General features: G+C 37.1%; 2 protein-coding genes across 2 annotated transcripts; both read left to right on the top strand.

Annotated features, from left to right (window-relative positions):
• Positions 1–4733: 4733 nt before the first annotated feature.
• On the top strand, positions 4734–10235 carry LOC131910417 (prolactin-3B1-like). The gene is made up of 5 exons (XM_059262345.1): positions 4734–4764; positions 5834–5991; positions 7457–7564; positions 8784–8963; positions 10047–10235. Exons 1-5 carry the CDS (start codon positions 4734–4736, stop codon positions 10233–10235), a joined length of 666 nt encoding a protein of 221 aa, XP_059118328.1.
• A 22016-nt stretch (positions 10236–32251) lies between these two features.
• LOC131910415 (prolactin-like) lies at positions 32252–40407 on the top strand. Its single transcript, XM_059262343.1, has 5 exons — positions 32252–32282; positions 34092–34267; positions 37281–37388; positions 39293–39472; positions 40219–40407. Exons 1-5 carry the CDS (start codon positions 32252–32254, stop codon positions 40405–40407), a joined length of 684 nt encoding a protein of 227 aa, XP_059118326.1.
• The last annotated feature ends 12232 nt before the right edge of the window (positions 40408–52639 follow it).

Here is a 52639-nt window from a genome sequence, read left to right as displayed (position 1 = left end):
AACTGCTTGGCCATTTGCTCAGGCGTATTACTGACTAGCTCTTATACTTAAATTAACCCATAATTCTTATTTATGTTTACCCATGTGGCTTGGTACCTTTTCTCAGTTCTGCCTTCTCTCTGTATCACAGCTTTCCTGAGAAACACAACTAGGAAGCTGCTCTTGGCTCCATTAGAATAGTTTTTTAAGTTTTCTCAAATTTTGGTTAAAAATTCTTGCCGGGTGGTGGTGGCTCACACGTTTAATCCCAGTACTCGGGAGCAGAGCCAGGTAGATCTTTGTGAGTTCAAGACCAGCCTGGTCTACATAGAGAGATTCAGGAAAGGCCTAAAGTTACTCAGAGAAACCCTGTCTTGAAAAACCAAAAACCAAAAACAAAACCAAAAAAAAAAAACCAAAGAAATTAATAAGAACTAATAAATATTAATACTGTGAGTAATACCTGTCTTTTGGTGCTTAGACTCAACATGAAAGCAAAGAAAATTATTGCTCAACTTGATGGTGATTGGCAAATTTGCAATCATCCAACAAAGATGATTACCCTATTGACATTTACAACCTATTCCAGTGTCTACTCAGGTATACACATAAGGTTACCATTTATCTCGATGACCTAAAGTGCAAAATTGTCCATGACAAACCTGGTAATCACACAGCCATTGCATTTGGTACTGAGATGATCTTAGATGAATCAGACTTTCAAGGCTTCTAATTTTTACCTTTTGTGTTCATGCATGGCTATAATGTACGTCTTCTTATAAAAAATGACTCTTTATAAATGTCAAATTCTCGACCATTGCTAGTAGTCTATCATGGAGGTACCTTTGCAGATTTCTGGGGACCTCTCTAGCACTCTGCTCCTTCCTATTGCCATGGGGTCCTCACCTATCATGATATCTCCTTCCTTGTTCTCCCACTGTGTTCCTGATCCAACTGGGACCTCCCACTCCCCTAAGGTCTCTTTCCCCTAACACTTGCCCTCCAGTAACACCCCCTCACATCCAGTTTGCTCATGTAGATCTCATCCATTTCTGTGTCGTTGGGCGATCCCTGTGTCTTTCTTATGGTCCTCTTTACTAGGTAGCCTCCCTGGAGTTGTGGCAATGGTTGAGAGAAAGCCCGAGCTGACCTACTCTGGTGATCAGATGGCCAAACACCCTAATAGTCATGATAGAACTCTCATCCAGTGACTGATGGAAGCATATGCAGACATCCACAGCCAAGCCCTAGGTGGAACTCCAGGAGTCCACTCAGTGAGAGAGAGGAGGGATTATATGAGCAAGAGATACTGAGACCATGATTGGAAAAAGCACAGGGACAAATAGCCAAACTAGTGGAAACAAATGAACTATGAACCAATAGCTGAGGAGCCCCCTGGACTGGATCAGGCCCTCTGGATAAGTGAGAAAGTTGATGAGCTTGAAGTATTAAAGAGGCCCCCAGGCAGTGGGACCTGGACCTGTCTTTGATGCATGAGCTGGCTGTTTGGAACCTAGGTCCTATGCTGAGACACTTTCCTCAGCCTTGGTATAGAGAGGAGGTGACTGGATCTGCCTCAGCTGAATCTACAAGGCTGGGCTGATTCCCCAGGGAAGACCTTGTCTTGGAGGAGGTGGGAATGGGGGATGGATTGGAGAGGAGGGCTGGGTGGTGGAAGGAGGGAGGACAGAAGAATCCGTGGCTGATATGTAAAATTAAATTAATTATAAAATAAAAATAAATAAATAAATGTCAAATTCAAACTGACAGCTTGTCACAGTTTCTTTTGTGATTTTATAAAAAATTAAGCAATGTTATGACATGTTTATAAGTTTAATAGAGATTCAAGATTCTGATTCACTTGAGGAAGACTTCTAAGGGCTGGATAGAAAGCCCATAGACAAACTTGGAGGACAACATACGTAACAATTTATCTAGATTATTTTCTGATATGCTCTAGTTTACACATTGAACACAAACTCTAAGACATTCATGTATAAACATCACTTAAATCCCACCTGACCATGGCTCACAGCTCAAGAAACCTGGTCACCTGGTGGAGCCCACTATGAAACTTACAGAGAGCTCAACTGGATACAGAGTCATCCTTCTAGGCAGTCTCCTGGGCCTTTGCTTCTTCCAAAGACCTCACCTAACCTCTGTTTTTCTTTTTCCCAGCACTTCAGCTCATGTGTGCCTATTCCAGGTAAATCCCATGGTCTGTTTCTTCCTGACAGTGCAGCAATTCTGACAATAAATTATGTAGCTCATCATGTTGGAGTATTTGTCAACAATTCTTACAGTGTATATGTGTTTTCCAAAAAGAGGTTCCTAATTAATTTGGCCAGGATCATGTACTGAAGCCCTTGAATTGTTACTTCCTAAGTATAACAAGTTTTCCTGCTGCATGGGATGTTTCCCTCCCCATAGAACCCATGTCATTTCACCTGCTCCCATTTTAACATCTGACATCATAAGAAGGTTCCCTTCAAAGAGGGAGGTTTAATCTCAGAGGAAACTGTAACAACAAAGGATACACATCTTTTCTTCCATAATAGAAATCTCATCTCAGATGAGCTCATATGGTTTTCATATCATACATGAGAAGACAAAGATAAAACACATACATATTAAAAGTCTTTTACAATAACAGAGATTGTATCAAAATCAAAGGAGTTCTCACTTCTTTTGACCTCTTCATCCAGTCTCTGCCTTACATCATAGCACCTCAGAAAGCTTACCAGAGCCTGGAATGTCCTATATTCCAACTACAGGGGCCAGTTGAGGCCAGTTGACTTAATTTGTAGAGAAGTATATAATTTTCTACTTCCACCCTTACCTGCAGACATCCTATATACTATAAAATATACAGCACACATTATCATCATAACAAATGGAACTATGAATGAGATTAACTAACATTTTCTGGGGCCAAACACTGTGAGATTAAGGTTGTTTCTGTTTTCTACTGTTGACAAATTTTTGTGGGATCTAACAAATTGACCCACCCTGGATTTGACATTTCATTCCTTATTAAGAAGATAATAGAAATTTGTCTGTTTTTGGACGTCAGCAATACAGCCTAACTGCTTCCTAGCTGATAGACACATCAAAATTTTTCAGTAAAAAACTTGACAGTCAGTTAGGCAAAAGGTGGACCATGTCTGTGCTCAGAATATATTTGCCAACACTAGAACACACAGAAGATGATGGCTACTGTAGCAGAGTTTTTTGATTATTGAATATAAAAGCAAAGAAGATGCCATGGAAAAAAGGAAAGGGGTCATTAAGGGAGTCACTGGAAGGCAAATGGTAAAATATTTGTGTTGAGACTAAGCAGGCTATGAAAGGTTCAAGGTTAACTCTGCATCTCTGTGCACTTTACCCTTTGAGGTAAGTACACTCAAGGTGAATGAGATACACAGACATATGGTTCACATCATATGTTGAGAGATATCCTTAAGGGTGAACTGTAAGTGGGATTTGTGTTACTGGGAGAAATAGGAACATGGTACAGTGGAAATTGCTGATTCATCCTTGGGCAGTTTGAACTGAAATTTCAGACAATAACCAGCCTATTCCTACCGAACCACACATCTATCAGAACCTATATGGTAGTTAGTGGGGCAGTAAGCATAGCAGAACAGAAAGGGCCATGAATATATTAACTACCTTAATGATCTATGTGTGACACTTCAACTGATTTAATTTAGTCAGCACTGTGCCTGGTGACAGACAGTATAAAGTAAGGGTCTCAGGCAGACTGAGTCCAAAGTATAGACAACTAAAGAGTACAGTATCTCACCCAAGTTAATAGTCTATAGCTCTCAATCCTTGTTAAGAAATGAGGCCTCTTTTTACTCTGATACCTTGATACAATGTTTCCTGGTACTCATAGAGATTCTCCACATACAGAGCAAGGTAGAAAACATTATATATTCTTTTGAAGCAGGTCACTGTGTGCAAACTTTTCATGATATAATGCTATCATCTTCATGGCTTGTTATTTGCAAAACTATGAGGAAAATGAAGCAAAATAGAAATTAAAGGAAGATCAGAAGGTACTGATCATATTGGAAAAGCATCACATCAGATACTTTCAAGTTAACTGAATGTATTAAAAGTACCTTTTAAACATTTGTTTTTCTGCCTACTTAATACTGAGAAAGTATTTGCTCTGTGAGAAGAAAGCTTTTTTTGGGGGGGGGTTTGCAGGATACATCAATAAATTCATATTTTGATAAATCATTGAGAATAATTGATTGTTGTTAGGACATACTGGCCAAAAACTCAAAAGATAACTGATGGAGAGCATTTGTCAAGACCTGGAAAACTCATGGAACTTTACAGATGACATAGGATATAAAAATATAGAACTCTGGTCTAGAGAAAAATCATGAGGAAATACATACGTTTTTCTCCATGACATGATTCTGAGTCATTAAGGAACTTAGATGACATTTGTGATTTCCAAAATATTTGAACCCTGGACCTTGTTGCAAAAGGCAAAATTAATGCATACAGAGACAGAACTGTGGCAAGAGTGAGGATTATTTCAATACTTCCTGAATGGATAGAATCTTGCAACTTTTACCTAGACCAAAGGCATTGCTTCCTTCTGCTCCTAGACTTAAATGGTCATGGGTTAGTGTATTCTATTAGTATATATAGGAGGTGATGAGTTGAGAGAAGACAGACTCAGGTGCAGCAGCTTTCTTGTGTTGGAGTCCATCTCGCAGTACATCTTCTCAGAGATGCAGCTGTCATTGACTCAACTGTCCTTCTGTAAGTAGCACTTCATCCATTCTCCTCTACGTTATTAGTGTATTATTTCATGAAGATGAGTTTGGATAGAATACGTTCTTTGGAGCTATCGGTGCTGTAATATTTAGGGAACTGTTGCATTTTATAACCTGAAGTCAAGTCACCAGTGTGCTGAGAGTTACTTTCCTGAAACCAGTTGCTAAATTAACCTGGAGATCAGTGGCTCTCTAGGGGAATTCTCCTACCTTCTTCTGTGAAGACACATGCCAAATAACGTCCATGGACATTATATATTACTTTAACTTTGTTTATTTTTATTTTTGATTTTGACATAAGGGTATCAGGGAACGGTGTTACAGGTTTCTAATGAACACCTGCTTCTAACCGTCTTCCCTTGCACAGGCCACTTTCTAAAATAAAGAAATAGTACAACAAAAATAAGCAAATGACCTGAAATTGAGAAGTAGAACTTTTTTGAGAACTTAGGACTCAATGGCATAATGGTATCAGTCACAGAGGAGGAAGTAAATAATGGGTTGCCAGGATTAGGATGCTTTTCTCCTCAAATAAATCCACCTGAGAAAGAGTTAGATTTTGGAACCTTACTTAAACAAGGAGAGTAAGTTTGTGACTTTACCGATTTGTTGCATGCAAATAAATGATGAATGGAAAAGCAAGTTTATTTTAAAAAGTCGTCTTAATTTTCCAGTGATATTTGCATGAAAATAAATTAGTAAACTATTTAACCTTAATGAGATGGAAAACAAATACAAATTACCAAACATTAAAATCTGAAGAGAATGGCTTAAAGACTCTGTCTCAGAACGAATTTTATCTCAAAATGTTTGCAAATTTTTGAAACTCTACAGGGGCAAGCCAAAGCCGAGGTAATTCTCCTACCTTACAAGCTATGGTTTTGAGAAACATCACTATTCACCAATGTTTTCACATTGGACAATTTATTCCAGTTCCATGTTTTCATAACCAATTATTGTAGCACAGGGACCTCAGAACAAACAGTATACTCTATATAGCATCACTAATGTACCCTCATTTGAATGGGTCATCTCAGTTTCATTTCTCTTTATAGCTGGGACACTGCTTTTGCTGGCCATATCAAATCTGCTCCTTTGGGAGCATGTGATCTCCTCACCAAGTCCCCGTTTGTCCACTGGAAACCTATACCAACGTGTGGTTGAATTGTCACACTACACCCACGGTCTTGCCTCAAAAGTCTTCACTGACATTGTAAGTACTGAATAGTCTCTGAATGGACAATCAGAAAACCCAACTAATTAAACAATAACCTATTATGAATCAAATTTCAAACAATACTTTTAATGGTGAAATATAGACACTGAATCATGGGCAAGGAACAATGGGATGCTTCATGAAAACTTAAATCTGTAAAAGATATAGTAACTGTACAACTTTTAACAGAGTTTTTTTAAGCAACTTGTTAAGATATAAAGTCCAAAATACATGGATCAGGGCACTGTGAACTCTTGTCCTTTGAGAAGGAGTTCTTTCTATGTGGCATTTTCACTTAGCACTCTGTAGATATCTAGTGGAAGAGAAATGTCTAGTAATGAATTGTGGGAGTAGATTAAAACTAAACTACACAAAATCTTATTAAGCAGAAAGAAATCGCAACTCATAATTCTAACATCCTTAAAATTATTGTTTTCAAATTTTCAGGGGTGAGTGTCTCTTTGAAAAGTACAGTCTTGTTTTCAAAAGAAATATGGTCTCAATTCCTAATAACCATACTCGATTTTGTCAGGGGGAGTTGTAGCTACCCCGTACAGGGAATCAGTTGTAGAAAAAAAAGAATTCAGTGCAAAATTAGAATATGGAGCATACATTACAGAATTGTGGTGAATATGACTTTCCCTTGCTATTTTTACTCATTAGTCTTTCTTTCATTAAAAAAACCTATATCCGTAGTTTTTCAACTGTATAATATTCCTATAAATCCATTAAACTTTTACATATTTACTAATTGTCAGTATTAAAAATATATGCTTTTGATAATAAATTCCTTAAGTATGTATGTCAGTCAATTGAAGATTCTATTTATATTTATATTGTTTATTATATTTATATTATGTATTCTATTTATATTATATATGTATAGGTAATAGATATAAAATAATGTTTTAATTCTTTATTCACTCACTGGTGAATATTTTCTTGAATATGCCTAGAATTTATGATTTATTTTGACATCATGAATAGGATTTCATACTGCCTTTATCATGTGACTGGGTACTTAAAGTAAATACTTATTTTACAAAATATGCCTAAAGGAAATAGGCTACTGAGTATCAATGGGACCATAACAATGAACATGCATGTGTCATAAATGTATGACCTTTACCTCCATAAATAGAAAAAGTGATGCTTGAACCTTATGTGTTTTTACAGTGTGTGTATTTCTCAGTGATTTCTTTCTAAACAATACCATTTAGGAAAGACAAAATGACAAGAGAATAGTAAATAGGGGAAGAATATTGGAGGGTAAAAAGTTAGATTGTTTTTTCCGACAGACAGAAATTGTAGGCAGACCATTTTCACTTCATTTCTGTTTCAATTTCTCTATATTTATCATTTGCTAATAATAATACATCTATGAAATTAGTTACTGATGTGGTTATGAATATATTTGTTCAATGTTTAATGCTAAGAAATCAGACCTTTCTATTTCTTCTAGAATATGAAGTTTGGCAGGAACATTTGGAAACAGAGTCTGATGTTGGGCACCTGCCACACTGCTGCTATCCCTACTCCAGAAAACAGTGAGCAAGTCCACCAAACAAAAGTAGGTTTCCTCCCTGATTCTGACAAAAACAATTGATGTAATATACAGGGTAGCTCTGCTGTGTGTGGTTACTGGGGCCATAGTGCGTGTGGTAATCTCAGAGTCAAGAGAAGGGAAGAAGAAGGATCAAGCAGACAATGACACCATATGGTTGATAATTTCTAAGATAAAAGCCTCTTCACATGATAATAGGTTAATAAATTGATCATCCAGAGCACCATGTTTTAACAGCACATTGTCTGTGGGGTTATCTTTAATATTATCTGGGAAACTTTAATATGAGTTGAACATCCCCAGTTGACTCTACATTTACATGTGTGTTGAAGGGTTACAGATATAGTAGTGTTTATGGTATAATACTAAACTCTCCTCTGGAGGAATATTACTTAAGGACCAATGATTCATTTGTTTTTGTGTTTTTTTATTTTTAAAGTTTCTCTTGGTCCTACTTCCATTTGTTTTATAATTTATGTAAACTTCCTCCACAATTATTCAGCCTTCTCTTATGTTTCAAGTAAAAATTAGGTTAAAAGGAGGTTCCTCTGAACATGTTATCTTATTCTCAATGATAAACTATGTTATGATGAACACTGATTATCTCAGAACATATGATTTATAACTGTTTTAACATCTTCCATCTCAGTCGCTGTCATAAAAATTCTAAATATGATTTATAAAAAATTCCTTATGTGTACACATCTCACACATATTATCTATTTCCCCTTCATGTTTATTACTAGGATGAGTAACCTACACACAAACTCTTCTCATAAATAAAATGTGAGTTAATAGTGAGAAGGTATAGAAAGAGGTCAGCATTTCCTCAGATCTACTTACGTTGAGACCCCAAAGCAGTCCTTTGTCAGTGAATCTTTTAATCCTTTCAAAAGTTCTCTTGTACGTGGTATTATTAGGACCATAAGGAACTGGGGCTCACCAGGACTACAGATGGTAGAACGTACAGCAAAAACAAAACATGAGCTGTTTGACATGCACCTGAAATCATTGTGAAAGAAAATCAATTCTATTTGAGAAAAAATAGTAATTCTGTGATAGAATATTGTTATTCCTATATTGCAGATCATGTGCTAAGAATGTTTTCTATACTTCTACTAATATTAAATTAATACTGGAGTTCATGACCTTTTATCCACCCATCACTTGTATTAACCTGTTGTGTTTCAATTATTTTAATGAGATGTTCTTCATGATTGTTTAGTCAGAAGATCTTCTGAAAGTGACCATCAATGTTTTACAAGCCTGGGAAGAGCCTCTGAAGTACATGGTGGCAGCCATGGCTACTCTTCCAGATGTGTCTGATGTTATGGTGTCAAAGACAAAAGAGTTGGAAGAAAGAATTCTAGGCCTCCTGGAGGGACTGAAGACCATACTCAGTAGGGTAAGCCCATTCACTCTTCATATTCCTTTGCTTATCTCCCATATGGAAGAGGTGATTTGTTTAATGGGAAATGGATTTTTTCAATACTTCATTTCTGACAGTGAAATATATATATATATATATATTCCAACTCATTCACAGCCTTGCCAATAAGAAGAGGGCATCTGTAAAACCTATCTTCTTCAGGTTCTTTACTGAGAACCACCCACACCAGTACTCTCAATAAAAAGTAGCTGCTTCTCAGAGTAATTCAGAAAGTAGCTTTTATAGGTGGTATGGATATTCCTGACTAATTCAGAAAATGTGATAACAGTCTTGGAACTCAACCTTAACACATTTTGGAAATGTTTGATATGTTCTTGAATTTGGAAGAATACATTATATAAAGAATAGAATGACTTTAAAGACAGAAGATTAAAGGAACATTCTCCTCAAACCCACATGTATGAATGCTGCCTCAGATAATAAGCTGAGAAAACATCAGCCTTTACGTTGGCCAATTGCACGTATACCATGGAAAATTATCTTTCAGTTTATTACTCAGTCTACTTCTATATGGATAAACCTCTTCTGGGTCCAATGACAAATCAGAAAATATGCATTCCCAAATGATATTTACTTTAAAAGGCCTAATGCCTTCAAGATAATATATGACAAAACTAATACATTTCCTTCTAGTATAACTTAATCTTTATTAGTTTTATAGAATAAGGCTCAGGATAGAATCAGGCTATAAATGCCTTCTTTGGCAGCCAGGAATTTGATCCTAGAATTCACATGAAAGTAAAGAGATGTAGTGAATATTCTGTAGTATCCAAACATTAGGCAGACAGAAACACAGACATTCCTGGTGAGTGTCTGCTAAAATAAGAGAAGTTGCCTCAAAAAAATAAATAGAGAAATTCAGAAATCAACTGTGGAAGTTTAAATAACACCCTTTCTGATCTACAAATGCTGCTGAATAAATTCTGGTGCATGAACGTGTACCGTATATATACGTGCATATATATACTCATTTACAAGAAGATATTACTTCCAAGTAATACTAACAGTGTAAATAATTCCTTTCCTTTCCATGTTTAGGTTCAGCCTGGAGCTGTTGAAAATTATTATACTTTCTGGTCTGGATGGTCAGATTTGCAGTCATCTCATGAAGACACTCGTAATATTGCTTTGTATACCCTGGGCCGCTGTGTGCGCAGGGATACACACAAGGTTGACAATTATCTCAAGGTCTTGAAGTGCCGAGATGTTCATGACAACAACTGCTGAGCTCATATCCTGCCCTTTGCCACTGAGAAGGTCCTTGATAATCCAGACCTTCAAAGCACCACTGCGTCTACATGTGGTGTATTCCTAGGTTTAATTGGTGTGTTATTAAAAAATAAACATTGGTTCTTTGGAAATGTTGAATTCAAAATGAGGATTTGTTGATGTTCTATGGGAATTTGATGCAGAATTTAGTAATGATATTATGATATTCATATCCAATATTTTTCACAAGTTTAGTTTATAGAAGTCAAGAGAGTATTTACGTTAGTCAGAAAAAGTGAAGTTGATTTAACATATTAGAACCAGAGCAAGAGTTTCCCAGTAATAAGTAGATCCATTCTGCCAAGAAATTGGAAGTTTATGAAAACAACCTAGAGGGAACGGCCACTTTCTCAAAGTCTCATCACTGACAGTATAATTTTTATACTAACATTAAACACAAAACACATTACACACACACACACACACACACACACACACACACACATATATATATATAATATACACAAATATATTGAGATTATAATATATTATAACATTTCTCCCTTCTTTTTCCTCTCTCCAAGTCCTGTTTATTCCCTTCATTCTTTCTTTCAAATTTGTTGCCTCTTTCCTTCATTAATTGTTATTACAGTTACACACACACACACACACACACACACACACACACACACACACTTTCCTAAATATGACCTACTCAGTCTGTATAGTGTTACTTGAGTTCATGTTTCCAGTGTTAAACATTTTTCTGACCCTTAGCATTACTTAGTTGCCCATAGTCTTTTTGTAAGATTGAGGCCTTTTTTTTTTTTTATTTAACTGTTTGAGTACATAGATATTCCCAATTTTTCTTTTTTTTTTTTTTAACAAAGCAGGGCTTTCATTACTGTTGCCTGAATATGACTAAAAATCCTATGTTAGCTGTCAAAGATTGGAATCTGTTCTTTAATATTTGAATTCTTAGTCATTCGGGTCTGTATCAGTCAATGTAGGAGATACTCTGAAAATATTTTTTTTAATTTTTTTTATTTTTATTTTGCAATACAATTCAGTTCTACATATCAGCCACGGATTCCCCTGTTCTCCTGCCTCCTGCCACCCTCACCTTCTCCCCAGCCCACTCCCCATTCCCACCTCCTCCAGGGCAAAGCCTCCCCCATGGACTGAGATCAACCTGGTAGACTCAGTCCAGGTAGGTCCAGTCCCCTCCTCCTAGGCCGAGCCAAGCGATCCTACATAGGCCCCAGGTTTCAAACAGCCGACTCGTGCAATGAGCACAGGACCCGGTGCCACTGCCTGGATGCCTCCCAAACAGATCAAGCCAATCAACTGTCTCACCCATTCAGAGGGCCTGATCCAGTTGGTGAACCCTCAGCCATTGGTTCATAGTTCATGTGTTTCCATTCGTTTGGCTATTTGTCCTTGTGCTTTATCCAACCTTGGTCTCAACAATTCTCGCTCATATAAACCCTCCTCATTCTCGCTAATTGGACTCCCAGAGATCCACCCGGGGCCTAGACATGGATCTCTGCATCTAGATCCCTCAGTAGTTGGATGAGGTTTCTAGCATGCCAATTAGGGTGTTTGGCCATCCCATCAACAGAGTAGGTCAGTTCGGGCTGTATCTCGACCATTGCCAGCAGTCTGTTGTGGGGGTATCTTTGTGGATTTCTGTGGGCCTCTCTAGCACTTTGCTTCTTCCTATTCTCATGTGGTCTTCATTTACCATGATCTCCTATTCCTTGTTCTCCCTCTCTGTTGTTGATCCAGCTGGCATCTCCCACTCCTCCAAGCTCTTTTCCCCTCGACCCTCGCCCTTTACTACCCCCACTCATGTCCAGGCTGTTCATGTAGATCTCATTCAATTTCTCTGACATTGGGCGATCCCCGGGTCTTTCTTGGGGTCCTGTTTTCCAGGTAGCCTCCCTGGTGATGTGAGTAGCAGTCCAGTCATCCTTGTTCCACATCTAGTATCCTTCTATGAGTGAGTACATATCGTGTTTGTCTTTCTGAGTCTGGGTTACCTCACTCAGGATGATTTTTTCTAGATCCATCCATTTGCCTGCAAACCTCATGATGTCATTGTTTTTCCTGGACGTGAGTGGGGTGAAGCTTCTGGATTTGTGGTATTTTGGAATCCTGAGTGTGTGAAAAATTCCATCCATTTGCTTGCTGAACATCCTACCTGTCATGATAGAACTCTCTCATCCAGTGACTGATGGAAGCAGATGCAGAGATCCAGGGCCAAGCCCCAGGTGGAGCTCCAGGAGTCCAATTGGCAAGAGAGAGGAAGGATTATATGAGCAAGAGATATTGAGACCATGATTGGAAAAAAGCACAGGGACAAAAAGCCAAACTAGTGGAAACAAATGAACTATGAACCAATAGCTAAGGAGCCCCCATTGAACTGGATCAGGCCCTCTGGATAAGTGAAACAGTTGATTAGCTTGAATTATTTAGGAGGCCCCCAGGCAGTGGGACCAGGTCCTGTTCTTAGTGCATGAGCTGGCCTTTCTGGAACCTAGGTCCTATGATGAGACATTTTGCTCAGCCTTGGTGTAGGGAGGAAAGGACAGGACCTGCCTCAACTGAATCTACCAGGCCTAGCTGAATCCTCAGGGGAGACCATGCCTTGAAGGAGGTGGGAATGGGGGGAAGATTTGGAGGAAGGATGGGAGTTGGGAGGAGGGAGGACAGGGGAATCTGTGGCTGATATGTAAAATTAAATTAAATAAAATAAATTTTAAAAAAGAAGGCCTTTCTGTTTGTTTGTTATTTGCTTTTACAATCTCAAGCATTTTTGTGAACTCTGACCTCCTGCAGAGAAGTCAGAATGTACTTTTTTCTTAGTTGAGAAATTCAATAGAGAAGGTCAGAGGTACTTTTAATACAAATGACTTTCAGGAAAGAAACAGAAGGGGAACCAAGAATATTTATTAGATAAAATTTACTTTTAAGTTCTAAATATTTGGAATGGGGTAGATGGCTCAGTCATTAAGCGATTTGTGTTGCAGACATGAAGTCCCGATTTTGGAGGTTATCTAACACTCAACATAACAAGCTGGGCAAGGAAGTTGTGACCTGTAACCACAGAGCTAGTAAAGCAATGAGTCAGATTGTTTCATAATTGGTCTCAAGACTAAAGTAGATTGCAGGAGAGAGAGACACCTGGCAACAATGACCTCCACATGTACGTGCACACCAGTGTATGCTCATGTACAAAGACATGTGAATACAAGATTGTAAATGCACACAAATTCTCTCTCTCTCTCTCTCTCTCTCTCTCTCTCTCTCTCTCTTACACACACGCAGAATTAAATGTAAGTTTTCTTATTTTATCCTTCATAATCTCTCTTTTATTCATTCCTTATTCACTGTTCTTTATAGACAGAAGTTTTCCTGTGTCCTGCAGCCCTTCAGACCCAAATAAATGCAGAGAGGCTTATATTAATTACAAGCTGTTTGTTCTATGGCCCAGGCTTATACTAACTAGCTCCTTCATCTTAAATGAACCCATTTCCATTAATCTATGTATCAACATGTTTCTTGTGACTTTACCTGAGTTCCATTACATCTTGCTTCTCAGGAGGTGGCTTGCAGCATCTCCCCACCCTGACTTCCTTCTTCCTGTATCTTTCTTCGATTTCTTGCCTGGCTGTATTGTCTTGCCACAGATCAAAGCAGCTTCTTTATTAAGCAATGATAGCAACATATATTCACAGTACACAGAAAGACCATCCCACAGCAGTTCTTCCTTCTGTTCTACTCGCTATATTTCTCTTTATTATACTACATTTGTTTCATATTATTGAGGATGTTTATTTGGTCATCCTTCATTGTCTATTGGCTATAAATACCTGAAAAACACATTATGAATGATATGAAAAAAGCCTACAAATCCACTGTCTCAGAAGGAGCAGAAAGAAGAAGTAATATTAGTCCACATCTAGGATTGCTCAGTAGTAGTCAACAAACTGAGCCACCTTAAACCAATCATTTCCTTTCAGATTTATCAAGTAGAATATTAGTTAATTTGTTGGAGGATAGTACTCTCCTAGGTCCAGGTAAAGAATGTCTGTCACTTTCAGATTTTGACCAACATGCAAATTTACTTTAGGATTAAAAAGAAATGTTACACATTTCTCTGCTGAGTATCTACTGTTGTATGTGACTTTGTGATCCATTCTCCATCTATAATATAGAAGAAAAAGAGAATTGTTAGAGACCCCAGGAAAGGGTCAATGCTGTTGCCACTCGACTACTGAAGGGTCCTACTGCATGAGATGCTTGTGTGGGTTGATGGAAAGCATACTGTGACAACTTTGGGGGTGGATTTGTGGGTTCAAGGCAAGGACATCAGCAGAACAGAAGCTGACAGTGATGTCACAAATGACAGAAGATGGTAGAAGAAAGGAGATTCTAGCCAGCGCATATCTTATAAACAAATAACCCTTGATATATGGACACTGGGTGTTTTGGGTCAACACTCGAGTATATACAATGGAGGTATCTGGTTCTCAGAGGAAATTTAACTTGGCCACTAGTGATTTTATAACCAGGAAACATGTATAGCTGGTGGAGGAAAAAAATGCAGGCTAGGTGCTGATAGCAAAATCTGAATCATTTCTCCTAAGGGATTAGGAAAGAAGCTCTGAGGTGACTAAATCTCAGATTCATATTCTACTTAGGATTCATGTGATACAATCTCTATGTAAGCTCTATAAAGAACTGGAGCCTCAATTTTTATGGTCCTATAAAAACCATGTATTAGGGAACTTTTATGAGGATTAAATGAATTGGTGCCAATGGACTGCTTTTGAGGATTCTAGATAAGTAGATCTGAGCAAATGCTGACCTCTTCCTCTACTTCTTCTTCCTTCATTTGCCATTATTGTACTCACACCATTAATTATGAGAATAGTATATGTATAGGTTTCTGGTTCTAATAATAAATATGACAGGGAAATAGATGATATATGTGATATATACACACAAGAAGTTTTGAGTAAATCATATTCAGGTTGTTACAGAGGCAGGGAGATAAGAGATCATGAGAATTTTACATTGTAGATGCTGAGGGTTGCAATCCTCATCATAGCACAAGTCAACATCAAGAGTAATGTAAAGTGTAGAGAAGAGACCTCCTTTCACCTGTGTTTCACTTGAGGTAGAAGACAAGGAGAGTAGTCAAGGAGGACTGCACAAACAGTGACAAAATGCCGCCAGAGGAGCAATGCTTAGCATTATAACATAAACACTACCGTATCTTCAAGTCTTCACATGCATATTAAAGTATATTCAATCAGGAATGTCCAATCCAGATTAAAGCATTCTGGATAATATTAAGAATAATGCCAATGAAATTATCCTGGTAAAAGATGGTACTCTGCATTGGCAATTGATAAATCTGCTATCATGTGATGAAGCCTTTGTCTTAGAGTGTAAATCAGCAGCTATATGAAGAGATTGACTCCCCTGTTTCTTCTTCCCTTCTGTTGTATCTGAGATTACCATACCTGATATGGTCCCAGCACAACTAGCTTGTGCATTACTTCAGTTGTTTTGTGAAAACAAGTGAGAAAAACCTACTTTTGTCTGATGGACTTGTTCACAATTTCCTGGAGTAGGGATGGAGGCAGGGTGACAGGAGATTATTAACATGTTTTGACTCAAAGTTCTCCTACCACACTTTGAGAGCTAAAAGGATTGGAAAAGATTTGATTTCTTAGGGTGAAATTGAATGGATAGATATATGACCCCATTAGCAATACATTTTGTAGATGTAATTTTTAAGCAAGGATAACAATACAAAATTCAAAAGGAGAAATGAAACAAATACTGCCTACTTTTCCTTCCCATTGGAGAAGCAATCTATGTCTCTATACTCCAATACTCTTCCCTTCTATTCCTGTTCTCTTGATTTTCCCTTCCTAAATAGAATAAAGCACAAAAAAAACACATACTCTAAAAATACTGAGAGAACAAAAAATCACCACTTTTTTCTGTATTTAAGGTGAGTGCTGTACAATAATACATGCATTCATAGTTTTAAATATCCAGTCTCACTAGCATACAGAAGTTTATTTCCTTTGACTAGTCAAAATAAAATATTTACTCTGTGGTACAATGGTTTTCAAACTTCCTAGTGTGGTGATTCTTTAATACAGTTCCTCATGTTGTGGTGACCCCCAACCATAAAATTAGTTTTATTGCTAATTAATGAATGTAAATTTGTTATTGTTATGAATTGTAATGTAAATATATGATATGCAAGATATCTGATATGCAACCCCTGGGAAAGAGTTGTTTAACCCACACAGGGTTTATGACCCATAGGTTGAGAATCACTGCCCTAAAAATTCCTAAAACAATAAAGACTATTTTCATTACTGTTGATTATCTTCCAGAACTGTATGGTAAGACCCTATTGCTTAAGATGCTGTATATACTGTTTGCAGTACTTGGGGATATAAGTATAAGAGTGAGCTAGAAGTGTTCCCTCTGTGCTCTAGCTCTTGTATCCCTGGAAGGTGCTTCTAAGTCTGCTGGGGAGAACTATCACTGAGTGTCCTACTTAATTGTTGATTGTTCATGCTTCGTGATGGAAGTGCTAAACAAGAATGTGGTACAAGCAGTTAAGAATTAAATCAGATTAAAAAATAGTTATATTTTTATCGAAAATAGATTTTTCATATTATGTATTCTGATCACTGTTTCCCTTCCCCAAGTCTTTCAGATCCTCTTCATGTCCCCACTCACAAAAATGCACCGCATTTCTGTAATTCTAACATTAGAAAACAAATAAGGAACTAAAAAAAAAGCCCAAACAAAAACAAAGCATTATGAGATTAAAATCCCTCCAAAAATACCATTGAGTTCAGCTTGTGTTTTCTATCTACTGCTGGGCATGTGACCTACCTTGAATGTGGTTTGTAAACCCAGTGAGACTCCATTGGAGAAAACTAATTTTCCTTTGCAAACAGTTATTAATTAAAAATAGTTTCTGGGTTAGGAATGGGGGCTGTGTCCACTTCCCCTCTTAGTTGTGAGAGCCCATAGGGCTTAGAACTCTGCATACCGCCACATCTCTGTGAGTTAATATGTGCATCTGCCCTGTTGTGTCTTGAAGGCCTTCTTTCCCTGGTGGTTTTGATTGACACTGGTTCTTACAGGCTTTCTATTTCCTTTTTTACAAAGGTCCCAAAGCCCCAAAAGGAGGGATTTGATGAGAAATGGCTCAGTGGCAAGGTCCACATGTTCTTGCAGAGGGACTAGCTTCTTTTTTCAGGAAACAAATGGTGACTTAGAACCTCCCATAATTACAGTCCCAGGGATTCCAAAACCATCTTCTGACCTCCTCATGCTTTAAGTACACATGTGGCAAAAGCTCTTAAACGTAAAATCAAATAAATAAAACTCAAAATCATATTTCTTAATAGACTTATTGCCAGCTCCACAGGTAAAAATTCACTGCTATTTTGGGGAGCTTTGACAAAACCTGTGAGCAGTGTATTCATTTACAGACCCAAGTAAATCTCCAGTTGCTCTTGCCTTAGTAAATGAGTGAGATGTGGAAGCTAAGGTACTTATCAACATTTGTATTTATGAGACTAGGTTATTACTGCAGCCAAATAACCAACTCAAGAAGTAGCCAATATACCTTTGAATGATTTATTGTAGTATTGTTTGTGGTGCTTTAGTTTTTTTTTTTTTTTTAGAGAGGTCGAGAGTGATCCAATACTGCTGCTCTACTGCTGTGGTGCACTGGTGCATGATATTCCTGCATCTGTTAGAGGAAAGAGTATTGTGAGCTAATGTTTTCTGTGGTAGTGGGCATTCAGGGTGAGGGGATCAGAGCAGATGCTTAAAAAATATATAACCAGTGGGGTAATTGGGGAGAAAAGAACAACCAGGGCATATCTCATGATAAAGAACTGTCTCTTTATACATGGACCCTGGTAGTGCTGGGACAACACTGGTGTGTCGAGAGCAGAAGCCCCTGGTTCTCAGAGGAATATAACTTGAGCTTTAGTCACTTTATTTATCACTTGTAATCTCAAATGGCAGAAAGACATTTAAGGAATTGCTCAACATCCTTAGTTACCAAGGAAATGCAAATCAAATCTGAGATACCCTCTTACACTTCTCAGAATGGCTATGATCAAAAACACTGATGACAGTTCATGTCAGAGAGGATGCAGAGCAAAGGGAAGGAGCACTGCTCCACTGTTGGTGGGAGTGCAAGCTTGCATAGCCACTTTGGAAATCAGTATGATGTTTTTTCAGAAAATTGGAAATCAATCTACCTCAAGACCTAGATGTACCACTCTTGGGCATATACCCAAGGAATGCTCAATTGTACCACAAAGACACATGCTCAACTATGTTCATTGTAGCATTATTCATAATAGCCAGAATCTGGAAATAACCTAGATGCCCCTCAACTGAAGAATAGATAAAGAAAATGTGGCACACATATACAATGGAGTACTACTTAGTAGTGAAATGCAATGATATCATGAAATATGCAGGAAAATGGATGGAACTAGAAAATATCATCCTGAATGAGGTAACCAAGACTCAGAAGGACAAAAATGGTATGCACTCACTCATAAGTGGATGCTAGATGTAAAGCAAAGGATAACCAGATTGTAACCCACACCTCTAGGGAGACTAGCCAGCAAGGAGGACCCTAGGAGGGATACACAAATTGCTCAGCAAAAGAGAAATAGATGAGGTCTACATGAGCAAACTGTGGGTGGGGGGGTAATAGCATCTTTTGTCACATATCCTTAACTACTGAGTCCTGAAAACTTCACAAGCATTGACAAGTAGAAGAGAGAAAACATTAGAAGACAAGATGAAATTTGCCTTCCCTGATTTGTGACATTAATAATTGGAGCACGAGAGTAGGATGTTAAAAACCTTTAATATGAGATGAGGTGTTCTTAGATGCATACTAATACAGAACCATAAAATATACAGAATCTTACCTTGGGATAATGCTTTTGTACACTGGTTTAATAAAATGCTGATTGGCCAGTAGCCAGGCAGGTAGTATAGGAAGGATGAGTCAGAAGACACCAGCATGCCATATAGGGAACAGTATGTAATGTCACACATGTAAAGCCCAGAACACATGGCAACATATAGATTAACAGAAATGAGCTGAGTTTAAATGCAAGAGGTAGGCAGTAGTAAGCCTGAGCTAATGGCTGAGCAGTTTTAATTAAAATAAGCCCGTGTGTGTTTACTTGGGGGATGCTAGTGGGAAAGATTTGTCCCAACTGCAGACCAGGCAGGAAACAGAAAAACTTTTAGCTACAGAATCTGTCTAAGATGGCATTTTGGAGGAGCAAGATTAAAAAATTAATAGAGAAATGCATAGCTGCTTCATGCATGTATCTTAACAGTCTATAGAATGTTTAAAAGGCATCAATGCTACAGATAGAGCTGCAGGTGACTTAGGCATGCTGAATGTCAGATAAATAGTCTTCCCTAAGGAAAGGCACACTAACTGGCTATCCAATATCAAATGTTCAATATTGAAAACATGTGTCAGCAACAAGTGACTATATATATATATATATATATATATATATATATATATATATATGTGTGTGTGTGTGTGTGTGTGTGTGTGTGTGTGTGTGTGTGTGTATGTGTGTGTGTGTGTGTGTGTGTGTGTGTGTGTATAGGAGCATGTGATAAAAATTAATTAAAATAAGTGGCCATGAAGATAATACTACAATGCTTGCAAGAAGCAAAACAGAGAAATTTCGTAATTTTGTGTGTGTGTGTGTGTGTGTGTGTGTGTGTGTGTAATATATTTAATGATAGTCCAATTGTATAACAATTATATTGTCTATGATAAGACTTTGAAAAAGTGGTCATTCCCTCTAGGTTGTTTTCATAAATTTCCATCTTATTGGCAGAATGGATCTACTAATTATTGGGAAACTCTTGCTATAGTTGTAATATTTTAAGCTATCTCCACTCATTCTGACTAGTACAAGTATTCTTGTACTATAAACTAAACTTATTTGTGGAGAATATTTGATATGAACATCACAATAACCATTACTAAATTCTGCATTAGATGTCCATGAAACATTGACAAATCCTCATTTTGAATTTAATATTTTCAAACAACCAATGTTTATTTTTTATAGGATATCAATTAAAACTAGGAATGTACCAAAAAGGTAGAGATTCAATAGAAGTTTCAAAGTCTGGATTATCAAGGACCTTCTCAGTGACAGAAGATACATATGTGACCTCAGCAGCTATTGTCATAGACATCTTGGCACTTCAAGACCTTGAGATAATTGTCAACCTTGTGTGTATCCCTGCACATACACTGGTACACAGTCCTAACCGCAAAAACGTGAGTAGCTTCATCAAATGACTACAGATCTGACCATCCATTCGTCAGATTTGTAATGTGTTTGTCCAGGAAAAAATTCCATGATTATGTCCCCTTAAGAAGTAGATAAATATTCCTTACTCTTGACACAGTCTGTTTTTGCATGCATTGTTTTGCATTTTCCAACAATGTCCAAACTTCAAATTATTTTGGAAATCACAAAAGTCATCTCAGTTCCATCATGACTCAGAATCAGGTCATGTAGGAAAATACATTTATTTCCTTATATTTTTCTCCTGATCAGAGTTCTATATTCTTTCTGCTATGTCATCTCTTAAGTTCCTTAGTGTTTCAGGTGGTGACAAAAGCCCTCTACCAACTCATTTTTAGCTTTGGGCTGGCATGTCATAGCAACAATCAATTATTAACATTTATCAAAACATGGATTTCTGTCTGTAACCAGCAAACGTTATGAAAAGTTACTTTTCAAAAAGTAGATACTGTTCTTGTACCAAGTAGGCAGAAGAACAATTGTTTAAAAGTAATTTTGAAAGACATGTGATATGCACTTAAAAAAGCTATAATAATTACATAGATGATGCCTATGGCCTCCTCAAAAATATATATTTTACAATGTCTTAGAATGTACTGCATAGATGGCCTACTGTATTGTTAGACTGACATCATTTCAGGATATTATTTCTTGTGACCCTAACTCATTTCCACTATAGTAACAGTGTATGTACATTATGAGCCAGCTGATCCTTTTACAATGTAGCTGAGTAAAAGCACTTTGCTGGTAATAAACCTCTATAGACTGCAAAGTTCGTATTGACACCATGTAAAGCTGTCCTTGCCTTGGATATTTGATTTATTTAGAAACCTAGATTCTTCAACCATTGAACCAAAGTGCAGTCTTAACTGATACCAGATTCTACCCATTTCAATCTTGTGTGCAACCAAACGTTTGTCTGGAGTAGGATCCTTCCTTTGGCAGCTTTTCAAATACTAGTAGGAAATAAATTTAACCTCTACACTGGGCCACTATTCAATTAATTTCTAAGAGTCAGAAACTGTGACGTTCATTGGTGAGTACCTTCTTCTAATCCATTAACGTCTGTTTTGCTTCTTTTTCCTAAAGCTTTTCCAATTAAATAAGCCATGTATGAAAAAAGTTTTTATCACAGAACATTTGTGGACTACACAGCTTCAAAGAATAGAAATTGCCACTGAAGATGAGAACCTGTAGGAGAAACAACCAAAAATGTATGAAGGTATAGTAGAATTAAAAAGAGGTCTCAAGACTTAACAAGGATTGAGTGCTCACCTACAATAGATCAGACTGCGTGAGAGATTGGGTCCTATTTAGTTTTTTATACATTACCTTCATTATGCCCGAAATTGTTTCCTTATGTTGGCATCTTCCATGGTGCTCACTGGATGGATTCATCTGTGCTGCCCAGAACATTAATGGAGCAAGCAAACAATTCCCTATTCTGTTCAGCTACTCTCATTGCCTTTCTAGCTATCTTAAGGGTTCTAGGTGCTTATGGGTTCTATCTTAGGTTATTAGATGGTTTGGCAAATATAGACTCTTTATAGTCTAAATGTTTAGCTCAAAAGGATCGAGGATGAGTCAGCAAATTCAACTCTGATATATTCCTGTTTCTCATAGTAATACTAGCCCCACTTACAGTTCACCCTCAAGCAAATAGCCCCAAATATGGTATGAATCATAGGTCTACATGCCTCATTTCCTTTCAGTGTACTTTTTTCAAAGAGGAAAAGTGCAGAGGGCAGTATAATGCAGAGATAAGTTTGAATCATCATGACCTGCTGAATTTCAATGCAAGTATTTTACCATTTGCTTCCAGTGACTCCCCTGATTAACCTTTCCCCCCTTTTCCTGTCCATCTTGACTGTGTGAATAGTCAGAGAAGCCAAGACCTTCTCCTTTAAACATTGTTCTGTGGTTTAGTTATAGTTGGGGAAATAAATTATGAAAACAGATAGTAATTCCCACTCTGACCACCAGATTGTTACCTTTTCATTGAATTTTTTTTAATGTTTCTCAGCTCTGTAACATTTGGTATCCATAGCTGACCTCCAAAATGAGATAAGAAATTTCTATTCCTTTCCTTAAGTAAGGAAAGAACTTTGCAAACACAGGAATATGAACTTCCTACAACCAATAACTTCTCTATAGTAGCAAATAGAACAACCTGGGCCCCACATCTCTTAATCCACAAGAAAGTGCAGGTTAGCCAATTCACAGTCCTGCCTGGATATGATCAATACCTTGTAATATCGACATTTATAAATGTAGGATGCCTGCAGGAAACTGTAGGAAAAAATTTACTTCTCTCTCCTATTCTCAAGTCTTTCTGTAAAGAAAACAATGCAATTCATTTTTCTTCTACCAGAAAATATTTTCCATGATTTTATGGAAATTATAAAGTTTGCCCATGGACTTTTTTCATTAAAAGTACCCATCAAGAAATCTTATGGTGAATTGGTCCATGTACTTGGAATACAGGAAATTGTAGCTGTTGGCGGTTTTTCCCTGGTGCTATAATTTGAGTGAGAGGTTTTCACATTTATATAAATGCATAATGGATGGACAAATTTAAAAGCATTGGGGATCCTTTGATTTTGATGTTATCCCAGTGTTTCTATCTCTTTTTGTGTATTTTTTAAAAGTTGTGTGTATGCATAAAGACAGAGTTCAGAGTACAAACTTTGTGTCATTTTTAAGAATTTTTTTTACTTCATTTTTAAAAGGTTGTTTGTATTGGCCTGACTCTCATAAGTTAGGGTAAAGTAGCTGGAGTGTTACCCAAGATCTTCTTGTGACTATCGTAGTAGGGCTAGGATGCAGATACGTGCCAGCATGCCAAGCATCTGTTTGTAATTTAGTTCTACATATCAAATGTATGCCTTCATGATGACAGGGAAGTAGTTTATCCTAAGATCTATCCTCTTGGCTTGCTGGTGGTCATATAAAGAATACTCTGATTGTTGAATTTCATGATTTTCACAGTTGTAAGATATGCTTTAGGTTTGATTTTTAATTTATTTTGTTCTCTTTGTAACAGTTGTAGAATGTTTACATTCCATCGTTTATTGAGCCATCTGCTTAGGGAGAGGTTGGCCACGGGACAAGAAAGCACAGGTTTTGTGATGGAGCACTTTCTCTTTGGATTCTAAATATCCTCTCTAACCTTATTGTGATTGGATTTGGTTTTATCTTTGTCTCCTCATTTGTGGTATCAAAACCTTGCGGCCCAGTCTAGGATAAGTATACTGTCACAGAAGTTAGGAAGTGAACTCTTTGTTGCAACAGTTTTATCATAGATTAAGCCTTCCATCTTGGAGGGAAGCTTCTTATGAATGTCACTTGTTAGATGGGGGAGTGATGAAACAACAGGGCTTTAAGGGAATGAAACATTCTATCCTACAGGAAAGCTCATTATCCTCCTGGGGAAATACCTGAATAAATTCAGAAAGTACCTGCATAGGACTAAATTAATTAGGTCTGTTTAATCTCACACATGTATAACCTGTAAGAGTGCTGAGAGACATTCTCTGACGTGCTTTGCTGCATGGAGGAAGCAGAGATCATCTGATATCTGGAAGAGGTCACATGCTTAATCTGCTTGGAAAAAGAAAAAAAGAGAGACCATGTGAACTGCCCAGAGGCCTCAGAGACCAGTTGCTGCTTGGAACAGGCTGAGACTCATGAGGAGTCTAATTAGTTGTGCTTTGTCTAAGTTTGATGTTGTGTTCCGAATTTCTAGGTTTTGTGAACTGCTATCCATACTTTGGTGGGCTATTGGTTTTATAGCTGTCTTTTAAGATATGTTGGTATATAGTATATGTGCTGCCGAAGCGAGCACATATGTTGGTATATAAATATGCCTTTGCTCTTATTCCAGTAAGTGACCCCAAAAATTGAATGGTTTTCCAATTGGAATTTGTTGGTGTGATTTCTTTGCTCTGTCACAGAATCCAAACCTGGACTGAATAGTGCATTTGTTGTTGATCTTGTATTTTTTTTTCATGTCTCCCCAGGAATAGAATCTCACAACAAAACCCTCAACTATTTAAGATTTGGATAATGATTGGGGTATATGCTTCATTGAATTGGTTAATAATAAAAGGCTCACAGTTTGTTGTTTTTACATTTCTGGTGTAGGTATATGTTTGTACTCATGTTTGTGTGTATGTTTCTACCAGTTGTATTCTTTACATGTATCATTCCCCCAAATTTTTCATGAGACATGGTCTCTCATCTAGTCTTGAGCTTGGTGTTATCAGACGGCTAGCTGACACCATACTGTTGATACATAGAATATGGAGAAATAAATCCTGTATCAACACATAATGATGATCTTTACTGGATGGCTTTCATGTCATAGGAAGCTTCAATTCATACTACCAGAGTCCAAAGACATCAACAACATTCCTCAAATATGAATCATATCAATGGTTGCAATAGTGGTAGGTGTGTTAGGTAGTGTTATTGTATGATTTTGGGCCTCTCCATAACATGGAACTCATGCTTCCATTAGCCAGAACAAAAACCTGATGCTGGTGATGTTGTGGATTCTAGAGGAGAATATAATAGTAATATACTGCTTACTTGAAATACCAAGGCAGTGTCAGTTATTGCAGTTATTATGACAAACTAGAGTATGCCTCAACCCTCATCACAGAATTTTTTCCCAGTATATGCTGATTCATACAGAGAACACTGTAGATGTAACCATCTTATTAAATGAGAAACACAGAACCAATGCAAAGATGAAAGTCCAAGAGGTCAGAGGGACAGCTAAGAGCTAAAAACCTTACCCTTCACTGCCCCTGTTATCTTCCTCAGCAAGAGACCTACTTCCTGTCTGTTTGTCTTTTTTATAGACTTTCTATTCTGCCTTCTCATTGGTTGTAAACCCAACCACATGACCTCCTTGTCACTGCTTGTCTGTACAGACCTCCAGGTCTTCTATGGTTGGTATTGAGATTAAAGACATGTGTCTCCATCCTGCTGTATCCTTGAACACACAGAGATCCGCCTAGCTATGCTTCCCAAGTGCTGGGATTAAAGGCATGCACCACCACTGGCCAGTTTCTGCTATGGCTTGCTATTAGCTCTGACCCCCAGGGAACTTTATTTATTAACATACAAATAAAATCACATTTCAGTACAATTAAAATATCACCATAGACCACAATTGAATAATGTGCAGAGTATAAGAGACTGAGGATTATTTAGATCTAAATGATACCTATATCAAACACTCTACACACGAAGCTCAGGAATCATAAGGAAAGAGGGGCTCAGGTGATTGACAAGGCAGAGGTAATGGACAACTGCAGAGAGTCAGCATTTCCTGGACTTGATGGGTTCATTGCGCTATGAATTCACAGCAGGTTTGCCTGAATATGTAAGACCTACATGGATTCAAGCAATATAAATCCAGGTGGAAGGGGATAGAGCCATGAAACCCATACTGAACTGAAGCAGTATTGGCAATTAACTTGTTTGAGGGAGAGGCAATACATTTTTTTTTCAATGATGCGGCCCCTGAGATGCTCTCCATGCTCTAGGAGATAATCCTCTTCACCTGCCACATACAAATAGCATTCACTGAACTCCTGAGACAACTAACATGGCACACGCCTATGGAAAAAAGTAATAGTTGGAATAGAAAGGACATTGGATGAAAGGGATTGGGCATAATTTGATGAAAAGACATTAAAATTGTGACTGAAATTCTCAAAAAATAAAAACGTCATGGAAGATTTGCCTATTGTTTCATACTTGCTATGAGGTTATAAAACTGCTTTGGGGAATATGACTAAGTGTCTGAGCACTTGGATTTGACCAGACTCATGAAAATTATGTTGTCCTCTATGAAAAAAAGTACAGCTAGAACATTCTTCTATATTCTTTCTGAGGGTAGACACATTATGACTTTGAATTAAAATTTTACAAACAGCATAATAACTGGAATGGAAATTTACACAACAGGACCTGCTAATTTTCTTTTCTTATATAAAATTCTGTACATATTGACAGTGCAATTAAGTGGCATGAATGATTTTTAATCGTAGATATTTTACTTGTATTTACTTATATTTGTAAATATGTGTAATTGTTGAATTAGTTAAAGCCTTCCATCTTGGAGCAAACATTATTAAGAAATGGGAAGTAAAGGTAAGGGAAATAACAGAGTATTTAATATAGGACATATACAGACAGGTAAAACAACAGGATGTTCTCTGGGGGAGATGAAGCTCCACATTATGCAAGAATGTTTTCTTACGACAGGGAGCAAAGTCCTCAAAAGAGCTTCAGAAGTCCCTGAAACTGAAGAGATTAATTAGGCCTCCCCATTCTCAAAAGTATGTATACAGTAATGGTTGCAAAATTTACTCTCAGGTGAGGAAAGGTGCAGAAAAGAGATAGAGACTTGGGAGCAGCCTGGAAGAAGCAAGAAAGAGCCAAAGAGCCTACAATTAGCAGAGACCATCTCAACAGCATAGCAGAAATACAGACCAGTTGAGCTTTCCAAAAGGATCAGACTGATTGAGTCACCTGGAAAGCTCAGGCTACATCCTGTTGAGTTGTGTGCTGTCTATGTGGTGTGCTTCTCATATCCAGGTTTTATTAGTTATCACACATGTTGGGGTGCAATGTGCTGATGCATCTGTGTTTGGGGCATTTCTACTCTTGTGCCTCTTACCCATATTCTTGAAAGTAACCATAATAAACTCCATTGGTTCACCAAGGTGATCTGTAATTTGATCTGTCAAGGAATCTCTGTCTGGGAAGAGTGGATTGGTATGTGTGTAGTGTTTCCTCAGGACTCCTCAGTCTCACAACTTATTGCCACCTGAACAGGAGTCTTCCAACCAAAAATGAGTTGGGGATCAGTGAATGTGCGGTTGTGTCTAAGATCAGTCATGTATGCAACTGAGTGAGCAATAGCTCAATGAAGACCATCCATGCTGTACCATGCAGCTGTCTTTCCTGTATGGTCTTATGTTAGTGAGTGCTTTTGATGTTGCAGAAGTTCCATGTTTTTTGCTAAAGGTAGTGAGTCATGTAACATGCATGTTCCCTAACAGGATGTAGCGCTTTTAAAAAGGCCAGCTATACCACTCTTGGACATATACCCAAGAAATGCTCAACCACACCACAAGAGCACTTGTTCAGCTATGTTCATATCAGCATTGTTTGTAATAGCCAGAACATGGAAACAACCTAGATGCCTTTCAACTGAAGAATGGATAAACAAAATGTGGTACATATACACAATGGAATACTACTCAGCAGAGAAAAACAATGACATCATGAGGTTTGCAGACAAATGGATGGATCTAGAAAAAATCATCCTGAATGAGGTAACCCAGACTCAGAAAGACAAACATGGTATGTACTCACTCTTAGGAGGATACCAGATGTGGAACAAGGATGACTGGACTGCTACTCACATCACCAGGGAGGCTACCTGGAAATCAGGACCCCAAGAAAGACACAGGGATCATCCAATGACGGAGAAATGGATGAGATCTACAGAAAGGCCTTCTTAACATCTGTAAAACAAGTGCAGTGGACCACTAGGCAAGACCTAAACCTTCCAGTCACTGCTGTTTGATTCTGACTCCTCCTGAGTGCTAGGATTAAAGACTTGCCCCACCACACCTGGATAATCCTCTTTACAAATTTTTTTTGTTTGTGTGTGTGTGTGTGTGTGTGTGTGTGTGTGTGTGTATGTGTGTGTATTTTAGGAAGCTTTTACAGTGGTAGTTTCCCATATGGCTCTTCAAAGGCCTTCAGTGTTTCTTTTTCCCTGCTCAGGTTTTCTGCAACTCTGCATTTCTATCCCTGACTTGGCTTATTCCTTCCTTTTCCTTTGTTTCCCTTTTGCTCACCATACCACCTGTGTTCCTTCCTAACCTGTTAACTGCAACTGAAGGACACATTAGCAATACTATCGCTAAGGAGGACCATTAAAACCACAAACTTTTGGTTAGCCCAGAGTTCTCTTTTTCCCACATAACTAATATTATAACACATAATACTCAATGGATGTTGTAATTCCATTTTTGCAAATCCTTCATTAGACATACACAAACATTTATCGAAATTTAACTATAAGAAGGAAAGTTGGGGTGAATTATAGCTCTGTTGAGGTCTCTAGAGATGGAGCAGTGAGTCAAGTACAGAAGGATCTGAGTTCAAGTTTTGAGCCCAGGGGAAAAGGAAAGTGTGGTGATATATGCTTTTAACCCAATTACTTAGGGTGAGGTGAGTCTGATCACGAAGACTGGGCTGGACAGCCAACATAATCAAAGCAGCAACCTCTGGGCTCATTAAGAGACCCTCCTTAAAGAATGTGGACAGTGGTAGTAGAAGACATTTAATATTCACCTCTGGTTTTCACAGGCACGTGTATATGCATAAGACCCATACATATACACAATACTAATACCAATACTAATACTAATACTGATAGTACTACTAATAATAAGTAAATAATAATCAGGTCAAAATCAAAAGCCTCCCCCATTTTATTTCACCAACTTATCAATGTGCATTTTTATGCAAATGACAGGGTTGCCTGTCCTCAGAGGACCAGGAAAAACATCCCTGCATTCCAAACACAGGTGCCAGCCAATTACAAGTTTTCCTCAACTCTGGTGTAGACTAAAACTATTCTTGGGCAGGTTGACCCATTAACCCAAAACATGAGTTTCTGTGATTTTCACTCAACCTAGGAAAAATAAATTGTTAAAGAAAATGGGTTTCTTTTCTTTTCCTTCTGACTAACCTATGATAGAGAAAAATGTGTAATTTATTTCCTTTATTTGTGGAGCCATACTACAAATTATAAAATTCAATAAAACACAGTGTACATCATATTTAAGTGTGACTGTGAGTCAGACTAACTGGCCCCTTCCTGAGCATTAGGGGACATTGGCCTCAGATTGTCCTTGTTGTCTACTGCAGACACATTCATTGTAGATGAGATGTAGAATTCTTTATGCATCTTTTTGTGCCAGAATTCTTCCACTTAGATAATAGGAGCTTCTTATCTTTTTGGGGGGATCTCAGGTTTAGAGTCTAACTGCTACATATCTTCAAAAGACATTGAAATTTGTTAGTTAAAAAACTAAAGGTGAATGTCTGGTAGCCAAAGGGTGGAGCATATGGTCTGTGTTCAGAATATATCCTCTTCAAATCAAAACTTCACACAAAGAAGATGGCTACAGTAGGAGAGGCATTGGCATATATGGGAACTAAAATGGTGGAGATGTGTAGTTGGAAGTTTTTCTGTGTCCTATGTGGATCACAGTCAGGACAAATCTCTTACTCACAGTCCCACAGCCTTTTATAAAATAATCACACAGAGGCTTAATATTATTTATAACTGCGTGGCCATTTGCTCAGGCTTATTATTGACTAGTTCTTATACTTAAATTAACCCATAATTCTTATTTATTAGCTATGTGGCTTGGTACCTTTTCTCAGTTCTGCCTTCTTTCTGTATCACAGCTTTCCTGAGAGACACAACTAGGAAGCTACTCTTGGCTCCATTTTAGAACCCTTTTTTAAAGCTTTCTCAAGTTTTGGGTAAAAATTCTTGACGCACCTTTTGGCCCCATTTGTAGTTGGAAATTTTCCTGTGTCTCACCTGGCCCACAGTCAGGACAAATCTCTCTCACCCACCAATCCTGGAGCCACTCAGACCCAAGTAAACACACAGAGTCTTATATTATTTAAAACCATTTGGCCATTTGCTAAGGCTTATTACTGACTAGCTCTTACAGTTAAAGTAACCCATAATTCTTATCTATGTTTAACCATGTGACTCGATACCTTTTTTCATTCCTGTGTTCAAATCTTGCTTCCTCTGTGTTTGGCTGGGGACTCCTGCCTCAGCCTTCCTCTTCCCAGAATTCTCCTTTTCTACTTATCCCACCTATTCTTCCTGCTTGGCTACTGACCAATTAGCATTTTATTTATCAACCAATCAGAGCAACACATTCCCAGCATACAGAGCAACATCACCCATCAGAGATGGGTTGAGGAAAAAAAAAGACTGACAAAGGGGAATCACTAGAAGATAAATGGTGCAGGATTTCCTTTGGAGTCCAGCTAGTCCTTAGTGTGAACACTTATCTCTGCATTAGATTGTCCTGTGAACTTTTCTTCCAGGAAATAATTATTCTGAAAAATGAATGTATCTGTAAGCCCACCTGTGTGTGTTCTTAGGAATCCTTTAAAAAGCTAGACACAGACTCCCTCTCTCTCTGCTCTGTTCTCTCCTGCCCTCACTATCTCTATCTCTCTTTCCCTCTCTCTGCTAGCCTCTAGCTACCATCTGTAAAATTTTCATTATCTAATGAAAATTCCAACATCTACATTGCTTACTGTTTTGGAAGTGCATAAGAAGAACAATAAAGACAGGAGTTAAAGAATTTGTAAGAAGATACTCAGCATGCTTGGGGAAAGCTATGCTTGAAGTAGTAAGTTTATTATGCAAAATTTAAGTGTCTAGGATCAGTTTCTCCCCTAAGATTAATTGGAAGGGGAGGCACATGAAACTCATAATCCATACATGCTGTTGATACTCTTGTTAACTGAACACTATAACTAAATGGTTAGATGGCACTGCTTAAGAAACTACATGGTTTGATTTCATGATATGAAAAATAATTAGTCTTAAAGTGATCTAATGATGCTGAATTATTTCCATAGTACCAAAAGGTACCATGAAAGCTGTTTCAAGAGGACTGTCTCTCAAGCTACTAGTGATTCACATGTTAAAGTTATCATCAAGCCTGGAAACTGTGTCCAGTTGGCAAACAGTGGAATAGTAGTTATAGTTGCAAGGATCAATTCTCTGATATGATTTAAGTCCAATCTTGCAAGAGGACACTTGTGTTTTATATTTCAAGAGAATGCAAAAACATGGGGCCCCACAACAAGGACCCAATAATGTTAGTACAATCAGAGTTTTGAGAGATGGACATGACATTCCTGTCAATGTGCCTTCTAAACATTTATTTTTCATCCTGTAGATTAGTTAAACTGTCATTGATTTGTGGAAATAGTGTTTGCTGGTTACTTGAAAAAAGATTCATGGCTAAAGTATCAAGAACTATTGACTATGACTGTGGCATGATGGCCCAATACTGGAAAAGATTCATATGCACTTACAAACTTCTGAAAACTTAGGAGATATTGAACACGTGACAGAAAGAACATGAGACCCTGAACTAAGGGAAAGGTATTAATGAATAAGTGTGCTTCTCCTGACAGGCAAAAATATGAGTCATCTCAGGACAGAGATAACTTTGATGACTTACAAAATAATTTGAATGATAGAGATACTATGGTCAAAAGCAAAACAATATTTGGAGAAGTAGGGTGTGGCAATGCTAAAGAAGATATAAATACTTCCTGAGGAGTAGAGGATGGCACCCTCTCCTAGACATTGTTTCCCTCTGCCTTTCAGCTCTGTCTGTCTTTAGGGCCTGTCTGTTTGTATATATAGCAAGTAAGATAATAGTTAAGGCAGAACTCAGTTGAAGCAGCTTTCCAGAGTTGCTGACAACACTGAGGAGCAACTTCTCAGAAATGCAGCTATCTTGGAGTCAATCATGTTCCTGTAAGTAGCCTTCATTCATGTTCCTCTAAGTAAGCTTTATTGATGCATTATTTCACCAAGAAGGGTTTGGATAGTACTAACATTCTTTGGCATTATTGGTGCTATATCTGTTGTAAATTGAAATTTGTTCATGCCTTACATGCAGACACCAAACACAAGAGAAGAGAGAAATAACTTCTTAGAATAAAATTTCACTGTAATATTTGAGAACAGTGGTTCTCATTGAGAACTGTCTCTGTGATGAAAAAACATGACAATGTACCAAGACATTTTCTATGATCTTAATTGACACGAGAATAAAAAGGTGAATTTTTACAAATATATAGTGGGAAATGCTGTTGAACACTTTCCTGAACAAGATATTACTCAAGTAAAAATGACTAGCTTCTTAAATTGAGAAATCATACTTTATTGAGAACACAAGATTCAGTGATGCAATTGTCTCAACTTCACAAGAAGCTACAATCTTTTTGGTCTCTTGGTCTTTTATGTGTGTTTGGTTACTTGAATGCACTTGAATAAATGTTCAGTTATAAAACCTAGTTCAGGTAATGACAGAACATTTGTGTCTTTCCCTAATCCAGTACAAGCCGAATCTCTTAGCAACAGGAAATTTAAGCTTGTGTTAACAAATCACCTTTTTTTTTGTAGATTGTATTTTCATGAAAAATGAATTGATGACAGCCAAAATTTATTTTATGAAATGGAGAACAGAATTATTTGCTATTTTATTTTACCTTATACTGGTTACTTTTGAGATTATACTTGGAATATTTCTCCTTTCCTCTTACTCATTCCAAATTCTTTTCTGTACCCTTCTTTGCTCTATTTGAAATTTATGGCCTCTTTTTTTCATTAGTTGTTGTTACACGCATACATGTATATGTATATACATATATGTTCCTAAATATAAGCTACTCAGTCTGTATATTGTTTTGTTACTTGAATGTAACATGGCTGACAACTGGGTATTGCATAAACAATCGATATGCTCTTCCCTAGAAAGACTATTTCTCTTGTTCTCATATTCTTTAGTTGATTGTAGTTCTTCATGTAGATATGATGTAAATTCTTATTTGCATCATGTTTTGGGGAAATTAATTAATGCAATGAAAATAACCTGTTATTTTCATTCTGTAGCTAAAATATTGTTTACTTATGTTGTTTATTACACAAATTTTAGAATATTTCACGATTTAGACTATTGGTAGTTAGCTATTTTTTCTTGGCACAAATCATCAATGTTGTTTGGTAAAATGGCAAATACACAAGATAAACATCGTGAGCTGTAAATTCCAGACTGTGACATCATTTTTATGACAGGACTGTCTTCAGCTTTATTGTCAGTAATTCAGTGGTCATGTGTCTATTCTGATCAGGCACGAAGATAAAGCAAACAGAATTGTGCTCCTTGTACTATCAGTTTCCAAAATGCTGGCTTTAGAAATTCAGTTTTAAAAATTCCTGGAGGATGTTATAAATTGAAATGAGCATAAGTTCACAAGCGATTAAAATATTTGGAGGACTAAATATTGTGGATCAGTATCAATGTAAGCTCCAAATGTTTGCAAAGTTGGAAAGTACTTCAAGAGCAAGTCAAAGATGTGGGAAGTGATCCAACTCTCAAACTATGTATGGGGGAAATATTACTTATGTTTTCACAGTGAACAAAGCTTATGCCCCACTGCAGTTATACAGAAGCAAATCATGCAGCCTAGGACCCCAAGAACAAACATAGCTTGTTAGACTGTTTAACACATAACTACATTTGAAAGAATCATCTGGGTGTAATTTCTCTCTTTGCAGCAGGGATGATTCAGCTTCTGCTAGTGTCAAACCTTCTCCTATGGGAATGTGTGGTCTCCAGACCCATGTGCCTTGACATAGAAGGATGCAACAAGTTGTCCCTTCAAGAACTCTTTGACCATGCAATTGTCATTGCTCAATACACCTCTAACCTCACCACACAAATGTCTGAGGAGTTTGTAAGTACCTAATTTCCTCTGGTTTCTTCTCCAAAGGGCTCTTCAAAAATTCTACAGATTAAACCAGATATAATCATGAACAAAATTTCAGATAATATGCCTTCATAGGATTAAAAAATATATCAGATACTGAGAAATTGTACAGGAAGAATGGGAAATGTGATGAAATCTCAGAGACTTGTAAAGATCACATGGTTTTAAATAATTATTTAAATAGATATTTTCTGTTATTAGGGGTTTTTTTGGTAAAAATTGGCTGTCTCTCAACTCTAATTTATGACATTGAGTCCTAAAAGTGAGGTCAGGGAAGAACTCTGTTTTCTGGTCTTGTATGGAGGGTCCAGTCTCCACGGTCTTTCTTCTCTTCACAGATGTGGAGCATAAGAGAAGTGCATTGCAGAGAATTATGTGGAGGGAAAAGAAATGAACTAATCTGATGCTGTGTAAAGAAGAAACAACAAAAAGCTGTTTAGTTAGCCTCAAGTGCTGAGACTGGTGTCTATAGATTTCCAGGGACAAATTTTTCAAGCCATAGGGAGTGCTAGTTTAGAAAAGAAATGTATTCTCTTCCTACTGGAGATACAGGGTCTTTTCAGAATCAATCAGTGTAGGGAAAACAAAGATGACTTCAATACACAATTGGAAATCTGGAGAATATGTCTATAGATTTGTAAGGAATATGCATTCCTGTTGTCCTTTCACTTGCCAGGGTTTTTTTTTCATCATGTATTCTTCATATACAATCTTTCAACTTCACAATATCCTTGCTATAAAAAGTGAGTCACATAGATAGGATTCCTTCAAATGAGATCACAAGAGTTAAACTGTCTGGGAACCCCTGACTTTTCAGGTAGATGATTTGGTTCTGTATAGTTTCAGTGGGGAATAAGACTTTTCCACTGTGAAAATGCAGGTAACGATTACATTTCCTCAACACATAGTTTGAAAGATAGATGATTTCCTGTATCTTTGATTTTACAAATTCAATGATTGCTAGTAGAAAATATTCTGCTTTAATAAATACCTTAAGTAAAATCTTCAATTGATCACATATAAACATTAGATAATACTTTTAATCTTCGCTCATTCTTTGCTATATGTTTTCTTTAAAACATGCCTAGATAGTTTTATTTTAGTTAAAATTGTATCATTTTCCTCCATCCTTTCCTTCTTCTACCCTTCCCATGTTTGCTCCCTTTAATCCCTCTCGATTTAACAGCATCTATAGCTATGGTTATTGTTTTATTTTATATACATACATACATACATATATATTATAACACACACACACATAGTCTGCTCAGTACATTTAATGTTGTATTGCTTATATGTACATGATTTCAGTCACTTGGTGTGGTATAACTAAGTAGAGGGTTCAGGGGTTTATCCCTTGGGAAGTCTACCCTTCTATCAGTCATCTTTAGTTGCCAGGAGTTCCTTGTCTTGGGGTGGGAGCTCTTGAGATTCTCCCTTCTGTTCTAGTATATCTATTGGTGTTATTACTGCTCAGATCTTTAACGAGGCAGCCATATTGTTGTAGTAGCATGTGTATAACTTCCTTCTCCTTTCTAAAAGACACAGTCTCTGCAAATTTCTCATTTTCCTGGCTCTTACAATCTTTCTGTGTCCCATTTGTGTTGTTCTCTAATTTTCTTAATTAATTTTGACACCATCAACACAATTACCTTGTAAATTTATCATGAACTTGGTATTGTCCAGACATAGATTCAGTGGTAATTGAGAAAGAGATATAATTTCACAGCACATACTTACAACAAACATGCCGTCTTATACCAACAGTAAATAATAGATTCATAAATACAGATATAAGAGTTGTGGCAGTGTAGAAAGGTTTTTAAACAGTCTTATTAAATAAGAAACACAGAGCCAAATACAGGGGTGAAAGCCGTAGAGATCAGAAAAATACTGAGAGCCACCAGCTAACCTTAGCTCACCATGCCACTGTAGTTGCCCAACTGAGCTTCTTCCTGTCTAACCTGCACCATTATTGCCTTGCTGTTCTGCCTTCTCATTGGCTCTTAGCCCAGCTACCTCACTTCCTTGTCACTGTTTGTCTGTACAGATCTCCAGGTCTCAACGATTGGTACTGGGATTAAAGGCATGTCACCACGCTTGGCTGTCCCCTAGTGTGTCCTTGAACACACAGAGACTTTGCTTGCCATGTGATCAGATTAAGGGCATGTGCTACCACTGCCTGACTTTTGTTTATGTCTGGCTGTGTCCTCTGATCTCCAGGCAAACTTTATTTACTAACATAAAAATAAAATATCACCACATTTAAGCACAAATAAAATATCATCACATTGGCAGTTTGAAAAAACATAGCCCCCAAAAGAAGTGGTACTATTAGGAGATGTGGCCTTGTTGGAGATGGTGTGTCACTATGAAGGTAGGCTTTGAGGTCTCATATTTGCTCAAACCACCACCATTGAGACTGACTACTTCTTGTTACCTGCAAGTCAAGACGTAGCCAACACCATGCCTGCCTGTACACCACCATAATCCCTGCCACCATGCTCCCCACTATGGTGATAATGAGCTAAACCTCAGAAAATGTAAGCCACACCAATTAAATATTTTTTCCTTTATAAGAGTTGCCATGGTCATGGTGTCTCTTCACAGCAATAGAAGCCCTAACTAATACACTAGTCTATGTTATTCAGCTAACCTCATAAACAAGACATGTAAAACCTTTAATGTTTTAGAGTGCTGGTAATTGTATAGCTTTCTTTCCAAATTAATTTTCAGGAAGGGCAAAAATAACAAGAGAAAAAGTAGAAGAAATTAGGTGGTTAGAAACTGAGATTAAAAATGAAATTGTATATCTAATGGGAAGAATATCTAAGTAGAATATGTTTGCTTAATTATTCAATTTCAGGTAGTGCTTATTTGTTATAAACTGCACATCTATGAAATACATTTATATAATTATCATAGGTGAAATTATTTAATTCAGAAATGCCAATAAATTAAAATGTTTTATTATTTTCAGGATGAAAACTTTGCCAAAAGCCTGGGGTACAAAGCCAGGAACTCCAGCATCTGTCACACCACTTCCCTTGCTACTCTGGAAATCAATGAACAAATCCAACAGACACAAGTAAATCTTCATTCCTGGTTGTCACCAAAACATCTGAAGTAGTACACAAGGTTTACTGTGTTATAGGTTATTTCAGGTGTATTATAGGAGTGGTAATAACATATCAAACAAAACAGAGAAGAATGAACAGTCAAAAAACAATAGCATTATACAGTTAACAAACTAGAAGATAAAACTAATGCTAGTTCAGATTGTACAGATTCATAAATGGTCAATACACAGGACAGATTTTGTTAGCCAGTGCCATGCCTATAGGATTGTACTTACTTTAATCTAAGTTGGACATTCATGGATGAATATACACTCATGCACATGTGGAATAGACGCAAATATAGTTGCATTTATTACAATAGGCTCCACCACTGCCACATATTTCTTAACTGAGCAGAAAGTCGTTTATTTTCTGAAATTCAATACACCCCTATTTCTGTTTGCTTTTCATTACATGTGCAGTCTTTCCTGCCTTCTTCCCTGTCATAATTGAAAATCAGCTGAACAAGAGATTCTCCTCATACCATATCATGTACCTCAGACTAACCTGTTTTGATGAGGTCTACTTATTTTGCAAGCTCTAATGTGTAATTGTGATGATCTATCCACCGTGACTCCCTGTCAGAGCAAATCTCAGTATAATTTAAACTAAACTAATATGTGTGCCCATATCATACATATAAACTGTTTGCTATTATTTTATTAGTAATATCGAATACCTAAACAGAAGCTATTCCCGTTAATTAAAATGTGATTATATTGAAGGAAGAAGAGAGGAAGGAAAGAGAGAACATTTCCTCAAAGCTAGACACTTCAAAAAGCACTCTGTTGACACTGATGCATTTTGTCCTCACAAAAGTCCACCGACACAAGGTACCATTAGAAAGATTATGAAGAGAAGCTCCAAAGATTACACAGACCTTACATCACTTGCATGCCAGACAAGAATGTGAAATTGTGCTTCATTCACCACAGATATCACTCTTAATCACCATGCCACAGTGCTCCCAGCAACCTGTTTTGTCATAAAAAATTGTCCTTCTTCTTTCTTTTATGTTCTTTACACATATATAGAACAATGTTTACTTGGATTCCTCCCTACTGCCCAATATAATTACTACTAGAGTTGCTAAGAGACATCACAGCAAGTATTTTAAATTGGTGAGGAATATCATGTGTGATCCTGGCAATGAACACACCTGGCTGTAGTGTGTGTGTGTGTGTGTGTGTGTGTGTGTGTGTGTGTGTGTGTGTTAGTGTGTGTCTAAAATTCAATGGGTTTTATATCAATGTTGTTAAAGGCAAGGATGTTCTTGTCTTATATATGCCCATAAATGGGCTGCTCTTTCAGCACCTAGGAAAGGAAGTAATGTAGAACATGAAAAGTCTATTTATGAATGTATTCTTTTCTTTTTGTAGTTTTCAATATCCTAGAATAATATAGAAATTACAGGAGGGTATGAGTGAACCAGTTTGGGTTGTTTTGTTTTTGTTTTTGTTTTGTTTTGTTTTTGCATGAAAATGGTTTAGACCATTTGCCAATGATAGCACTGGTGTCTTTACTTGAATCAGGTCCTACCTAGTCTCAGCAAAGCTTTGGTTTTCCATAAACAAGGGAAATAACCAAATACAGAAGACCTCATGAGGAGGGCAGATGATAGAATGTAGAGGAAAAACAAAACATGATCAACTTCTCAGAAAAACAAAATGATCGTTTATTTTTACTTGCTTTTATTTTAGTAAACTGTAATTCTGTGGCTTAAAATTTGTATTTTTATAATTTTATAATTTGTCATTTACCCCAAAATTTTCTAAACATATTATAGTTCACCATGATTGTGCCATTACCACATGTATCTACCACATTGTATTTCACTTATTTTTAAACTTGATGTTCAATCATGATTGCTTAGTCAGATGAACTTCTCAAAGTGATGATCAGCATTTCACGAGCCTGGTACCACCCTTTGGAACACCTAGTGCGTGCAGTGGCTGCTCTTAAAGGGACCTGTGAGACAATGCTGTCAAAAATCAAAGAGGTGGAGGAAAAAAATCAAGAACTTCTAGAGGAAATGAAAAGAATCCTTGTCAGGGTGAGTGTTCTCTCTATATTTCTCTCTTTTCTTTTTTCTTTCTTTTTTTTTCCAGGAAAGATGTATTTTGTTGTAGTGAGAAATGAATCTGAAAATATGTAATTTGCAAGAATTAAATTTAGGTTTCCAACTTGTTCACAGCTTTAACAGTTATTCTCTGAGGTTCCTTACTGAGAAACTCATATACCAGGAAATTCAACAGAAAAGAGGTCTTACAGTTGTTTGGTCAGTGCCTTGATTTTTTACTGAAACCTTTTATTTCTAAATTTTCACCAAACTTTAATCAAAATTATAAGGAATGTGTCCTGGGACTGGAGAGATGTATCAATATATAAAACCCTTCCTTGCGTTTTATTTCCCTGAATTCATATTTAAAATGGATATTGTGGTTTATGCTTATAATCCCAGTACTGGGGAGTCAGAGATATTCAAATCCCTGGTCCTGGTGAAAGAAAGAGAACCTATGGAGAGAGATAGAGATAGATAGATAGAGAGAGAGAGAGAGAGAGAGAGAGAGAGAGAGAGAGAGAGAGAGAGAGGAGGCATGAGGCACCTGAAAAACTTTTTCCAAGTTGAACTCTGGCCTTAAAATTAATGATGTGCATACACACCTACACATATGGACATTCATGTACACACACACATACACACACACACACACACACACACACACACACACACACACACACACGAAGGCATAAGAACTACTGATTACTACAAATAATACATGTCCTTCTGGTGATTAGGTTCATCCTGGAGCTGAAGAAAATGCCTACCCTGCTTGGATGGGACTAGCAGAAGTGAGGTCTGCCAATGAAGATACTCACCATTTTGCTCTTAGTAACCTGTTGCACTGCCTGCGAAGTGATAATGATAAGGTTGTCACTTATCTTGAGGTCGTGAAGTGCCAAGTCATCCATAATAACAACTGCTGAGCATATATCCATTCAGCTACTACTAGGATTGTCCTTGATAATCAAAACTATCAATGCTTCTTTTGATTTTTTATTTGTTTGTTTGCTTTTGCTTATTTGTTTTTTAAGACAGGGTTTCTCTGTGTAGTCCTGGCTTTCTTGGAACTCATTGTGTAGACCAGACTTGCCTCAAACTCAAAGATCCACCTGCCTCTGCCTCCTGAGTGCTGGGATTAAAGACATGTGTCACCACCACCCAGCTTTAGTTTTTATTTTTTGCATGCACACATGGTTATAATGAATTGCTTCTTAAAAAAATAAAAAATTATTCTTTAGAAAAAAAATTGTGTGTGTGTGTGTGTGTGTGTGTGTGTATGTGTGTGTGTGTGACTCCTAATAGTGGGAGTGGGGATATCTCTTACTTTGTTGGCTGCTCTTGGGACACTTTTCTTCCTACTGGGTTTGTAGCTAGAGTTTTCCTGCCTGGCCCACAGTCAGGGCAAATCTCTCTCACCTGCTAGTCCCACAGCCGCTCAGACCCGACCAAGTAAACACAGAGACTTATATTGGTTACAAACTGTATGGCCATGGCAGGCTTCTTACTAACTGTTCTTACAGCTTAAATTAATCCATTTCCATTAATCTATACCTTGCTACGTGGCTCGTGGCTTACAGGCATCTTCATATGCTGTTTCTCATCGTGGCGGCTGGCAGTGTCTCTCTCTCAGCCTTCCACTTCCCAGCTTTATTCTCCTCCTTGTGCCGCCTACACTTGCTGCCTAGCCAATGGCCAATCAGTGTTTTATTTATTGACTAATTAGCAACACATTTGCCATACAGAACATCCCACCCACAGCAGGGTTGCTTTGCACAACCTTGGTATGAGGATTTGTGCCTCATACCAAGTCTTATGGCATCTTGCTATGACATGTTCCACTGATATTCTTGGAAGGTCTGCTCTTTTCTGAAGGGAAATAAAGGAGCAGTGGTGTAGGTAGAAGTTTTCCTGTGTCCCACCCAGTCCTACAGCTGCTTGGTCCCAAGTAAACATAAAGAGGCTTATATTAATTACAAACTCTATGGCCTATGGCTCAAGCTTCTTTCTAATTAGCACTTACAACTTAATTCAAACCACTCATATTAATCTGTTTTGTCACATGGCTTCATGGCAATACCTGTTCTCTCACATTGTGTTTCTCTTGGCTGCAGCTTGCAGCATCTCCTTTGACTTTACCCTTCTTCATCTCCATTTTCAGTTTGAATCTACCACCTAACCTTATTCTGCCTCATCATTGGCCAAACAGCTTTATTTATAAACCAATCAGAGCAATACATATTCACAGCATACAGAAAGGCATCCCACAGCACTTCCCCTTTTCTGTCTAATCAAAAAGGAAGGTTTTATTTTTAACATAGTAAATTATATATACCAAAACAGTTTTCAAACAAGAATTATAGTTACAATATTTAATCTACTTGTATTTGGTAAAACTAAAGAAAATATCCTATCATCTACCCTATATTTGTAAGTCTAAAGTTTTATATCTAATTTACCTTTAGTCATAATTAAGGAATACTGTAATTGTAACTATCTCGTCTTCAATTCCATCAAAGATCCCAGAAGGATATAATATTACCTGAGTAAACATTGTAAGCAACTTCCAAAATTTTAGAAATGACAAGAGACATTGAGTTGCCTGGACAATCATCCAAGGTTCCTCTGCAACATTGGGGCATCCATCTTTAGCCTACAGGCCTAAAGTCCCTGGCAGACTTTTTAATGAAGCAGGAAATTTGAAGGACTGTGCAGCCTATTAGCAAAGTTCATTAATTGTTTTCTTCTGTGTTCTGCAGAATGTCTGGCAGTTTCTTCTGTGAAGCAGGAAACTGAAGGACCATCTTGCCCTGTTTAGGTAAAGTTTAGTGGTCATTTTCCTATGGGTTCTGTACATCCAGTTTATGCAACATCCTGTCAAGAAGTCCAGGAAAGAGCAGTTTTTTGCCCAAATGGCCACTTTTGCCAAGCAAAAGATAAATTCTATGTGGAGTGACTTTGATACCCATCTTCCTCTTTTGAAGTAAGTGGTGCTGCAAGGAGCAGACATGTCTCATTATCCAGAAAGGTGTAAGTTTTTTAAACATATAAATTTTTTTTATTTAAGTATCCTGTAGGTCTTTGAAGTATTTGAGGATTACCTTTCTATCTGAAATATGTGTTTGCATATCTAGAAAACCTAACTAACATGACTAAAAGTTTGACTATTAAGATGATTATTAAGTTATATTTCTTAGTTATATATTACAATTTTAAATGAGTACATAAACATAATACCTTAAACAAAAGTATATATATATATATATATATATATATATATATATATATATACACATACACATGTATAGTATAACAAAATTAATCCTAAATTTGCATTAATAAACCAAAATCTATATTAATGTAAAATATAAGATTAATAGTTGTATTTTGGATTAAAGTAGATTCAATAATATATCCTTTTATCCTATAATTTCTATATTATACTAGTAAACTAATTTAGCAAATTATCAGCCTTAGATAATTTGCACTGGTATGAATTCTTGTATATCAATACAAACATAAACTATTTTTCTATTCCTATTTAAGATAATAATATATTGATACAAACTCAAAATTATAATTATCATATTACACATATGTTCCTACTCCTATTTGAAATATTTTGTATATAGATACAAACGTAAAATTACATTTGCCATACTGCATGTATGTTCTACCTCTGTTTAGGATATTTTGTATATTGATACAAATTAAGGATATTGTTGTCACATTGCACTATACATTTTTCCTCTGAGTAAGATATTTTATATACTGTCACAATTTTGAGGTAAATATCTTTATACTGTACATCTGTTTACAGATTGTTTACCTTGATGATGTGAAATGTTAGTTCTTAGTTATTTAGATAGAGAACATTTACAGATTAATAGTCACCCATGCTTGTCATATCTACAGTTATTTTAATTGGGTTTTCCAGATTTACAGAAATATATGTCAGATGGATAGATGATCTTCAAACACTTCGTAGACTTAGAGAATATAGCATTTAAATGTTTTAATAACTTAGAATTCTGTTGATGTGAGACACAATTGTTCCTGGTAGCACCAATCTACACCTAAGAGAATGTTGGGCTTCAAAGACACTCTGTATAGAAGTTTGTTTTCTTCTTGGCAAAACATGGGCTACTGGGCAAAGAACTGCCCGTGCCTCGGCTGCTGACAGTATGCACGCTCTCCTTTCTGGACAAGTAGAACACAAGGAAAAATGACTGCTGAACCTTGCCAAGATAGGGTTAGAGGGTCTTTCAAAATTCCTTCTTCTGAAAATGGTCTGTCAGATATTCTAGGCCTGTAGCCAATAATGGTTGCCCAATGGTACTGAGAAACATTAGATGATTGTCCAGGCTGCCATCTATCTGTCAATTCTTGCAATTTTTTGGAAATTGCATGCACTTCCTGTTTTCTCAGGTAATATTATTTTCCTTCTCAGGTCTTTGATGGGATTGAAGACTAGATAATTACAGTTATAATCCTCTCATATCTTAGCTAGGAACATTTTAGGTACTAAAGTTAGATTCTTCAGGACAGTAGAGCTATTGAAATAATCTCTGTAATTTGTTGTTTACCTATGGTCTGGACATTTATGAACATCTAATATAAGTTTCTTGTTTGATGCTGTTCTTGTCAGTTGCATTTCTATTTTGTTTATGTTATTACCTTTCCCGTCTCCTGAACAATACTTGATAATTGTTTCAATTGTATATAGATTAATTGTATTAGATTAAAACTTTCTGATTTAGAGAAAAAAAGGGGAGATGTAGTGGGTACCTATTCTACCTGTGACCTTGAAGTACTACTAGTCCCTAGGGCATGGCCCTGGGGCTAGCTTAAGCTGGGGGGCATGTATACTTGGCCCTTCTCTCCCTTGTAGGCTTGAATGGTGCAGACTGACTCAGGCAGCAGGAGCAGCGTGGGACAGGACCTCAGCCTTCCATGACTCTGTGATGATTTTGCCTATTCTGTTCAGTGAGTTTTCTCCCTAACACAATTTCTAAATAAATAGTTCCTTTATCAGTATCTGTGGATTATCAGCAATACAGTGGACCTGGAGGATGGGGAGGTAAGAGGGAATGCTACAGTCAGATGTATTGTATGAGAGAAGAATAAATAAAAAGAAAAACAAAGGTAAAATCCAAAGTAAAAACTTGTCGTACCTCCTTTTGTTTATTTAATATAAAATTGATTCGTGGTATTGTTATATTCCTGTGAAAGCTTTCCAAACTTAGTGGTTTGTCTTGCCAATAAGACAATTGCCCTTTTGCTATAGAACAGGTAAGTCAGGATGGGTGAACTTAGAACCAAAGCAAAAAATCACTGATAATCAGTAAATACATTTTAAAAAAGAAATTTGGGGATAGGCTTTGGAAGAAAACTGCTCTTTACAAGCAAACTTTCAGTCTAATGATAGGCAAGACAAGTACTGTAAAAAGAACCATCTCCCTAACCATAAATTGTAGACATTCCATAACCCTGTTTGGATACCAACATGAACTGACTCTGTATTTCTCCAATAACACTCTTAACCGTGGTCTCCCTTAGCGCTATCTCAGACAGATTCCACATGTTCAGGTCCCTGTAGTTTTGACACTTCATCTCATGCTCAAGTTCTTTTGTACCCTCCCCCCATTCTCCACTTATTAAGGTAACACAGCAGGGAAGGCAGATCTCATCTGTTCTTACAGTGTTTCTGTTTCTCTCACTCTTCTGCATATCAACACCTGTAGCTTTCTTAGATTCAGAAGATGAGGACAAATGAGATATAGTGACACAGAATTTGATAACTGAAGTGTATTACTACTATGGCTCAAGTCACATTCTGCTGAGAATCAGGTGCTTCTGTTTTGGGAACACAAGGGGACACCACAAGGAGAAAAAGTGAAGAAAATTCTGTGAGTTTCAGCTGAACCTGTGAAAGAAGTTTTGATGAATATGTGAATTGTCTTACTAAAGTTAATACAGCAGATAATGCTGCAAAAGACACAAAGCATTTCAAAGCACAGCAAGGAAATAATTAAACTTATATAGATTTACATACAAGTAAGGAATTTGAGATGCAGTCATGAAGGTTTGATGAAATACAGATCAATAAAAATAAGAAGGCCACATGTCTATTAATTAATCTAGAATTCCTTTATAGTATAGATCATACAAATAGGATGAAAAGAATTTAGGAAATAATTACAGACATCTTTAAATAAATATATGACAACATTTTTTCTGTATGCATCACTGTTAAAATGGGTAAGTCCTGGTGAAAATTGGTTTTGCAATATAGAGGATGATTTATAGAATTTGAAGAGCTTTTATTTATTCTATGAGCAAATGGAAAATCATCACAATTTTAAAGAAGAAAACAATGTCATTGGAACTGAAAATAAAAGTATTAATCTAGTTTAAAAACTTGTAGGATTGGGTAGCTGACAGGAAACGAAAGAGTTGAACTTGAGAATCAAGTTGAAATACCATTTTGACCTGGATTTGTTAGGAATCTCTAGAGTCACAAAGCTTATGGAACAAACCTCTCTCTCTCATAAATATATAGTCATTTTGTATATATATATATATATATGGAATTTATTGGAATGATTTACAGGCGGTAGTCCAACAATGGCTAGCTATGATTAGAAAGTCCAATAATCTAGTACTTGCTCAGTCCCACAAGGCTGGGTGTCTCAACTGATCTTCTGTATATGCTGGATCCTGAAGAAGTAGGTTCCAAAGCCACTAAAAAAAAATGGATGTATTGACAAGGCAAGGGCAAGAAGGTGAAGAATGAATGAATCTTTCCTTCTTCCATTGTCCTTATATAGGCTTAGAGCAGATAGTGTGGCCCAGACTAAAGATGTGCCTTCCCACCTAAAAATCTGGATTAAAGGCATATCGTCTTCTGGATTGTAGTTCATTCCAGGTATAGTCAAGTTGACAGCCAAGAATAGTCATCATGATGTGATAAGTCAACAAGCACTCAGAGGAAAACAACGAATCGATAGTAAGGGATACATGGGGTATCTATTGGAGGGGATTCCATGGAGGAATGGGGCAGCAGAGGTGTGAAAGGGACTGAGGAACCTGGAACTAGATGAAAAAATTAGATGTACAAAATCCAAGACAAATTTTTTTTTTAGGTAAACTAAGTTTTTGCCCAATTACCTATGAGTTTGCTTTTCCTGTAATTCATTGACTCAGCACCAGAAATCACAGAAATATTCTTACTCAAACTGCAGAAGTGAGTTTAATAATAAGTTAATCAAATGATTCTATTAAATTATTCATAAACCAGAAGAAAAGTGTTTATACTGCTTGGAAACAATGAGTTGTGAGTCTTGCGTCTTTTTTTAACACTTACATAAACACACAGTATAAGTGATATAGGGACAAAGCAAAGTGAAATCAATCCATTTCTTTGCCAAGCCATCCGGGAGCAGAACTTCAGGCTTACTCGACTCTGTTTCAATTTCTGCCCATTTTCTCATTCTGATTGCCATCATTTGGATCTGGAATGTTCCCTAAAGTGCCATGCAGCCTGTTTCCCCAGTCTGTGGGACTATCGTTGCCCACTTAGCTTCAGCTGTCAAATTGACATGGCCCAGAGTTATATGAGGGCTCTCACGTGGGGAATTGCCTCAGTCAGAATGGCCTGTAGTAATGTTTGGGGGGCATTTTCTTGACTTCTAATTGTATAGGAGGACCCAGTCACCTATGGGTAGTTCCATCTTTGGTCATGTGGGCATGGTTGTATGAGAAAAGCAGTTTTCCTACGTGGTTTTGTCTTCAGTCTCTGTTTCCAGATTGTTGTCTTGAGTACTTGTCCTGACTTCTCTCAGTGGTGAAGCTTATTCGACTCAAGTGATTGAAAATGAATTTTTGAATCTAATACTCAGAACCACTCATTCTGCTAAAGTCAATTAAAAATAGTATAGTTTAAAATGAACATAAGAACAGAGCCTTTAATACTGTCTTAGAATCAAACACTCTAGTTACCTAATTACCACAAGGGTTTTAAATTTTTATTTGCAAATACCGTTTGTGTTCATACTGAGAAAAGGAAGAAAAAATTGTCATAACCTTCTAAAATTACTCAAAAAACATTTTACTGACAATCACTATATTCATTAGATCACCACACTTACAAGTAAGCCCATGAAAGCTATTATTGGCCACTGAACTCATATATCCTACACTTTTACACATGTACTTAAAAAATATAGAACACATGTACACAGACACACACACATACACACACACACATATCTTTTTGAAATTATAATATAATTACAACATTACTTCTCTTTCCTATCCTCCACCACTTGACTCTCAAGTTCATGGCTTCTTTTTTCTTTAATTATGGTTACATATGTGTATGTTGCATTTATTTATATACATAAATACAACTTTCCCTGTCCATATAATGTCACCTTTAAATTTTGTGGCATCTTGATTCATGCTGATGAGCAAAGACCAACACTCCTGACATTATGAATCTTAGACACTAACTGAGAAAGAAAGGAAAAGAGAGGTGGGGAGGGAGGGAGGGAGAGAGAGAGAAAGAAAGAGAGAGAAAAGAAAGAAAGAAAGAAACAAAGAAACAAAGAAAGAAATAAATAAAGAAAGAAAAAGAAAGGACACATTTGAACACAATAACTTTGTGAAGCATGTGAACAGGAGATCTGTGCTTTAGGAAAAGAAATTGCAAAGTAGTGAAAGAGACCTAGGGAAAGCAGTTAGAAAGAAGTGCTTGCAAAATTCAATTTAGAAATCAACAAGAAAGGCAAGCTATGATTTTTTCTGATAAGTCAGACAAAGGTGTTAATCTCTTGAATGTAAGATTCAAATTTTCCACCTCCAATAAGATTTATTTCCCTAATTTTTAATTTTAAAAAATGTCTCATTCAGTATCTAAGATAGTTATATGGTCTTCAAAAATATTCAAGTGTGAGTGTTGTGAAAATTCTACCCTTTTCTGTTCAACTGGGTAGATTTTTGAAGTATATTACAGTAAACTCCTGAAAATTAAGTTCATTTTAATGAGATAATTAAAAAAAATCTTTTAGAAAACAACAATGAAAAACTTGTGTTCATTGAGCAATGGAAATGTTCAGTGTGCCCAGGATTACATAATTTAAAAGTATGTTGTATGTGTGTGCAGTACATGTGTGTATCTGTGTGCAGTAGAGGGGCTTATGAACCTATGTTCACATGCTGATACACGGAGGATATCAAGTATCTGTTTCTATTGATCTCCACATTAGTCTCTTGATATAGGGTCTCTAACTGAATCTAGATTTAACTATTTTCTAGTTAAGGCTCTCAACTACTAAATTCAAGTAATCTCCCTGTCATCACTGTGTCCTCTAGGCACAGACGTTACAGGCATGCACACCTGGCTTATTATTGTCAGTGCTGGGATGAAATCCCAGGTGCTCAAGCTTGTGCAATAAGCCTCATAGCCCACTAAGCTCCAGCTCCTATGACTTAAAGCAGCAACACGTACTCCAATCATATAGTATAATATTGGAATATAGCACCTACACTGCACACAAAATATAAATGATTAGCCGGATAGCACTCATAGAAATAGCTACCCTGAAGGATTCTCTTCTCAGAAAAAAAGGTGTTTGTCTTCAAAGTTTCTAGTCAATGTGTTCTGTAGACACACATACATAAATAGATGCATAAATATGTGCATGCATACATGACACTTATTTGACTATCATAGTAATTAACTATGTGCAATCGAAATCCAAATTTTTATAATGCTTTAAGTGGTTGAGAAAAAGTTATAGGTAAGCATCTCTCTTCGTTTCTATGTATAAATTTTTGAAGGACAAACTAATCACCATTCTATCTTTTACTGCTCCATTAACAATTCAGGTATTGGTAAATTGTAATCCAGATTCTACAATACAATTCTTCCTGAAAGATTGTACACCCCAAGGCAGACTGAAAATAAACCCATGATGCATAAAAAATGAATGATACTTATAGTGGCTACCATTACACACCACCATTTGTATGGAGAATTAATGAATATAGTCTACCAGACATTTAAAGAATTATGAAAATCAAAGCTTCTCAAAATACTTCCCACAAATTCAAGTTGGCAGAAAGAAAGCAATTTCATTGCTTAACAGACATTCATGTGATACAGAATACTTTCTTAGCAACTTACAGCTTCCACATATAAAGGATTCTATGTGTTTTTCTCCCAACTGCTGACAAGACTTTTCTACTTTTCTCTAAATGTTTAGTCATAAAAATTTCTTCCTGTGATTCATAATCAACTCTGGTCTTCTGATAAATATAGGAAGATATGGACAATTTCACTTTCAGCCTTGGCAATATAGGTGGAACCAGGAGACTTTTCATGAAGGAGAAGTTTGGAAACTGACTCTAGATCTGATGACTAAAAGAGTAACAGAGAAACACAAAATAAATGGCCAAGACCCAGAATTTCCCATAAAACTCACAGTGTTGGACACAGAATCAGGAGGAAAGATGGGTGCTCTCTTCCAGCAAGAAGGAGTCATGTTTTCCACAATCTTTGTCTTTCAGTCTTTTGTCCTCCACTGGGATTTCATCACTGCAATTACTAAACTAATGTTCCTTAAAGAAGGCAAAGTCCTGCAAGAGCAAGAACCTAGCAGGCAAGGCTCCACAGGCCTGAAACTCTCCTCAATACAGACAAAAGTTAGGGTTTGGAGAATGCACAAGCATGCAACTACAATAGACAGCAGAACCTGGAGCATCTTAATATCTAACAGGAACTGACTCCTCTCTGCTTCTAAGACATTTGGGGAAGCTGAGGCAGGAGTAAGGAGATCATATGACAAAGTCTGGCTGGAGAAGCCTCTGTCTCTATACTAGCATGAATCTGGCTTCTGTAACCTACATCTACCACCTTATCCTGTCTGGAGAAACCACTTCCGCTCCCACAGGCAGTACACATAGGGAAATTGCAAACAAAATCATCAGATAAGTCCAACAGACAAGGATAGTGTGGCAAAACTGAAGCTTCAGCTGTTCTTAGGATCACAGTTTCAAAACTGTGCCAGAAACTTTATGCTAATGGAAAGAGTTTTTCTTTTTCTTTTTCTTTTTTTCAAATTATGTGTATGTGTCTGCACTTGGGTGTGGGAATGTAAGTGTGGATGACAGTGAAGGCCAAAAGCTTGGAGTCTTCTCACTGGAGCTGTAACAGGCAGCTGTGAGTTGCCAATGTAGATGCATCAAATTGAACTTGGATCATCCGGCAGGGTAATAGGTGCTCTAAACTGCTGAGCCCAGTCTCCTCTCTGGTAAACAGATTTTACTGCAAAGGAAAATTTCCGGAAAGAACTTTACCTAGCCTAATTCTTCTTCAGGGTTGACTGGCTCATAAGGATTAAGTCATTATGAAGTCCCTGGAATGTTGCAGGTCCAGGGCCCAAAATTACACTTTATCTTGGACTATCTTTAGTTAGTCACCTTAATTGCCATTCCTTGCCTGCTTCAGTTTCTGACCTAACTTCCTGTAACTAACTGGCAAACCTTTTGGAATACAGGAACTTTGCAGATCACACTTCTCTTAAAGAAAAGGCAAAGACTGTGATGAGGTAGCTCTGAGTAACACAGCAGAGATTTTTAATCTGGTTTAATCCAGCCACCCAAAGTTTCCATTTGAAAATTGCGTTGTTTTCAATGGAACCAATGAAAGTTTCATTGTTCTGCTACTATAAAAACCAATGAAATTCTTGTCACTTTGGAAGATAGTCAGAGCAACGTGAATCTATGTTCGAAGCTTAGTCACTCATAACTGGCTCCAGAATAAACTATTTCTTATCCATTTTGCACCAACATAAAATAGTCTACTCATATAACTGAAAATGCTCTGGCAACAACTAGAACTAATTTGTCATAGCAAGATCCCCAAAAGTAAAACTTGAATAAGTATTTTTCTACACCACTCCCCAAATCGATCAGAGGTGGCAATTATCTCACAGGAATTTTAAAGCAAGTTAAAGCATTCTAACACATGTTGAAATTTTTCTCAAGGTACTGAAAATTATCACATTAAAGTCTTAAATTTTTAAGAAGAGATCTAAGTGAAAACTAACAAAATTGAAAGTAAAAGGACAAAATATGGATTACTGAATGAGTGGGACCGTAGAGTGGAAAGCACAAGTGGTACCATGTAGACTAACTGCAGAGACTAGCTAGACAACACAAGATGGCCAAGTGATTGAATAATTATATTTCCAATAGACAGGAGGCAAAGAAGGGTGCTGTGACGTCCCTCAAAAACACTTCCAAGTTTGGTTAAAATAAAACACTACAGATAGGAAAGTCTTGGCTGTTTGAAACAGGATAAATAAAAAATGCATTCAAAATGATCACAGTTTTGGAAAGAAAAGATGTATAAAATGGCAATAGCCTGTAATGTTTGGTACTCTGTGTAGCCTACTGACCAACAGCTTCAAAATAAGTAACCACAAAGAAGGAAGCCTCTGGTGTCCAATAAGGCAATACTACCCTATTTTAGGGGAGCTAACTTTAGCTCTCTCTCTCTCTCTCTCTCTCTCTCTCTCTCTCTCTCTCTCTCTCTCTCTCTCTCTCTCTCTCTCTCCATCCCTCCCTCCCTCCACAGTAGGGGATTTGCAAATGATATTTTGAAAGGTCTTCAGTGTTATTTATCCTTCTCCACACTCACTCCTTTACTCTATGCTCCACTCCCCTACACCAATTTAACTCTTCTTGCTCCTTTATTTATTTTTAACCAGTTATACTAAGGAGTTTTCTCTCCCCTCCCTTGAAAACCTCTTCACGTGTTTCCAAAGCAATTTCATGGCTTTTATGGCTTTATCAAATGAAACACACATATTTAGAGATTCAAAGCTAACATAGATGAGGTAAAGCATGTAACATTTGTCTTTGTGGGCCTGGAGTACCTCATGCAGAATGATTATTTCCAGTTCTATCGAATTTGCCTGTGGATTTCAGGATTTCAATTTTCTAAATAGCCAAATAATATTCTACTGTGTAAATACAACACATTTTCAATATTCACTCAGCAATCGATGGATGTATTGTCCATTTCCTGGCTATAGTTAGTAGATCAGAAATGAGGAGCAGTGAGCAGGTGTCCCTAGAGTAGGATGTGGA

The sequence above is a fragment of the Peromyscus eremicus genome, chromosome 5 (genome assembly GCF_949786415.1).
Source record: "Peromyscus eremicus chromosome 5, PerEre_H2_v1, whole genome shotgun sequence".
NCBI lineage: Eukaryota > Metazoa > Chordata > Mammalia > Rodentia > Cricetidae > Peromyscus > Peromyscus eremicus.
Note: the sequence above shows the minus strand (reverse complement) of the source record. Positions and strands in the feature narration are given on the sequence as shown.

Coding starts and splice junctions, on each gene's coding strand:
- LOC131910417 (XM_059262345.1), top strand. CDS start 4,734: ATGCAGCTGTCATTGACTCAACTGTCCTTCT. Junction 5,992..7,456: donor CAAAAGTCTTCACTGACATT/GTAAGTACTGAA, acceptor TATTTCTTCTAG/AATATGAAGTTTGGCAGGAA. Junction 8,964..10,046: donor TGAAGACCATACTCAGTAGG/GTAAGCCCATTC, acceptor TTCCATGTTTAG/GTTCAGCCTGGAGCTGTTGA.
- LOC131910415 (XM_059262343.1), top strand. CDS start 32,252: ATGCAGCTATCTTGGAGTCAATCATGTTCCT. Junction 32,283..34,091: donor TTGGAGTCAATCATGTTCCT/GTAAGTAGCCTT, acceptor TCTTTGCAGCAG/GGATGATTCAGCTTCTGCTA. Junction 37,389..39,292: donor AACAAATCCAACAGACACAA/GTAAATCTTCAT, acceptor ATGATTGCTTAG/TCAGATGAACTTCTCAAAGT.